A 71,034-nucleotide genomic window follows, 5' to 3' on the forward strand; every position below is an offset into this window, starting at 1 on the left:
CGCCTTTTAGAATCCAGAAGCGACTTCTTCCAACCCTGAAACCCTCTTGACATCTCACTTGTTTTGATTTTTTTTTCCTTTTATTTCTACTTGAAACCCACCAGCAGTTGTCTGAGCTCACCTCCTACTTGGAACGCCTCCCGGGCAGTGGCCGCAGCAGTGGCTTGGCCCTTTCAGAAGACCCCCTGCGGCCAGAGGCTCGGTGACGAGGTCTCCCTTCCAAGTCCTTGCGGGCGACAGTCCTGCCAGTGTTCCTGCCCGCGTTCAGTGGGCCCCCACGCCTGCCCTGCCAACTCCTCACCACCCATCCGCACAGCGCCAGAGCCGGGCTGTAGTTTCAGGTTTCTATTACACCCACACCCCCTTCCAGATCGAATAAGGATAAGCCCCCGAGTCTCAGGGGTTTAACCAAGTGAGTTCCCATTCACTTAGAATCCAGTGTGGCCACTTCCACGGGCCACTGGCCACCTTCCACATGGCCATTCTGGGAGCCAGGCTCCTTCCGTCTGACCACTTAACTCTCCTCCAGGGCTCCAGACGTCCCTGAGCTCAGCCATGGGTGGGCAAGGCCACCAGCTCTTTTACACCTCGATGCAGAAGAGACCTACGTAACCTCCACTCTGCTCCACCGGTGACAACCAGTCCCCGGGCTCCACCAAGATGCCTGGGGCTGCAAAGGAGCCCGAGAGCAGCTCCCCACTCTGGATGAAGAAACCCAAATCGCTGAAGCCTTCTGTGCTGAGTGCCCTGCGAGGGCGCTTTGAAAATGGAGTGATAGGAAGTCTAAAGCGAGAAACAGAAGACTGTCAGACGGCTCGGAACTGCAGAGACAGGAGGGCTCACCGCAGCTTCAAGTACATTCACTTCTGGTGGGCCCAGCATGGTCGCGGGTGTCTGCTCCGTGCCACGTGGCCGTGGGGACAGAAGGGCCCTTCTTGCTCACTTAGGTGGCAAACCTGGAGACCCCGGTCACCTTCTCACTGGAAACGTCAGAACTGTGTGTAGATTCCACTGAGCGATCACACCTCCTGCTCAAACTCTGCTCCACGCTTTCCAAGTGAACACATAATCTTCTGAGAAACAGTTCTTGCTCAGTTTGGAACATTTTGCCTACCAATTTTGAAGTACATCCAATCTTTTCACAGGCATGTTATGAACACCAACCACATGCCCAGCCTTGGGCTAAACACCGGAGCTAGAAAGGAAGACCCAAGTTGTTCTTGGAAACCAAGTCTTCTGGGCAAGGTGGCCTGTAGGACGGGAGATATGACATGCTTGGTGCCAGGAGGGACGCGGGAAGAAAGTGTGGGGAAACCAAGCGGGAAGAAAGCTGGGGCGGTGGCTTCAGAGGTCCTGCGAATTCCCTCACCCTCACTGTCCGTGTGGAAAGGGCACGTTTACTTGTTGGGTGACAGTCAGTACCCCAGTGTGAAGTCAGAAATGTAAACTGACAAGTACGCAGTGTCGAGCGGGGATAGGAACTGGAGATTTCGAGAAATGGATTTGTGTTTATTCATTCTCTCTAGACGGGGTTGGGGTACAGCAGTGGCGACATGACACCCAAAACAAAACAACAGAAAAGGGGCTGGTTCCAGCTCTCCCATCAACACTTGCCATCGCTGGACAACTTGGGGCTCTGGCCAGACCACTGCCTGCACCCCGTCTGCTAAACAGAGGTGCCAACTCCTCTCTCCCGTGAGGATGCTGGCGGGTGGGAGCCAGGGTTGCTGTGGTAACCCCTAGCCGCAAAGGCTCTCTCCATCCCCAGGCCCCAGCTGGCTCCGCCTCCCAGCCTCCAGCCCTGGTCCACCCGTGGAGCTGTCCGTGGTCCTCACGCTCCTGCGGGCTCAGCCTCCGAAGTATCACTCAACATTCAGCTAAACTTTCCTTCGCGTGGAGTGTAATTACACATCCCCCTAATACGAGAGCGGGACCGCGTTAGAAGGGTTTCCACGCAGGTCCAATTGCGGCAGAGGTAACTGCAGGCAGCCTGAGCGACTGGGCCTCTGGAAACTTTATTTGCTATTCATCATCCAAGCTGCAGAAAAATAGGATAAGAAGTTTTAATTATCCCGACAGCCAGGGTATCAAAGGCATGGAGACATCTGAGGCTGTCTGACAAGACTACTGGATGAGCTAAAGTCACCAGGAGAACAGGTGTGTGTGTGTGAGGCAGAATCTTCTCATCTTTTAAAAAGGTGGACCTTGACCCATTCCCCCCCACCCCATGATTTCAATCAGCACATCGTTGCCGCCTGTTTACAATCTACACAGAAAGTGAGCGAGTGGAGGCTGGTTCTTCACAGGGCGTTTGGGGGTATTGGAAAAATTAAATCCTCCGTATGTCTGTCACGTGGAGACGTGATCCTGGGACGTGTGAGCAGAAGGTTGACGGGGCAGAGCGCCTGAGATACGGCGTCTGTGGGCGGTGAGGGAGGCCGGGGGCAGCAGGTCAATGGTGGTGCCGCGGCAACAGAGACCTCAAGCCGGGAGGGGCTCGGCAGAGAAGACGGCCCTACGGTGCTGTCCCCACTGAAACGGGCAGGCACTTGCAGCCTTGCTCCGCCATCTAGTCTCCGGTGGGGTTGCTCCAGGCGGACCCCGCTGTGGGCCCCGCAGCCACACCCCCCAGCAGCACACCCCGCGTCCAGTACGACCTCTGCCTTCTGGCTCGGCTCTGACTTCTCTCCGCTGTTGGCGATCCTCTGCTCCTCCTGCCATGAGAACGGCCTTTTGGTGCACTTGCCAAAACCTGTCGCGACGGCTCGGGAGTCTGGTCACTGACGGCGTCCCTACCGCCTCCCCCTCTGGGGCTCGAATCCTACTGGCTTCACAGCAAAGGATTCTGATTGGTGAGATTTCACTTCAATTGTTTTCAGTCAAATTAATGGAGAATGAAAGTACGAAACTTTATCTTCTTCTTCTAATGTGATATTTTATGTCCAGAATTATGTTATAATAAAAAATTCTCTGTGCTCTATAAAACAACTGATTTAAAGCTTGGAAAGAAATATCTTGGCTTCTTGGCTAACACCAGCTGCTAAAGGGCAGTAAAACGTTTATATGCACAAGAACACACATCCGAATCACCCAATCTCGCAAAAATATTCTGTAATATCCATGCGTCATTTCTGTAGAAAGACTGAAGGGTGAAGATATATGGTGCCTGTAAAGATGTTTCTTCAAGAATTTCTACTTTTCCCCATCATTTCTGAATTAGCCACTTCCAATGATAAGTTTTTAGCTTTCTGTGCATTTTTACTGCATCTCGATTTAAATGTATGAACTTATAATGCCCATCTACGTGACTATTTCAAAGAATTTGTATTAATACCTGGCCTTGAATCATGAGATAGGGTTGTGAGTGGACAAAATCTTAACACAGTCCTTTTAAGTGGACACTAGCTTATCACATTGCCGAGCACCAAGAGGTGCGTGAGATTTCACAAACTCAAACAAAATAAAATGACACCAGGCACACGAGTACTTCCTGGATAAATTCCAGTAACAAGATTTAATTTCAACAGATATTTTCAGCCAAGCTTTACATAGGAACCATGTTGATACTCTTTAGGACCAGCCGGAAGGTCCCTAACTCCCACTGTGGACGTGAATAAACTGGAATAATGGGAGGGAGGGAGGAAGGCACTTCCTTATGGAAAAAAATCCAACCACTAAATGCAGAAGCAGTGAGAGAAACTGGAAATCACCATTGCCACGCCTCCCTAGGAGGTGTCACAGATCCACACTGAGATGCTGAGATTGGTGGGAAAAGTTTGCAAAGAAACAGTATTTGTGTAATTTCGAGCCCCCCCCAACCCCCGAGGTATTTATTAAATACAAAGGGAAAGCAGCGACTTCACTGCGGAGAGATCTGGCTGACACCCCTTCAGCCAAATGAGGCGCAGCGACACTGCGGACCTCCCGACCGGATGCCTGAGAATCGGGTGCCCCTTCTTGGGCACTCTTGCCAAGAATGTATGCCTTTGATCTAATCAGGAGGAAACTGAGGGACTTCCTACAAAGCAACTGGCCAGCGCTCTTCACAAACGCCAAGGGTGCGAAACACGAGGACTGGGAACCATCTCAGACAGGAAGCTGGGCGCCCTGACAGCCAAGCGACGGAGGGGACCCCGGCTCGAGCCCAGGCAGGACAAGGGCCTTAGCAGGGAAATCAGTAAACTGGATGAGGTCTGCCGTGTCGTCGACAGTGTTGCCCAAAGTTAACGTCCCCGTCTCAGGATTGCACCCTTGGAGTGCACCATGTCAGCATCGGGAGGAACATTCATAGATCACCACGTAGTTTTTGCAGCTTCTCTGTAAGTCTAAAGTCACCTCAAAAAAAATTTTTTTTTAACTAGCCAAAACCCTCAAGCTGCAGCGGAGCTGAGTTCCTGGGGGTCTCATCAATGCAACTGCAGGAAACAGCATCACAGAGCTTTGTCCTGGAAGCAAAGAGCCTGCTGGGAGCCCCAGACAGCGCCAGGCCCCCGAAACCCCAAGCTGCCCCTCCGGGTCCGCCGGGCTTCATCCTGCAGCACGCTTTCTCCAACGCCGCCATCAAAAACGCCGGTGTCTTAACTGCAGGTCGGGGCAGACACACCAGTGAGCAGCAGGGAAAGAGGAAATGGAAACAGGGCTGGTGGAAACAGGATGTTCAGGGGAAGGACAGCTGATGGGTCTGACCCAGGCCCTCACTCGCCCCATGAGCTGTCTTACACGCACTTCACAGGCAGCGAACGTGGCCAGGAGCCCTCCATTTGAAAGGGGGAGACAGTCACACATCGCCACGCAAGCACACCGGAGCTCATATTCAGAAGCTCTGGAGACGCCAAAGTGCCTTTTTATACCATTGAGAAGGGTCAAAAGTTGTCCCTTCCAGAATGGGGCCAGAGGGGAAGACATCTGGGGTTGAAGCTGTGAAGGCTGCTGGGCACGTAGGGGAGGTAGACAAGAAGATGGGGGGAAGGCCTCCCCCAGGGCCCTCAGAAGCACATCCCAGAGGAGCCCCAGCCGCATGCGAGCTCCCAGGACACTGGCCCGCGACCTCCCAGGACGCTGGCCCGCGAGCTCCCAGGACAGCCCAGGCCTCCCAGGTCGCGGTTCTCACCTGGGCACAGTGACCTCAGGTCAACACTCAGGAACACGTTTCCAAGTGATTCACACTCCACCCAGAAGGGAGGTACTGGGAAGCCTGGCCCTGCACCTTTACCCTCTTCCACATCCACAGCCAGAGATGGAACGGGCATGGGGGGCCCTAATTTAGAAGGTGTGTCTCTGTGGGAACACAGGCCTTTCCTGGGCATTCACCACAAAAGGAAAAGGGTATTTTCAAAGCAAAATGCCTCCGAGTCCATCCACTAAAGGAGAAGCTCTTCCGTGGAGACCTGTCCCACAGCCGCCTACTGAAGCCTTCACAGAGATGGCCCTAGTCACCGTGCATCTAACGTCACACTGCAGCGAAAGGGAGGGTCCTGAAGTATTTATACGAACACAAGGTGAGACTTAACCAGCGGTGACTACTTCAGCTCCCTGCCTTTTCGTGTTGCTGCTAAGCCGGAATCCTCTCAGTGTTTTACAGGCTGCAGCTCCCAGCGGGGCATCGTTGAGCCCCTGGCTTCTCCCGTGAAGGTTGCCTGTCATTTACTATGTGGTGGATGTGCAATTGGAAATTATATGGAAAGGTAAAGAAAAAAAATTCACATTTTACACTGGGGTTTTTTCCCGCAGTGCATTAGTTACATGAAGATAATACTAGATTTGTTGAAAGGTCTCAGAAAACATTTTTCTTCCTCCCCAAAGATTTCTGTAATTACACAGATCAAAGCATAGAAACTGTAGCTGCACTAACCCTTCCACTCCGCGCTGTGTCATTCCGGCCGGTTTTTCACCGTCATCTTGACACAGTTCCGATGCTAAACACACCGCTCGGTCCTTCTCGAAGGCAGAACTAGAACCTCTCCAAAGGAAGAGGAGCTGGCGGTCCCACCCAGCAGCAGGCTGCTCTTTGCGCTGGGGGAGCTCTGTGGGGGGACATGCTGTGCATACCCCTAATTAGCGTTAATGAGAGTCACACACGCGTGTCCAAAATCAGGCCCCATGATGCTGAAGTTAATGTGGGATAAATTATAGCACGGGGAGTGTCAGTGCTTCTTAAAATGAATGAAACAAGCTGTGGGGTTCTATTGGCAATACAAGCGTTAGACCCGCGGCACGTGCCCACGCCGTGGCCCAGCTCACCCTTCCCTGCTGGGCAGCCGGCCTGACTGGGGTTGGTGGTCAGCGTTGGCATCACAGCCCCAGGGCAGACAGAGAAGCGAGCTTTCAGCTCAGAGCCCCTCGACCTGCAGGGCACCCAGTGCCCCAGCCTGACCTGTTCCTACACCTCCCAGTCTCCCTGCTGGGAGCCAGTCAAAGCCCTTGACTTCAAGGTCACAGCTAACAGCTGGAGTTTTGTCCTGCCCACCCCTAGGATAGGATCCGCAGTCCAATACACACCAACCAAGGTGAGCGGGGGGAGCCCCGAGCACAGCCAGGTGCAGGCAGGTTGGAGCGAGGGGCGCTGCCCGAGGCCCTCAGCTCAGTCCGTCCCAGGAAGCCCCTGGGGTGGGGGTGGAGGAGGCACATGGAGCCCGCGGCCTTCTCACTGACGCCGGCGGCTCTGGGTGAGCAGGACCCCTTCTCCCTGCCCTGGGAGATAATCAAGGCCGCTCGCGGACACCCAGGCCTTGTGGGGTGGGGGTCGTGGAGACATGCAGTCAAGTGGCATAAACCCAACAGAGAAGAGACGGTGGGGCAGCCACATGTTTTCTTCTCAGGAGTTAGTGGCCATGTTGCTTGAAAAGTTTCGAGAGTGGCCAGAGACGCAGACAAATCCGCGCTCAGACGGGGCCCAAACCCTCCTGGGCAGTTAGCAGCCCCAAAACACTCCCAGCATCTCCTTCTGGCAAGACGTTGACAGAAATGCTCCCTTGTCACCCACGCCAACAGGTCGCCTCGGCCTCGGTCGCTTCCATTCCAGACTCCTCTAGAAGAGCAGAGAGGTGAACACAGAATGGGCTGCCCTTTGGGGAAAGGGAGGAGGGTGGGGCGCATATGTGAGAGCGGGTGAGGACGGCGTGGTCTAAATGCCCCGTCACTCCATCCATCACTCTCCTTGGAAGGTGCGTCATGGGACCAGGTTCATTCACTCAGCAGAGTCTCCTTCGCCCTCTGGGCCCTGGCACCCCCCAGGCGAGGCCCACCCCCAGCGCAAAGCGCAGAGTAAACAAAAGATGAGAGCTGAGTCTGGAAGATCTGTGTCCAAGAAGGCACCCCAGGGCCCAGCCTGGCAGGAGGGAGGTGGGCAGAGGGCCCCGGCACACAGGAGGGGCTGCCCAACAAAGCCTTCAAGGCCGACGCAGACCCCTCACCGTCCTGACGCGGGCTCGACCCAGAGCCCGTGGTCAGCGGTTTCTGGGTCACCCTCACACGTTCCCTGACGTTTGCAGGGTTGTACGTGGTTCCCCGAACCAGGGAACTTCAGAGTTTGCCAAGCGCCAAGAGAGGGACGGCCGTGCGTGAAATAAACAGACACATTTGCTGAGACTCCAGAACTGAGAGCCTCCCATCCCCGGGAAGGAGCCAGGGTGGGGGCAAACCAATGTACCGTGTTTTCTGGTGTCTCCACGGAAGTCCTGGGGCCAGAGAGATGCCGTGAGCCTGGCCCACGGTGTCTCCTCTGTCCATTCTCTTCCCTCTGTTTTCCCCCTTTGCTGGGAGCTTGTCACGAAATGGGGGGCTGTCACCTGCCACCCAGTGAGATGTCGGGGCGCCCTGGGTCCCAGGCGTGGAGGGCGTGGGGGACGTGGGGGTGTGTGCAGAGGCAGCGGGCCGGCCCCACGCACCCGGTCAAGGAGGAATTGGACACCGTGCGGAGCAGCAGGGGGCAGGACCGGAGGTGAGCCACCTGCGTCTCCCAGGCTGATGGGGAGGACAGGATGAGGTCACCGCCAATCAGGGTCACTGCACACGAGCAGACAGAATGCAAACATGGCAAAGACCAGAAGCTCCCCACCCCCAGGAAGGGCTGTCTGTCTGACGTGCTTTTTTTTTAACACTATTGATTCTACCCCCAAAGGTCAGGGGTTACAGGACGGCTTGTTCTTGAGACTTTTGCTAAGCCCGACCTCCCCTAACAACTTCCTACCACTGGCATTGGCTCAGAGGGTTTTCACTCTTGACTGTGGGGGCTGTTTGATGCCCCCACAGTCACCCCGCCTCCTGGGGGCGACGCCCACGAGCCTGCTGCAGTGGGGGGGGGGGGTCAGCTGGACGATCCATGCCCTGTGCGCAGCTGGGCACTGGGCTGGTCTTCCTCGTGGGGCCCCACTCATGGGGACCCCCCCTCACAGTAGAAGCACCAGCATTCGAGACACCTCAGGGCCCCGTTTGTGTTGTTGTTTCACTGCAAACACAAATGCCAAAGGCCCGAACCGTCCCCGAAAGGCTCCTGTCTAAAGCAAGTCCATTTTAAAGCGTGTTGCCTCTAGTGAGGCCAGTTCCAGGTGGAACAGCACAGACCGCAGCTCAGAGCGGGGCCAGGCCAGTCACCGGGTCCAAAGGGGCCGCCCCTCACATTGCTGAAAACTGTAAGCAGAGCTTAGGGTGAAGCCCCGAGGCCTCGCCCTGCCTGGCCCGGGCCGGACCGGGGAAGTCGCCACCTTTACTGACAGAGGCTGACTGTGTTTCTTTCTGCTTGAGGTCTGGTAAACGATACAATACAATGTATTATTTACACGGTGTCCCGCATACAGAGTATCACAAAACGTTTTGCAGCAGGAGTGAGTCACGGAGGAAGGAACGTCCTCCAGGCTGGCGAGGGCTCTCCAGCAGCACGGGTGGAGGCCGCAGGGAGGCGGGAGGCAGCGGGAGGCTGTCTCCCCATTTCCGTCCCGGCCCACCGGTCCTTCAAGGGGCCCCGAAGACTCCCCTGCAGGGGCCCCTGGGGAGGCAAGCGTGGATGGGGGCCCGCGGTGGGTCCACTGCCTCGGGGACTCAGCCCAGGACCGTGCCCCTGCAATTTGTCCCATTAAAACAAACACAGAGACAGAACTTCAAAGCTGCGAGAGCACCGCCCAGCTCCGTGGGGTCTGTGATTTTGCTGTGGCGCTGGCGTTTATTCTCAGAGGCAGATCAGATTAATTTTACTGCAGTTGAAAATCATGCAAATATAGTTGAGAAAGAGACAGTTAATTCTTTATTACCCCTCCACACAGCACAAACGGCACCTCCAGAGCCAGCTCCGCCAGGCGTGTTTAGTGTTATTCCACTATACAGTGCATCACGATGTTAATTTTCCACATTACTTTATTCCTTCTCCAGACCATATTTTACAACAGACAAAACAAACTGCTTGTAATTACACTGCATGCCAGGACAAATTAAGTAAACACGCATTTTTAATGCTTTGGGCTGTTAGGGAGAAAACAAAGGACTCGGTTAAGGTCAATATTAGAGTCATGCGATGGCCCAGGGACACAAGAGACAAGCCTGGATTGAATGTGGGCAGGAGGAAACAGCCCCGCTCAGTGCCGCAGAGCGAGGGCCCCCCAACGGGTGGACTGCCAGTGAGGCCGGGACATTTTTCCTCTTTTATATTCATTTTCTTGGAGAATCATGCTAATGCCAATAATAAAAAATTATAACAAACTAACAGGAAAATCCGTTGAGTCAGCAGGGACAGAAGTCAGATGAAGGAAGCCGGCTGTCTCCCACACCTGCCTCTGAAGCTCGCAGCTAAGCAAACACATGTCGTCGATCCAACACCCAGATGTGAACAGATACAAGCTTTTCTTTCTCATTCCTTCCTGCAAAATAGGACTTGACCGCCACAATGAACGTTCAGAATTGAGGAAATGCAGAACTGAGAAGGGGTCCCGGGAGCATGAATGCTTCTAATGAGCCAATGCAACGGAAAAGAACACGGCCCATGTCCAGCAAGACTGGGCAGGACCAGAAATAAGTGTTTCTGCTTCTCCGCCCCCCGCCGCCCGATGGCAGCCACACAGAGGTTGGACGCGGGCCCACAAAGGGTGCCGGGACACGAACCCTCGGCGGTACTGAGCCGCTGATGAGAGCCCGTGCAGAGTGGCCAGGTCTTTGGGGGCTGCGTCTGAGCGCTCAGCCTCCGTTGGCTGCCCCGAAACACGTGCCTTGGCTTCCCCCATAAGATAGAAATGTTCAACTTCTCGATTTCAGGAACTTCCTATACATCATCAGATACATCCACACTCGTAACTCACAGACTCTGTATTTGCAAATTCGCCCGCTCCCTAAAATGTGTCTCACCTCAGGCCAGTGCTCAGAACCGCGTGGTCCTTCCCGGGGACAGGCACGGAGAGGGGAAAGTCTGAGATGCCGAGGTGCCCGGCCCAGCTGACAGAGAAGCGCCTGTCTGACCTGGATCCACGTCTCCTCTGCCATCCCCCGGGTTCTCCAACACAAGGACGTGGGCGTGAAGAATGGTCAGGGTGGAGAGACAGCCCTTCCGGAACGACTCCCGCGGGGCGGTAACCTAGCTGTGGTCACCGTCCCGTCGGCCGAAACCTCCTTCCAGGCTTCTGCGCTGGTTACAGACGGGAGCGCCGGAGCTCCCAGCGCCCCGCGGAGGGGACACGGCTCACACTCCCCAGTCCTGCCCCAGCACCACCCAGCCGCCCCAGGACCTGAGCACCACCCACCTCCTGCGGAGGCCACATCATTCCAGGTGGCACACCGAGTGCACGTCAGCTGGTCCCACAGCCTTCTGCCACTTAATTCCTCCTCCTGAGAGGCAGGATTTGGGGAATGAACCAGCACCCAAACCGGATAACATGCCGCTAAATCAGCTCAACCCGACAGCACACACACACTCAAGTACCTGTATGTGCACACGCACATGCACGGGGCACACGCGCACATACACACATGCACACGCACATACACATACACACGTACACACATATACACACATTGTGCACCACAAACACGTGCGCACACACACTTACACACAGTTGTCTGCCAGAGCTGAGTGATGCTCTGAGATCCACAGAGGCACAGCCGGCCCGGAGCAGCCCTCGGGGCAGCGCAGACCCAGAGAGGCCCCTCAGCATCATGCGGGGGCAGGGCACACCCGTCTCTGGGAAACCAGCAGCCCGCGGGCGTTCTCGGGGCCTCGCTCAGCCTTGCTTTGCTGCTTACAGCCTCCTTATCCTGGCGTGCACAAAAATGCTTTACCAGGAAAATAATTTCAGAATTCTTTTAATAAAAGACCCTGCCAAAGACTGGCACGCCTGGAAGTGCACCACGCACACACCTGATACGATCTCGGGGCTCCCGCCAAGGGCAGCCATGGGGACCCGCCAGCCGGGCCACCTCCGCCTACAGAGGAGGAGGACGTGGCCCCAGACAGTGCTACCAAATACACCGCAGCCTGGACCACCTTCTTCTCTGGAGCTGTCTTCTGGGAAGGTCTCTGCACACTCAGCGAGGAGACAGAATCAGAGTTTCCTGGGCGCGGAGCAAAAGCAGCTTCAGCGGGTTGTCGGTGCGGACAAGACAGAGCTCCAGCCTGAGTCGCGTGGGGCCGCTCACCCCGTGCCGTTCTCCAAGGACAAGAGGCTCACAAAGCCTGCGGGCCGTGTTCCCATCTGCCAGCCCCCTCGGGTGAGACAGAAAGACAAGCACTTGTCCCCAGGAAAGCCGCCAAGAGCGGAGTCTCTGGAGCAGATCTGAGCTGTGCCCCAGGGACCTGGGGGGAAACCAAGGCCAGTTTCAGCATCGGGGGGACTTGGTGCCACAGACGCTCAGAGACGAAGAGCCCCTCCAGGACACGCCAGGTTGGGGCCTCTCATTCTGAACCTGACCCCGCGCATACACACAGCCCCTCCCCACCCGTCCCCCCGCCTGAACCCCCGAGAACCTCACGCCTCGTGTGTGGTGCACAGGGTCCTGGGCATCTCACGGCCGAGTCTTTGTGAAGCTGCCTCAGCCTCCACGGGTGCGAATGGTCCTGGGAAAGGAGCAGCTGGCGCCCACCCGAGAGCCAGGGCAGAGCTCCACGTCCCCGGCCCTGGCACCCCAGACAGGAACCCGCCCACGCCTTCTGCATCCGGCACCAGCCAGACACCGCTCCTGTCTGTCACCAGGCCTCTTTGTGACTTCCAGCTTCTGTCTCTTTCAGACCATCCACTCCTTGGGACTGTGGACGTCTCTCATTTATCCCTCTGTTTCCAAGACCAAGAGCAGCAGTGGGCTTGGGAGGAGTGAGGCTGTGGGAGAACCAGGGCCTCCCCGCCGCATCTGGGTGCAAGCCGGGTGCCGGAAACCGGGAGGCCGGCTTGTGGCTCAAGTCAGGTGTCAATTCGCCGTATTCATTACAGTTCTCCGAGGAACGCCGCCAGGCGGGACGTTTAGAGGATTAAGGTCAGGATAAAACCGAGAAAGAAGAGTGAAAAGGGAAGGAAAGAGGGCAGGAGGGAGGCCAAACTGTTGCTCAAGAAGCCTGACAATCTGTCACTGAAAACTGTGTCCGACACAGAGAGAGAGAACGGCAAACACTGCCGCCACCTTCTGAAGCAGGCGTCTGGTACGGAACAGGAGACAGAAGCTTCCGTAGAAAACTCCGTGAGAAAACAGACAGTACAGAGCAACAGTTCGCACTGCAGAAGGGCTCTGCTCTTTAAAGCAACATTGCCTCTCCCTTCTTCCTTTTCCTGAAGCAGAGTCAGTGACGGTGTTGCGCCAGTTTCTCGCGTGCGGCGTAATGGCTCAGTCACACGTACACGTGCGTGTGTTCCTTTCCATGTCCTTTCTCATTATAGGTGACTGTAAGAGACTGAACATAGTTCCCTGTGCTGTGCAGAAGAAACCTGTTGTTCATCTATTTCATATATGGTAGTTAGTATCTGAAAGTCCCGAACTCCCAATTCATCCCTTCCCACCCTCTCCCCTCCCTGGTTACCGTAAGTTTGTTTTCTATGTCTGTGAGTCTGTTTCTGTTTTGTAAGTAAGTTCATTTGTGTCTTTTTTTAATATTCCACATGTAAGTGCTATCGTATGATATTTTTCTTTCTCTTTCTGGCTTACTTCACTTAGAATGCCAATCTCCAGGTCCATCCATGTTGCTGCAAATGGCGTTATTTTATCCTTTATTTAACCCCTGAGTAGTATTCCACTGTATAAATATACCACAGCTTCTCTATCCAGTCACCTGTCAATGGACATTTATGTTGCTTCCAGGTCTTGGCTGTTGTAAATAGTGCTGCTATGAACATTGGGGTGCATTTTAATTTCTTTAAAGGAAAAAAAAGTAAGTTTCCTGAGTAAATATGAGATGCAAAATACGATTTGTTTAAATTTGATTTACACATGGCTTTTCCAGGGAAGATCCAGTGAGGGTCAGACTGGGACCCCCACACACCAGACACAAGCAGAGAGCAGAGGGGGGCTCGGCCACTGGACCAGCCTCCACTGGCCTCTGACCCAGGATGTGGGGGAGCCCCACGGCTCTGGTGGGACAGCCCGGGCAGGACTGCGGCTCCCAGGACCCAGGGCCTGCTGAGAAGACTATTATCACTCATAACTTGGCTCCCACATCTTCTAGCTTCCAAGGGGCCGGGGTCTCCAGCCTGGCCCAGGTGGCCTGGACCTCACACATCCTTTCAGCGCTTCCGATGGGCAGGCATTCACGTGCTTGTCCAGCCCACACACTGCGGGGCCCCGTCCCCTCCCAGGCTCACGTCTTCTTAACCCACTTCTTCCTCCACAAGGTAAAACTGGTTGAGGGTCTCCTCTGTGAGGGGCATGTCGTGTGGGGCCAGCCGGGACGCGAGAGGCCCCGCAGAGGCCCCACGGGGCCGTGGAGCGTCACGTGAGACAGCGTGAAACGGGGCTGCTGCACCTCGGGTCACAGGGCACCCCGTGCCAGCGCAGTCCCTGCAGAGGACGCTCACCCTCACACACAGAACAGAAACAGCAGGAGTCCGACACAAGCCGCCCCCACCCCCCGTCCGCACACCCTGGGCTCCGACCACCTCCATTTCATCCCCGTCTGTCGGTTTTCATTTCATGTCTACCTGCTGGTTGCCTCCACTACTGGGCCGTGACCCAGGGTTTGAAAACCGCTGGTGAGGGGACCTGGGAAGGCTTCCCGGGGGGTCAGTGCTCTGGGGGTGCTGTGGATAGTATTCGGGCTGTGTGAGAGGAGCCCCGGGGACCCACAGCCCTCCTGTCCCCGCCCCTCACGACACACCCGCCACGTTTTCTCAGGGCTGTGCGTCTCCGAAGTGGGGGCCTGGTGACCGACCCCTGGAGAGCCCACAGCCTCCCAGCTCTCACCGGCCGGCCGGCCAGGGCCTCGGCCGGGCACACTGGAAACGAGCTGAGGTTATCCGCACAATTCCCGCCTCACAGGTGTGGGAGGACAGCAGAGAGGACCACGTCTGCAGCGAGACCGGCCCCGAAACAGCTGCAGCTGGCGGGGTGGCTCTGGAAACCCCCCAGGAGAGGGCGTGACTGTGTCTGTTTAAAACATGGTTACATAAGGACACGACCGTCGGTGACGTGAGCATGTTTCCAGGACTAGCGAAGCGGCCAGACTGAGAGCAGACGCAGCTCTTTGGGCGTCTGGACCATGAGTCTGCTGTGCCCACAGCTCCCGGAGCGGCTTCTGTTCCTGCCGGAAGCACCAACCGCGTGTCCAGCCCCTCCTTCCGCGGCAGAAGCATCAGGGCCCTCGCCCTGCAGGGGACCTCCAGGCAGTCCTGCTCCCACGGGAGCCAAGGGCGACAGACGCCAAGCCTGAGGGCGTCACTGGGAAATCACAGTCTCTTTTCACCTGCCATTGAAAAGCAAAGAAGTTTCAAAGCCCGAGATCTGGCCCAAATTTCAGCAACCGAATACCTGTGCAGAAAACAATCCTTGTTCATTCAACTGCCCACGTTTTGGGCAGCTTCCTACGGATCCGCGCAGCCGGCTGCTGATTTTGTCCCACGTTGCGTCAAACAACACATGCAGCCACGCGTCCCACTGTGGTCACACACTTTAACACAATCCATCAACCGCCTTGAGATTAAAAAGCACTAAACTTCAAGATCCAAGAGCTATTTGGTCCTAAGAAAGTATTAACGACATAAAATACATTTTTAAGATTTTTTTCAGGAGGGAAGAACTTTAAGAACTCTCAGAGGGGAAACATCCCTTTAGAGGAAGCGTCCCAGGCTCACGGAGGCTTTGCGGAGGTTGCGGGGAGAGGACCCCACCCCGCCTCCCGCGTTTGCTCTCACGCTGTCCCCCGCGCCAATGCCTGGCCAGGGCGAGAGGCCTCCCCTCCGGGGGCACCACTGTCCCCTCACACCTCCTACAACAGAGGTCGGCCCCCGGCGGCTGCATGGCCCCTCTGGTCCAGCAGGTCCTCACTGAAGCCACCACGGCCCCAGGACCTCGAATTCCACTTTTTAAAATCGAGTTACTGTATCCAAGAGCGGTCATGTGCAAATGCTGTCCCGGGGACCCTTTATTGCCTTTCCTTTCCAGAGGTCCTCCCGCCCCTGCGTTCCGGCCCCTCTGACAAGGTCACTCACTGGAGGGAAGAGGGAGCTATTTATGTTCTTCAGATGTTTACCTTCAGTAAAGACACTTCAAAGAGTGCTTACGGGGCTCTGCCCTGCCCGGCAAACACTTAAAACTCATGGCTGTGATGGATGGAGCCACTCCCCAGATTTAATAAATTGAAGCAGCGGCCTGCTCCCTCCCGGGCAGCCGCCCCTAATGGCCCGCCGCTCACGGGTGGCCGGGCTGCACAGCTTGATTTCCAGGCGGAGCCGCGGTGACAGCCCAGACCCTTCTTTTTATTTCCTCCCCGAGTGTCCCGTCTGAGCGGGGCGGTCTGTTAACATTTCCGCCCGAGCAGGCCACAATCTCGACTCGATCTCCCTCTGGGTGGCGATTCCCGTAAAGATTACCGGTTCTCCTTCAACAGCGAGCTGCCCAGACAGGTTTGAGGAACATCCTTAGTTGGGGAGAGAATGTAAATACATCTAAACGCTACCTCACCAAACACATTAAGCTGCTCGAGGCTTGATGACAGCAGGAGGTCCCAGGAGGATGCCCGCGGGGCAGAGCCCTTCGAACAACACAGGTTAAACATTAAACATTAACCAACATCAGCCTTTCTGTCCGTGGCCACAGGGGGCCAGGGGGGCCAGGGGGGCCACGGGCTCGGGAGCCTCATTTGGGCAAGAAACAGCATCGCCTCTCGACGCCCGTGTTCACCGTGGTGCCTGCGTCGAGTTAGAACCTGGGCCCCCCACTCAGGACCCCCACTCACCCGTCTTCGTAAACATTATGTTATTTACCCCTTTTAAAAACAAAGGAGCTGAGGCGGGGGGAGGTTAGGCCTCTCGGCCGGGGTCTCCCAGCAGACGGACAGCTCAGCCGGGAACGCGCTCTCCAATCGCGGATGCCGCGTCCTCCGCACGAGGGTGGCTTAGACAAGGCGGCACGCCCGCCGACCACGCACAGAGGGACGTGGCAGTGTCACTGCTGACTCGGCCCATGAGACTGGCAGGCCCGTTCCCCACAGGGGCAGCGTCCCTAGAACGCTCAGGAGCAGAGAGGGTGGCAGGTTGCTGCAACAGTAAAGAATTCTGAAAGGAGTCTGTCATTTGCAAACTGTGCTGGCCTGGAGTGGAAGTTAGCACACAGACACAGCCACAGCCACGAACGAAGGGTCTCATGGAGGAAGCTTCTGCCAACTGGAGCCCCTGGGAGGACAGGGTGGCACGTGGCGAGGACCACAGCAGACCCCCAGGAGGGGCCAGTCAGTCACACCCTCTGATGCCTGCGCGTCCAGGGGCAACAGGAAAAGTCAATTCGTGTGTCTGTGTGTGTGTCTGTGTGTGTGTGTCTGTGTGTCTGTCCTCCACCGCAGATTCATTTTGCAACCGTCAAATATAAGCACAAGGGTAGTAAGTGAACTGTAACTCCCTGTGGTTTGAGCTCACTGGGAAAGGCAGAGCTCCCTGGGAGCGTGGGGCAACAGGTCGTGCACCCGCTGCAGGTGTGTTTGAAGGAAGCGCAGGTTGTAGCATCACAGGTAAATGATAAAGTGTCAAGATGAGCTTGAAACTGAAATCCAAATTTAATTAAAATGCTCATCCCACACTTGATGAAATGAGGCATGTCCTGAGCATTCAGCTGAGAACACCGGTGTTGGGGAGTCTTTAGGAAAACACGGGCGGCCCCTCCCCAAAGGGCTGCTGGTTCAGATTTTACAGAGACAGGAAGGACTCCTGACGGCCATGTCCTCAGGCCAAGTTGGGCGGGAAGGGGAGGAGCAAGGTCCCGCCAGGGGCGGGCACAGAGCGGCCCTGGGAGCACAGCAGCGCCGAGCCCAGCAACGTGACACAGGTACACGTGGGTTACACAGATATTACACATATGTTTTCAGATTCTTTTCAATCATAGCTTATTAAAAGAAACACTTTTTAATAAAGCAGAGTTTCCTCATCTGCACCAGAAGCACCAAAGCCGGGTCTGTCGGGACCCCGGGCTGCGGGGCTGACCCGGGGCTGTCACGCCCTCCTACACTTGTCAGGGGTCAGGCCACACCTTTCCGTGTGTGTGAGCTGGGGTCCTCTTAGTCCCCCAGGCAGCCAACCCCGCAGAGGTAGCTCTTGTCTACACCACCAGTTCAGTCACAAGACGTCCCCACCTCGTCCTCCGGGCTGCCTCAGAGGTGGTGATAAACCCATCTTCAGTTCAGGAAAGTCGCTCTTGGTTCCCAACCCACAGGAGTAAGTAGCATGTAAAGTGCAGCCTGGGGGTAAGTTTGAAACCACAGCCCTGGTGACCAGGGGTCGCTGTGTCTGAGACGTGGGGGGCTCTGTTGCCTTTCCCCCTCGAAGGGATCACCGCATGGAAACGGCACTTCTGTCCAGGCCGCCCCCGGAAGCCGGCCGCGGAGCTGGGTGTCCCCGCCGTGCACAGAATACATGTCTCCTTTAGTCAAAATGAATCTTACCCTGTTCCAGAAGGCTGCCTCTCGTTAATGAAACCATTGTAATTAAGAATAAAAAAATGCAAGAAATGTGCAATTCAGACATCCAGTGCGGCTGCAAGGTAACTGTTAGCTCTCTGATTGGAACCATTTCTGACCTCTGACCCTGGCTGCCTCATCATTAGCGCAGCCATTAGGGTCCTCACTGGGGTCTGACACTAAGGGACAACGACCTCCCCTCCAGCGAAAGAGACATTAGCCAATCTGTGTCCACTGGACCACAAATGACCCGACTCAGCATCATATCCATCACCAAAAAGGAATCGTGACACACGGCTGGCACGGGGGCAGGCTGTCCCCCTCACCTGGGAGGCTGCGCACCTGGGCGTGAGCTCGGAGGTGGGCCCCTCACGCTCTGCACCTTTGGGGAGAGTCAGACTTCTTCCAGACGTTCCTTTACAAACGCAACGTGGTTCCCACTTTGTGTCAAAAGCTGGGTGGGGAAGTTGACACAACACTGTAAACTTACTATACTTCAGTCAAGGATACAGGAGGGTGTGCAAAAAAATCCAACAGCCCACGAGATGCCTAAAAACAACTTGCTGGGTGGGCAGGGGTTTCCGGTTTGTGCCTTTGACACACTCCCTCGGCAGCAGTGCTGCGGGTGACAGGGCACCTCCGTCCTGCTGGAGACGCCGCCATGAGCTCGGACCCCCATCCCCGCCCCCCACCCCAGCAGCTGACAGCAATTGAATCTATGGGAGGAAGGAATTCACCTCCTGCCACCCCACCATAATTATAACTCGTTGCCGACGTCCAGCTCTGACAGGCTCCATCTCGTCTGCCCCTGGGCACTGCGGCCCTCATTTACAGCCTCAAGACCATCTCACTCATGGCGGCTCGCCGGACGCCAGGGCGGGTGATGGATAGATTGGAGGGGGGCGGTGTTGGTAGCGCAAACGGTGCAGTGACAGACAATCAGGTAAACTGCTCAGAAGTTCACAGGCGGCCTCGGCAGCAGGCATGGGTGTGGACGTTGAGATGGCCGGACCCTCGGGGAGCCGAGGAAGGTGCTGGCTGGAGCCTCGCCACTCCCACAGAAAGCAGGGCTGCGTGCCAGGGTGCTGGCTCACCGCCTCATCCCCCATCAGCGGTGTCTCCGGCTCCTCCCCCTGCGCCCCAAGGTCCCGTCCCGAAGCGCAGAGCAGAAACCAACCAGGGATCGGCTCACCGGCTCTGAGTCACCCGACGTCCTCACCCCACACTTTCTCTCCTCCTCCTCAACAGCACTTTCTCACAGGCTGCTTGGTTCGTGACTCGCAGCACCGGCCTGCGGTATTTTATGTTCCTGCTCCCTGCCAGGTGGTTCATCACAGTCCTGACAGACGCCACCAGCTTACGCAGACAAGCGCCTGGCCCGTGGCAGGACTCGGCCGCCGGCAGGGAGGATAATGCCCGTGATCCCTGCCACACCGACCTCGGAGACGGACGCGGATGGAAGGTCACTCCTAGAACGAGCCTCCCAAGTAAAGTCCGTGTGACGCCCGCGAGAAGACAAGAGGGAGAAGGCAGGCCGAACGCCAGGCCTCACAGAGACGGGTCATTTCACCAAGTGACCAGAAAACGTGCCCTCTGCCTGAATGCCCCATTGCTGATAATTTATCAAGGTTTGCAAATCACACTTTTTCACATCATTTCATGCATGGATTTCCACCCTGCTTCCTGCAATTGTATGTGCATATTTGGAGAGAGGGATAGAGAACAGGACTCGGGGGGGGGGGGGCGGTTTCTCTCCCTGCGAACCTGCAGGTCAGTTTGTTCGTCTGTGAAGGGCGTTCGGGGACCCCAGCCTCAGCAGCGCGGTCCTTGCTGCGGCCCTCCATCCTGCGTTTACTTTGTCTCTTCCTCAGCTCTAAGGGGCAGTCGGTCAGCTTTCGACAGAAGCCACCTCTCTCCGAGGAGCGCGGTTCTTCGCCGCGTCCCCGTAAAAAGCACGCTGTAGCAGAATATGCGGCAACAGGGAAACGCTCACAGCACGTCGAGGATGAGAGCAGGTGGCTCCGTTCGCGATGTAACAGAAGCCCAAGGAGCACAGGTGCGCGCCGGCGCCTGGAGGGGGCCCGCGCGTCCCCCGGGTCAGCGTCTCTGCCCGTCTTCCTCCTCCTTCGTGCTCCCCGACCCCTTGGGGCGTCTTCCCGCCGGGCGTGCGGTGCGTCTACAGCCAGAGAGGAGCACGGAATGCTGCTGGGCTTGCGACCTGAAGGGCGTCTCCCCTCACGGGTTAAGCCCCTCCTCTCTCCACCTCCTCCTCCGGTTTAAGTGAAACCACACGTCTTTCTGGATCTCTGAGCAATACTCTTACTAGGGCTCCTCTGGTGGAAAAATCGCCAGTATTACCCTTCTTTCTGCCTTCAGAGTGAGCCGGTCGCCTCTCAGCAGGCTGGGAATCCTGCTTCGTCTGCCGGGGGTGGGGGCTGGTCCGGAGGGAGGAGGCATCGGGGGTGGGGAAGGAGGCCAGGTTCTGGTGGGACTAGGGGACAGCGTCAAGGACAACATTCCAGGGCCCCCGGGAGGCCTGGCCCGCGGTCCTGGCAACACCTGCCCGTTGTCACTTTCAAAGCCAGGCGGCAGGTGTATGGGGAGCAGGTGACGGAGTCGCTCTGCCGAAAACCAGCTGCCAAGCACCCCCGGCCTTCGTTCCAGCTCGAGAAACACGGGGAACACACACCCCAAGTCCAGGGCCTCTTCCAGCCCGCGGCGTCCCAGGCAACCCTCAGCCAGGGAGTCAGGCAGGCCCCGGGGGGAGGGGGGTGCAGATCCCGGAGGGCCCGGGACACTGACTCCTGACGCACAGACCTCGACGGCCCCGGAAGGCAGTAGACTGCGAGGGCGAGGGCGCAGTCACGTTCCTGGGGGCGGGCGCTGATTGCCGTCTGGACGCTTTGCCACAACAGCGAGGCACTGGCTGACCAGCTCTTCTTTTTTTTAACAGGAGAAACTCTCAGGGAGCTGAACTGTTTGTTCTGAGAGGGCGACAGGCCAGGCCCAGGGTGGGGGTGCTCAGGACTCCGAGCCCCGCTCACCAAATTCAGGGCGGCTCCCAGGAGACAAGCGTGGGCGGGTCCCTGTCGTGGGGTGTGGATCTGCCCGACTGTGGAACGCGGGCTCAGCCCTGTGACTTCTAACCGACTCCACCTAGACCCCTCCACGTGTAAGTGGAGGCCCTGGGCCACTGACCCCGCCCCCAGCAGCCCGTGGCCCCGCCCCCGGCCACGGCCCTGCGCTGAATCCCAGGACGGCCGTCAGCATCCTTCAGAGCTGGACTCAAGCTCAGTGAGGCTTCTGTCCCGCGGCGCCGCACCCCCGCTCCCCGAGCCCCAGCCCTGCAGCAGCCCCAGGCCCTGGCGTGGGGAGGGTCCCCGAGGCCCAAAGGGTCTCCTCGCATCACTGTCCGCGCCAACCCACCGCTTGGTAGGTTGCTTTGCACCCACGGACTCGGGAACGCCAGTCCCACTGGCCCCTTAGAAAACGCATGACGGCCAGTGCCGGTCCACGGGCGCGGCTGGCGTGGGCGTGGCAGAGCTGCATTTCACTCCGGGCGCTCTCGGGAAGGGCGAGAGCTCTCACAGGGGCCTCTTCACACAGTTCACTTTGCAAAACCTTCTCAAGACTGAACATTCGTGAAGACTCTCATGCCCCTGAAAGCGGTATTGGGATTCACAAAAGGGACCCAGGGCCTCGATGGTGCAGAGGGACACCCAGGTATTTCTCCCCAACTCTGTGAGTGGCCACCCCTCCCCAGGGCCCCACTTGGTGAGGCTCCCTGTGACCTCAGCTAAATCCACCTTAATTTGCTCCCTCAAAATAAAATGCAGGTTCTTGGTCCCCAGCACCAGAGTTCTGAGTCTGGTTCTCCAGCTGGCTAATAGGGGCGTCACCCCTCCAATCTGCATCAATGCGTGCACAACACGCCCTGGGCACGCGCGACCTTGTCCCCCTGCAGTGCGAGGCTGGCGTCCATCGATTTCATGGAGAAACCCCGTCCAAAGGCTATGAACGTGTTGTGGCTGGAAAATGCCAAGTGTGGGGTGGGGGGACAGTACCCTCAGATTACCCGCAGAAGGATGTTGCCCCACCCGCTGGGCCGCGCCTGTGGGAAGCCACCCGCAGGTGTGTGCTTACGGCCTGAACACATTCACAGACGCAGCGAGCACTTTTACTCAAAGAAAGGGGCTCTTGACTTGTTTTGACTTTTTTGTTGTCTTTAACACCTTTATTGAGATGCAATTTGCAGTCCACCCTCTGTATCAGCAGGTTCCCCATCTGTGGGTTCAACCAACCACGGATGCAAAGTACTAGAAAAAAAGATGCCAGAAAGTTCCAAAAACCAAAGTGGAATTTACCAGGTGCCAGCAACTGCTTACGCAGCGTTGACATTAAATGACCTAGAGATGATTTATTTAACGTATACGGAAGGATGTATGTAGGTTACATGCAAATACAAGGCCATTTTATACAGAGGACTTGAGAGCATCCTTGGATTTTGGTGCCCGAGGAGGCCCTGGGATCCAGGTCCCACGGATGCCAAGGGACAACTGTACACCCCACAAAGTTCAGTGTAATGTGCACCTTCCAGTGTCTTCATTATATTCTCAGAATTATGAGATCATCATCGTATGTTAATTTTATAACATTTTTATCACTCCAGAAGGAAAGCTTATACCCATCAGCAGTCACACCCACTCCCCCACCCCACCCCCCGGGCAACCACCAGCCCACTTTCTACTGGCGTGTTTACTCTTCTGGACGTTATATAAAAACGTCCTCACACATAGGTGGTCTTTTCTGGCTGGCTTCTTCCCCCGAGCAAAACGTTTTCAGGGTTCATCCCTTTGCGTGGCCAAACAGCACCCCACCGCGTGGACGGAGGACATGTCTTTCATCCTTCGTCAGCTGACAGGCGCTGTGTTCGTGCTGTCTCCCTGTGGGGCTCTTGCTGGGATGCTGCTGAGAACGTCCCCACACAGCCTTGTGTGGACGCGTGCTCGTTTCTCTCGGGTGTTTCGCCAGGAGCGCACTTTCGGGTCACACGCTACATTGACATTTACCATTTCGGGAAATTTCTGTTGATTTTTACAGCTGTTGAAGCCCAGGGCTGCCAAGAACACCTTTCCTTTTATAACTTGTCTGTGTCTCTGTCTCTGTGTGTGTGTCTCTGTCTCTCTGTCTGTCTCTGTCTTTCTCTCCTTGTCTCTCTCTGTCTCTCTGTCTCTGTCTGTCTCTGTCTGTCTCTCCTTGCCTCTCTCTGTCTCTCTCTCTCTCTGTCTCTCTGCCTGTCTCTCCCTGTCTCTCCATGCCTCTCTCTGTCTCTCTCTCTGTCTCTGTCTCTCTGTCCCTCTCATCCTGAGAAGTCAGCACCCGCAGCTGTGGTCCGGGTCCACACATCACTCGCTCAGCAGCCCCACAGCTCGTCCGCACGCACAGTGTCTGGATGCACAGGAGCACAGTCTCACTTAACCCGAGGTAACCCAAAGGCGGCTACAATGGCTGCAACAACGGGCGTCGTTTTGCTTCTTAATCCCCCGAGGGCCCCGAGAACGGGCCCCAGTTTGAAGTGACCTAAGAGGCACTTGTCGGCCCTGACTGGGAGCGTCTCGGGGACGGGAGGGCTTTTATCCCTAAGCTGGCGCATTCCTCCTTTGCGTAATCTGCTCCTAACAAGGTACCTGCTCTCGCTAATTCTTTTCTTCTGAAAAAAGCAATGGGCCAAGAGTCGCTGTTTTACAATTCTTGTTTGCAGGAAGAAAACCTATTTTCCAACAAGCAAAAGAAGATGAGAAATGTGGCATTTTGTAAGAACAGTGGCTCAAGTGTTTTGTTTTGTTTTGTTTTTTTCAGATGTCTTTTCACTCACAGCTTTGCAAACACCGTGCCTCTCATTTTTAGAGAAAGTCCCCTCTGGGCCCTGCAAACACCCTGCGTGGTGAGCCTCGGTCCCTGCATCAAGGAGACACTTCCCAGCTCCCAGACGTAAGGTTTTTAAACCAAGTCAAGCAAGTAAGCAAATAAAATTATTCTACAGACAGGGACACCAGCCCGTGGGGTCGTCTCTCACAGTCGACAAGGACGCTGCCCCAGAGCGCAGTCCCCATGTGTGGGGAGGGGTGGTGCCCGGCTTCGTCCCCATGGGCCCAGCTCTCTGGAAAGGCAGGGCCTTGGGGTGTCCCAGCCACTGGGGCCACTCAGGGCTCCCTGTCCACTGGACCCCAGGCCCCCAGGGGACCAGTGCCTACCCCTCCCCAGCTGCTCTCCTGGGAGGACAGTGTGCAAGCCCACAGAGGCCATCTCGACCAGAGTGTCCGGCCCCGGGCGGCTGGGGGAGGGTGCACTCCAGTAACCCACCTGCCGGCCACACAGCCAGGACCGTGACAGCCTCAGGCCCTGTGTCCCAAGCACCTGCAGCGAGACGTCGTCTCCTGTGTCTCACTCGGCTCTGATCTCGGCCCCGTGCACTGGGTGTTCCATTCCTGGCAGCCTTCACGCAACCAGGCCAGCCCCGCACTGGGGGCCAGGGAGGAGCAGGGCTGGCGACCCGGACGCCGCGGAGCGCCCGTGTGAGCAGACACGGGAGCAAACCCGCTCCCGGTGGTCTGAAGCAGCATCCTGTCCCCACGCCCTCCACAAACGCCCCGTGTGGGTTCCGACCCTTGGTTTGCCACCCCCTCCTGGGTGCCCAGCAAACTCAGGCTGGTCCCTCCAGCCCTGCCCTCGCATCACTGTTTCTGTTTCTGTTTCTGCACGACACAGAGCTTGGTGAGTGCATGAGACCGGGTCAGCGGACTGTGAAGTCTTCTTCGAAATCCAGCACGTGCTGGTCACCCAGTACCTGACGGAGCACAGTTTTACCAGGAATAAAGCTGCACAGAAAAGTGGGTCACCCCGCGAGCGAACTGCACAGCTGCCCTGCAGAAGAAACCGAGTGCCGGGCCCAGGACCCTGAGCCCCCGGCTCAGCGATGCTGTGGGGCCTCCCCCAGCCCCCCGGTCACCGGGCAGAGCCAGAGCCGTGGAGACCTGCTTCAGCTGTGCTGTAGGAGGACGGGTGAGAAGTCCAGACGTCCTGTCTCACTTTCTCTCAAACCACAGCACGGATAATCTTCAACATGTGGGATGTTTAGCAACTTCACTAACTTCGCTTCTTTTTTCTGCAGCTGACTGAGGAAGAGGACACACCAGGAACCCCTACACGTCAGGGGAGGACCCTGGTCAGCTGGCACCTCGGGCACCAGCCGCGCAGAGAGACCAGGACGGGCGCCGGTGCCCAGCGCCTAAAGCCGGACCCCCGGACCCCCGCACCCAAAGCCGGAGCGCCGCACCCGGCCCCCTCCTGGATCAGCACGCGGCTCTGCTGCCGAGAACGGCTGGGCTGGGGTCTCCGGCCTGTCCGCCGGGGCCCCACCCACCCTCACCCCCGGGCGGCGCTCGCACGCCCCAGAATTACGGTCTTCTAGAGCGCGCCTCCCGTCTGCCTTGCAGATCCCCCGGCTGACACTCCCCATCACTGCAACTGGTGTAGATTTAACGCTTGTGTTGACCTTGGATTTCTTTCTCCCTGTTTCGTTTCTTCTTTCTATCCTGACTTTGGGCTGCTTCTGTCTGTTCTCCTTTGTGCCTCCTGGTATCTGTCCCACTGCCTCTCATCCGTTCTTAGTAGCGTTTTGCGTTTCATCTATTTTTACCTCCTAACGAGTAGAGCGCGCGTCCCGGGCTGGCTTATGTGCCGTCACCTGGTTCGCTCAGTCTGTATCCGTCAGTCCTCTCGTCAGCATCCGAGTCATCACCACGTCCGCCAGCTCCGTTTCTGAAACACCTGCTGACACCACCCCTCGCCTGCCCGGGCCCTGGCGGGCACACCTTCCAGGCCCTCACACGTCCAACTACATCCCTCGGGGGCCCCAGTGGCACAGTCAGGCTGTGCGGACAGGCGGGTAAATGCAGGATCTCAAACCTGTCGGAAAGCACGGGGCTGCACATGGAGCCGGGCGGGCAGCGGGCAGCGGCACAGGAGGGGGCGAGCCATGACCCTGTCCTCCCACGTCTGTCCTGGGAAAGGGGACCCAGACCCTGGACCCCACAGGGAGAAGTGAGAGGAAGTTAGGGAGACACGGGTGTGCGTTTGGTTAAATCTGAGAAAGAGCTTCCTCATCACTTGGCGTGTCCTGGGGTGGAGAAGCCGTCCTCGTGGGAAACGGCCCTCCCGTCAGAGTCGCTCAGAACACTCAGACCAGGTGTTCTTAGTGGACTGGCTCCACAGGGACCACGACACAGGACCAAGGATGCTGTGACAAAGTGGATACTGTGGGGGGGGGCGGGGGGCTGGGGGTCCCTGAGGCGCCTGAGCCAAGGGGACAGGACAGGACCCACTGTTTCTGGCCACAGGTGCAGGAGGGGACCCCGACGTTGAGGGTGACGTTGACCTGAGTGTCCTCCGGGAGGCAGCTCCGCCAGGGCAGCTCCTGGGAGGCTGTGGAGTGTGGATGTGAGGGTCACAGCTCAGGCTGTGAGGATTGAGACCCACTGGGCGGTCACACGTGGGGGAAGTCCCGGGGGCCGTCACTCTGGCCACGTCCCTGCACCCACACGGGGACCAGAGGCAGAAAGGCCAGCCCCCTGGAGCCGCCACCTCACCCTCCCAGTGATGTCACGGTCCAGGAGGGGCCCAGCCATCACACCCCCACCTCCCACCTCGCACAGGGGCTGAAGGCTCTGGTGGGGGTTCGGCTCTCTGTCCCCCAGCCGGGGTCCCGCACCTTCCAAGCTGGCAAAGCGCGTCTTCCGCCGGCCTGATCAAGGCCTTTGTCCTGCCCTTTATTCTTGCGCCCGGCATGTTCTGGTGTCGCTGTCCCGACCGTTCCTGCATCTCCCCCGGTGACAAGAAGTCACCGTGGCTGCGGCTGGAGACGCCGCAAAGAAAAGCAAAGCGGCTTAGCAGACCTCAGCCTGCGGATTAAGTGCCTCTTCAAAGATGCCAGCCCAGATGTGGCCGCTGCCGCCGCTCCCCCAGCAACAGCTGGGAGCCACCTCGCGCTCCAGCCGTCTGTTCCCCAGTTACGACACGAATAAAAGCTGCCTTCTTAGTGGCGGGGGTTTGTGTCGGAGGCATAATTTTCTGTTTACATTACAGAAGGGCAAGCTCGCGTGTTTTCGTTACTGCCGCAGAGACATAAAGCGACCTGCTCTGCCATCAGGAAGCCCTCCTGTTCGCAGGCGGCGACCGTGTTTGGGAGCCGGGCACCAGCGGTGCTCTGCCCACCCAGAACGTCACTCAGCCTCACTGAGGCTGGAAAACAGCCGCAAGCCTCCAGGGTCACCTTGCCGCTCGGGGCGCCCGGGTTTGCGGAGCCCAGAAGGCGAAGCAGGAGTGTCGCTCTCCTGTCAGCTGCTGGTGGCCTCCAGCAGCCAGAAAGCAAAGCAGCGCAGCGCACGCTGCTGGGGCTCTGGGGTGAGGAGTTGGATCTGAAAAGGAGTCAGAACTGTTCGCTCAGGTTCAGCAGATCAGTAGCAGCCGAAACGCACAGCCGCTGACACCCGACGGGGGGGAGAACGTCCCTGAAGAAATCTGAGTGACAAAGCCTCCCCGCGCGGGCACCCGCTCGCGCACTGCGCTGCCGGGGCCGGGGCGGGCTGAGAAGGCTGCGCTCACTGGCTTGGGCTTAAAGCAAAGTCAAATTTTTCTCTGTAACCCAGGTGTGATCCTTGGAAACCGAGCTGTTGGCAGCAGGCCTGAGGGAAAGCTCAGAAAACGTCTATTCAGCACTCGGGAAGCTCCCCTCCGGGCTGCGTGGAACAGGCCGCGTTTTTCTGTGTGCACCCTCTTCGCTTCTGCAGCTTCGCTCTGGCTTGTCGGCAACGCTTGAACAGCGCTTCCACGGAAGCCTGCGCAGGGGACACGGCCACAGCGCCGGGCGGCAAGAGAAACTCAAGCTGCGGCGTCTGCAAGCGCTTTGTGTGTGGCCTTTCAGCTGGTTTGCTCAGCGCTTGGCCGCCCCACAGGCGCCCACCGTGGGCAGGAGGACGTGTCCGTGGGTCACGTTCCGGGGAACCGGGTTTTGGATAAGTTCCAGCACCTGCGTCGTCAGGTAAAGAGAGAGGAGACGACGGTCAGACCGGCCGCAAGCCAGCACGTGCAGACAAGGCGTCCGACGCCCTCTCCTTAAACTGAGATGCGACTGGCACGTGGCACTCGCCTAGTTTCAAGTTCACGCACATGATGGCTCGATACTTGCATGTATCACGAAGCAAGCGCCCAGTAAGTCATCACCAAACACACACGTTTTTTTTCTTGTAATGAGAACTTTTAAGATTTACTCTCAGTGACCTTCAAAAATGCAGCACAGTGTTAGCTGTAATAACTATGATTTAACTTCTTAAATGTACATTACGAGGTATGACCCTTTTATCCTTGTAACAGCTCTCAGCACCCTCAGTCTCCCTCAGAACCAAAGATCATATTTCCTGGATTGTCACCTCTGAATACAAGACCTAGCCCGCACTCCTCAAAGGCGTCGCTGGTGAAGGAGGATGGAGGTGTGGGACCCCGCCGTTGACATGGGGCCGCACACGGGAGGTCCCTCTGAGAGTCCCAGGGCCTGTCTCCAGGACTGCCAGTGTGCTCAATAAAGAGATTTCACGTGGCTTTTTCAAATCCTCCAGCTCACTCCGACACCCACTCTGTGCAAATGTGAGCCTTCTGTGTGAATGTGAGTCTTGCCTCTGATCTCTTCCCAGCACACGCCCCAGGAAGGGAGGCCTGTCCCCCGGCCCTTCTGTCCCCAGCAGCCCGGTCCCTCCAACACCAGGCTCAGAGCACGTGCCCAGGACCCAGCGCTGAAGGGACCAAGCAGCAGACCTGCGGCCTCGTGGCCCCCACGGCCCGTGGAGGGAGTCCCGACCAGACGGACGTTTACACACAGACGGCCATGCAGGCTGTGGCCTGGGCGTCGGCCCTCCATGTCCCCACTGCCCGCCTCTAAGGTGGTGAGTGTGGGCCCCCGCCCTCTGTGCTGTGCAGAGGGTTACGTGGGGCCCCTGGAGCAGCCGGTGCGGGGCCTGGGGTCCCTGAACACATGCCCGGCCACCCCCCGCACAGGAGCAACCACGGTCCCGCCCCAAGCCCTCCCTGGGGTCGGCCCTGGACACACGAAAACAAATCACCATGGGCCTGAGTAGATAGTCTGCGTCCCTCCCAAAGGCCAACCTTCGGCTGAAATGAAGCCCCTCCCGTCCCCCCGAGGTCTCTCATTTCCCCTCGGCGGACTTTTAGGGTCTCTGGGGAAACTCCCAGGCCCGCTGCAGCACCGCGGCCCCACGCAAACCCCAGTGCCCTCCCCTCCTCCAAACAGCCCGAGGGCCTCCACGCCAGCCACGTGGAGAGCACGACTGGCAAGTCTGTGACAACGTCCCAGCTCTGAACAAACGTGCTGAACAAGCAGAAGCTTACCCCGAGAGGAGAATATTTCACCCCAGGAATGGCGGACATCGGGAAGCATTCGGAAAGCTGAATTTGCTGTTAGTTCAATCAGGCGTTTAGTGAGCACCGACTGCGTACCATCACTGTGCTGGGTCTTGGGGACGAGAAGATGGAAGAAATAAGACAGCGCCTCCGCAGGCCGAAACAAACACACACACACACGCACGCCCAGGCACATGCATGCGTGAGAATTTCAGTGGCTTGTGAATGCCACGAGGAGGGAGCGTGGATGCCAAGCCAGGGCCAGGCATCCCCTCCAGGAGCCCAGGCCCCCCTACAAAGCGTTACCCTGCTTCTTTGAGTCAAATTTAAGTAAAGAAAATGCAGATTGCTTCAAAGAGGATTTGCGTATTTCAGGCAGACAACTGCAGAGACCAGCCTTCCCATCTGATGGAAACGCTCTCTGGGCGCCCAGGGGTGGCCCTGCCAGGCCTCTCCGAAGGCTGGGGCTGCGGCCTGAGGCTCAGGCACATGAGGCTGTGCCAGATGCATGGAGCAGGGTGCCCGGATGGCACGGAGACCCTGGGTGATGGGTGACAGTGCGCCCTTGGCCTCTGCAGAGGTGTGATACCAGAGCCGTGCTGGTGGGGGGCACATTTAATACCTAATGCTCTCGTGGGCCCACGTCTGAAAGATTTCAAGAGCTAATTAGGGAAAATAAAAACAGAATGGACAGTTAAGAAAAGCAAATGGGAGGCACAGACAAATTATTTATTCGCATAAGCTGTCTATTTGAGAGTCTCTTCTTCACCAGGCCCAAACCTGACTATTAAGTTCCTCCACTGGGAAGGAGAAAAGAATCACCTCTAACTTTTTTTGAAGAATCTCTTTATGACCTCTAGCCCCTCGCTCCTGCTGTGGGCCACAGGGGTGTAAACGTGGCCTCCTCGGCAGCAGTTGCCGTGTACGGCCTTAAGGCGGTGAGAATGCAGCCCGTCTCCCCTTCCTCCCGCTCCCCTCCCCACACGCAGCTGGGCCCCCGGTGCTTCCTCCCATCACGCCCAGACTTCACCTTCCACGAATCCTCGGGCTAAGCAGGCAGTCCCTGCACGGCGACCTCTCCGTGAGGCGATCGTGTGATAACTCCATCCCTGCAGAGCCGTCTGGCAAGAAAAGGGGAGAAAGAAAACAGAAAAACGTAAGGCCGGGCTGAGATTAGATTATCAATTACCACGAAACTGTCTGCAACTTCAAAGGGCCTGCGAGCTGGGGAAAGCGCAGTTTATCGCGACCTGTGGCTCTCTCCACATCACCCAGATGTGGGGCGGCCCGGGGCCAGGCGCTGGGTCGGGGGGAGCTCGGCGGAAAAGCGGGAGGGCGGCATTTCCTCTGGAATGTGCTTCGCGGGTTCCAGGCCAGATAAGGACAAGGCGCAGGACGCTGGGTGGGTTGGCAGCCGGCACCTCTGACCCACCTGCTCGCACCCACTCTTGGCAGACGTCTCCTCGGGGACACTGCAGACACTCTTGTCCCCTCCCGGAAACTCCAGCCTTCACACTGGCCAACGACGGCCAAAAGCTGGTCCAAGGAGGACACCCCCCCCCACCACCGCGGTCTGCAAAGCTGCAGGACCTGGGACCCGGCCACTCCCGGGGACCCAGGCCTGTGGACACACGGGAACACAGGCCTGGGGGCAGGACTCCTCCGGTGACTGACATCACTTCCTGATTTGGATTTAGGGCACTTTTTTAGGGGTTTGCTTATTTTGGGATTTTTCCAGTGGGAGCACTGAGACTTTAGTTTGACCCACGGCTCTCAGAGCTAACCAGAACAATGGAAAATGAACATGATGTTTATCAATACAGAGAAAAGTCCTCTGGCTAAAAAGATACCAAATAAAAAGCAGTTAAATCCGCATGCGGTCACAGGGCTGGTTAATGAGCAACCCCAGCTGGGTGAGAGACACTCCTTCGGCAGCCCCCGCCAGCCCGCCCTGGCCGCTGTGGACCGCGCCTCCGTGCCTCCAAACCCACCTGCTCCTGCGCCAGCCCCCATGCTCAGCGGAGCCCCCCAGGGCTGTGCGCAGCCAGTCTGCTCTGAGTGTCCTGGAAACCGGGCCCCACGAGCAGCCAGTCCTGCTCGGCGGCGTCCTTCTTCCCAGCTTCCTCCCAGTGCAGAACAGCCAGCTTTCCCTGGTCCTCCCCTCATTTTAACTCTCGCTGCCTTGGGTTCCCAAATCACTGTCTGTAAGAGCACAGCCTCTCCTCAGACATTGGCCTGCATGTTTTTATTTCATCCCTTATTTACAACTTTTAAACTCACTGTATGTATCAGGGCAGCTTGACTAAATGGCATACAGCGGCTTCCCTTCTCACTTCCTCTGTGCGTGTGGAGCAGGATGTCTTCTTACGATAAAAGTAACGTACAATTATTGGCAAAAACCGAGAAAGGATGAAGCAACATTCTTTTTAAGATCACCCGTAATCCCAACAGCCAGAGGCAATAAATGTAAAATTTTGGAATGTTTCAATCTTCTTTCTGTATATTTTTACATTTTGACGTCATATGGTTCTTATTTTAATTCTGCTTTTTCCGTGAAATTTCTTAATGTTAAACAGTTTTCCATGACCTTGAAAATTTTGCAGATGACTTTGAGGCTAGACAATAGTCTGTCTTATAGAAAGTAGTGGTTAGAGCCGCTAAGCGCTGCCTGCAACAGTTACAAGGAGGTGGCCGCTCCCATGAAACTTTCTGTGACCCAGTAGTCCTTGCAAGGACCCGACGGTCCCAATGTTACAGGTGAGAGACCTGTGGAACGCAGACATCTTGTCCCAGGTCTCACAGTGGGTAATGGTCAAACCAAGCTCCCTGCAGGAGTTTGCAGTTCCCAACCTCACCTGTAGCCTCCAGCATCACCCCAGGGTCTACCCGACCCTTTCGTTCTCATTGAACATGGAAACTGTCTCCAGTTTCTCACCATACAGAGCTCGCTCTAATGTATCCAACTTCTTCCCAGTGCCTGCAACGTATCCAGAGCTACAGAGATGCAGCCAAGCCCATGAGTTTTATTTCCTGTCTGATTCCCATTGTAACAGCTAATGGCAGTGCAGGGAGTGGGACCCAGGTGGGAGAGAGGGAGAAACAGAAGCAAATGACAAAAATAATCTATAAAACAAAGAATTAAAAAAAAAAAAAAGAGTCCTTGAATTAAGTGAGGCTGTGACCTGGGCATCAAGGAGAGACCAGTCTGGGGACACTGTGCTGCACAGCAGAAACTGACACCTTGTAACGGACTGCACTTCAATAAAGAGAGAGACCAGTCCCGCCTGCCACAAGCTCTAAACTAACTGCTACGCTGTCACCGGACAACAGGCCCACGCGCGGACAGAATCACCTGTGACTTTGTCGTGGGAGAAAGGGACACAGCCCCGACCTCCGGCTGCCGTCAGCCCGGGGGCTTCAGGGTCTGCACCGTCTGAAGGGCAGTGTTGGCGAAGATCCCTTCAGTGATGCCATCTCACTTTGAAGCATCCACAGCTCAGGTTCTCAGAAGGGCCAGGCAGCCCAGAGGAAGACACAGCGCAGACGTTCATCCAGGAAACCCACCCTTCGCCCGTGTGTCACGAGGCCACCATCACCGGAAATTCCCTCCAGGTGGGCGTCCCACCATCAAAGCCTCAACGTAACGGCTAATTGACATCCCCGTTAGCATCTGGGGAAGAAGTATTCGAACAGACGGGTCTCCCTTCACACTTTAAAAGCAGTGGCGCGGCGGTGTGCAGACGGTGCCTGTGTCTCGGAACAGCCGTGCAAGCCTCCTTCCCTGGCCCGGCAGCCACGTGACACCTTCGTGACCCAAACCACCAAAAATTCCTAAAAACTAAAGCACAGTTCTCTCTCTCTGGCAACAACTTTTTTTCCTCTCTCCTTTTTTTTTTTTTTTTTTTTTGCTACCTATTAATGAGTCAAATTGCTAGTCCAGACATGCTAGAGAAGGAACCGGGGCCAAGTCGAGAGTCGCCTGGCTTTTCTGTGAGCTCCTTTGAGATAAAACAAAGTGATGCGTAATCTTGAATTATGTCATGATGCATAATGCTGCAATTTCCTGGAAAATGGGGGCTAATCAGTTATTCATTTAGGAATTAACTAGAGCGTCAGTTGTCAGATTAAACTCCTTTAAAATTCCCAGCGCCCTGTTCCCGGCGCTAGCGCTCTAAGTATACTGAGCCCTTTGTGTCCATTTAAGCAGGAAAGAGGAGAAGGCTTTCTCATGTGCCAAACGGAAAAAGAAAACAAAAGTATCCTTTGCTGCTGTTGCGAGGCCAGCGCTTGGTGATTTGCCTCCGTGGCTCAGACACTCACAGCCGCAGGGACACGCTCGGCCACATGTGTGTCCAGTGGGCAGAACCGCCAGCCGCCCCACACTTCCGAGCGGGGCAGATGCCAGAGGCAGATCACACCCTGCGCGGCCCCCCGTTCCCCAGTGCCCGGCCCTGAGTCCAGAGACCCCTGCGTCCACCTCGCCCAGCCCCTCCGTCTGCACGCCCCCTTCCTGTGAGCTGCAACCGCACTCCCACGGCGAGCTCTGTTGCCTCAAAGACAGCAAATCTCAGCCCCATGTTGTCCTGAAATACACAATCTAGAAACAGTAAAAAGCCACATTACTTTGGCAAAGATGTTCCACAATTTTCTGTCACTCCGTGTCACCCAGTGTCTTTGTCCACTTGGGTATTTCACGCAATCTCGTGTGCACCTCGTCACTTGGGCGCGTGTTTTTATTCTTCTGTCTCTGTCTCGTTTGGCCGCATCTCCTCCAGGCCTCGCAGGTGGTAAGTGTGGGGGAGAGGAAAGCGGGGACTTGCAGGCTGCGAGCCGCCCGAGTGGGACCAGGGGGCGGGTCCGGCCTAGGTTTCGATTTCATGGCGTGGTGTGAGCTCAAGGATTGCAGATAAAAATTTCAACTTAAAAGAAGTGTTTAAAGCAACTGGAAGCAGCTCAGAACTGTCTGTACGTTTACTTCTCCCGCGGCACAGTTTTCAAACCTCGTAGGATCCAGCATGTGTTGTGTCGACGCTTTTAAAGAAAGAATTTCTTCCGAGGTCTGTGAGCCTTTGGAGGGAAGCCCAGCGCACTTCTGCTGTTTGTGTAGATTGTGCCACAAAAGTTCCTTTTTTATTCAAATCTCTCTTGGATAAACTGAAGTTCTGAAGCCACCGGCAAAGAACTGGCCACAGATGTGACGTGTCACAAGGAGTCACCATTAGAAAGAGGAGTTTTCTCTAAGACTTTTTAGTATAAATAATAATTGACACTTGCTGAGAGCAACTGGGTTAAAACAGTCTTTGCGAACGACACCCACAGGTAAAGACGTGGGAGTGAAAACTTTGTAAATCGTTCTAGAAAGTTCTAGCCCACAGAACAAGATACGTGCAAAGCTGACCCATCTGAGTCCATGGCGAATGTTCGGTGTGTTTACCAGGGCACCAGCAATAACCAAACAGTGGTAGTCCTCTGTCAATCAGTGTCACCGTCACCACAGGGCCAGCTCCGTGGGGAGGAGCCGTGGGCCTGACAAAGGGACAAACGTTCTGTTTGGGGATATTATTCCCCTGCCTGAAGCTAATAACTAACATCAATAACTAACATCGTCTTGATGTGCTAAGCATTCGTGATAACGAAAGTTAAATAAGAAACCACTGCGTTGGGAGCTGGAGTGTCATAGACAGAAACCAACGTTCCCAAAGTTAAAAGACATTAACTGCTTAGTGTCTGTTATCCGAGCACATCTCATGTCTACAAAAATACCACCTTATATGTCACCTGTAAGATACGGTGTAAAGCAATGAGGCTAAGGGGTTTAAACAAATGCGCTGATTCGAATATGCAAATGAGCCGTCATCCGGGAGGCTGGGTGGGTTTCCCGTTTCTCTCATCCTGACCCAGGCACCTCCAGGAGGCCTCTGCGGAGCCGTCCTCAGAGCCGCCAGAAACCAGGCCCCTTGCTCATTGCTGCACGTGATTTGGCCAAGCCGGTCAGGCAGCCCCAGGGCCCTGCTCATCACAGCTGGTCCTGGGGGGCTCGGGGCTCAGTCACCTCCCGCCCAAGAGGAGGCGGCTCCACAGCACAGACCTGACCGACCCTCTGAGCACTGGAAGTTCCTTTTGACCAAACGCACAAATAGGCTCCGAAGTGACTCTTCTGAAGGAGGCTCTACTGGGGCAGGGGTTCCATGTTTGCTAAGGAAAGCAGTTCTCTTCAGCCGTGCCCGCCACGCCTTCAGAAAGCCCCTGTGCTAGAGAAAAATGCCACCAATTTCGCATCACGATTTTGGTCACTCCCACCATGAGGACAACATCGCACTGGGCTTGTGACTAATGATGCAAACAGCTGCGTCCTACAACCACCTCACTCGGCCCCACGGCGACCCTGTGAGGCGGGGTCCTGAGGGTCCCCGTTTCCCCAGGAGAAAACTGAGCACAGAGGTCCTGGGGATCCACGGTCCACGTGCACAGGAAGGGGAGCCGGCAGGGCAGACAGAAGAGGCTGAGCCATGACAGCCGTGCCGGCCCCACGGACTCGCTCCCTCCTCCCGGCCATGCCCTGGCAGGAGACTGTGGTGCTGGCACAGGGGCCGTGGGTGAGGGTGGGCTCTCTCCACGTCTGCAGCACTGTGAGCGGCCACTTGTCCCCAAGGAACCAGACACTCGTGGGCGAAGGGACTGAATCCACTGTCTGCAGCCACGCTCAGCTCAGCCAAGTGGAGCCAGCCAGCTCAGTGGGCCCAGGGCCGCAGACTCAAGACTAGATGCCCTGGAACGCCGTGCTTGTCTGCAAGGCAGCGCCACGGCCACGGCAGCAGCTGCCCGGGTCACAGCTGCCCTGGGGCGGGGCCGCCTGGCGCTGTGTGGGCTGACAACAGTCTTTACAGCCTGGGAGCCTGGTTCCAATTTGATATCCACTCACCAGCTGTGTGGCTTTTAGGCAGGGAATACCCCTGAGCCCCAAGCAGAACGAGGTTAATCCAGGTTGCCGGCCTCACGGTGGCGCTGGGTCAGGAGTGAAGCGTGTGCAGCGAGCCCCAGGGAGCCTGGCCCTCAGAGGGTACTCAGAGGATGGCCCTCCCCAACAGCCTTCCCACAGCACTCACCCAGCCGGCGTCCAGCTCACGCTCTGCTGAGCTCTGGCTCCGTTACGGCCAGGGGAGTGCCACTGTTACTCATTCGACAAACACCCACAGCACAAAGGTGTGTCAGACGCGAGAGCAGCCCCTGAATCAACACTCTCCTCATGGAAATGCAGATGCTCAGCCTCCGGAGAGCCCGACTTGACTTCTCACGATGGAACACTTCACTTCCGTTTCCATGCAACCCAGTCCAATCCCTTTATAACAAAGCCCATGTTGGAATGCTCTATATAACAAAACAATAACCTACTCCCAGCAGAGGGCGCAGTGATTTCACACAGCGTTTGGTGGAGCAAAATTTCACAGGTACCCAGGGACACTGAGCCCTGGAAGCTTGGGCGAGGAGGGCGGGGATTGCATATTGGCTTGTTTTTTGAAAGATCTTAACCTCTTAAGGCTTGGAAATCAAGAAAGCAGAGACACCGAAGGCAGAGGCACCGGCTCGGCTGACCACGTCCATCACGGCTGGCACAGGCACCCCACGAGGTGGCCGCCACTCCCGGGGCCGTGTGCCCTGGGCGGGAGTGTCGCGCTGCGTCCTCTCGGCTGAGCAGACCTGGGACCTCAGGGCGGCTCTGCCACTGTTAACCCCTCCCCGGGCTCCAGAGACACGGCCAAGGTTGTGTTGGGTCGGCCCTTATTTGTTAAACCACGAACGCTTCCCACTTCCACCGGGTAGAAGGGAGAGCTCCAAACTCTGTCAGGAGACCTGGGCTCCAGACCTTCTTCCAGGAGCGACTCCAAGACCTCGGCTCGTCCGCCTGCCATTAGAGTTCCCGAATCTGCAAAACGAAAATCACTTGGTGAGGTGTGAAGCCCCAGGCGGACCCGGCCCCTCACGGTCACTGCAGCCAGGCCCCGGCCACGCAGACCCTGCTGGTGTCCCGCCTGCCCCCCGCCCCCGGACACTCCTGTGGCCTGGCTTTCGGTCAGAGGTCAGTTCTCACCAACTGCAGCTGAAGACACACCTAGCGCCTTCCTCCCCCGGGTTTACACACCTTTACCAGAGGCTTTTGTTTTCACCTTTATGTCTAAAAAGCCTTGAGGTGTCGAATAAATGAACACCTGAAGAAATCCTTTCAGCGAAGAGCGGAGCATAAAGTGACATTTCCCGTTCACAGGAGCAGGTTCAAGGAGCCCGGTCTCCGTCAGGAACAAATACTTCAGGGGACTGGAAGAAGGCCAGGGTAACGCGCTTTCCCCGCAGTGAGTTTGCGCTTTATCGAAAAGCAGCGGGGGCCGGGGAGGAAGCCGAGATGACGCAGGCCGCGGGAGGCAGCCGCAGATAAACCCGTGAAAGGAGGAGCAGAGGCCTCAGGGAGCCCCGAGGGGGATGAGTCACACCCGGGGGAGGCAGGAAGCTGGACAGGGGTCCCCGTCCAGCGTGAGGCCTGAGAGCGGGGAGGCTTCCCGAGTCGGGGTGGAGGGAGGGCCCGGGGGGGTGCGGAGACCCGGGCCCGGGCGGTGAGGCCCCTTCCACCCACCACTCAGACGGCGGCGTGAAAGTGCGCCTCGGGCCACGGGACTGCTGCCAGGAGTGCTCTGAGCCCAGCAGTTGATGGAGGCAGAGGGGGGATGCCTCCGAAATTAAAAGTGACTGGGGAAGGGGGTACAGCTCAGAGGTAGGGCACGTGCTCAGCACCCACGAGGTCCTGGGATCAATCCCCAGTACCTCCACCAAAAAAAAAAAAAAAAAAATAGATGAATGCAAATTGCAACAGCAAGGTTTCGTAAGACAGCCTCCTCATCAAAAGGCCCCTCTAACTACTGACTTAGAAACTGACGCGCTTCCCTGTGCCGGTTTTCCCAAAGACTTCCGAGGGAAGGCCCCATTCTGGTCAGCTTTCTCAGGCACTTCACGCAGAAGGGCAGAGGCCCAAGGACGCTGTCACAGGGACTCACTTCCTGCAGCGAAACCCTCAGGTCTGTATTTACGTGCACGCAACACACCCTTGCAGCGCATGGAACACGGGAAGTCCCTCCCTCCACCCATTTGCAGATTTCAGGGAATTGCGCCAACCCTCAGCAGCCCTTAAAGGTGCTCCATTCATCCCCAGCTCCTCGTTAGGGTGATTCCCGGAGGGACGCCACTGTTTGCAGCAGGAGTGGCGAAGTTTCGTCCGGACAGGTGTCAGAAGACACGCGTCCATGCCAAGGCACAAAGGCAGGCGCAAGGACCCATGGTGAGGGCACGCGGTCATGAAGGAGCCCGTACAGCTAGGGGGGAAATGGTCTCAAGTATTTTCGCTGCAATTTGCATTGTGGTTTATACGATTCATCGGTTCTCATTGAAGTCACCAAAAATACAACCGAGAATGTTACACTAATTGGAACATTAATAATGCATTTCTGGCTAAACGATGTCCTTGAGATTTCAAAGAAGTTTCAGAAATGCCTGGCGGAAGGGGTCCCCGTAACCAGACAGGCGAGCCCCTCATCACATACTCATTTGAATGGGTTTCTCCTTCTGAGGGTCCGTGGGCCCTCGGTAAATGCGAGGATAAAGCAAATGCATCCATGTGAACTGGTTTCGTCAGCACCTCTTGCCCCTCCAAGTGCGGGAGTAACGCTCCGTGATCCTCCCTCAGGATCCGTTTCAATCACTTCTAGTCCATATGCCCAGCATCCCTGAGGGATTGCAGCGCTATTAAAAGCCAAACACTTACATAACCCAGAGCAGTCCATCCACCAATGAGAAGGACTCTTCAGCGTTTCCTTCTTCTCAGAGGCCATAATCACTAGAAGTTTATCCCAAACAATAGTGACACATCACGAGCATCGTCTCGTCTCTGAGAGCAGGCAGTCCTCAGCGCTCCGAGCCCCGTCCCGGCCTTTTCTGTGCTTGGCCTTCTGGTGCGTTATTTTCAGCCTCAAGCTGTCGTGAGTTCTCTGAGGACAGGGGCCTCGTCTGAAGGTTCTCTGGAGGGCCTGACGTGACCAGAGCATGAAGCGTCCCGTCGGGACGGCTGCTTCGGTGGGTGGAAGCCGAGCCCAGTGTCTGGTTCTTACCTGAGAACGCAGGCTGGTGGGAACTTCCAGTTCTCGTCCCTCAAAGTCCAACCCCTTCTTCCTCCGCAGGGATGCCTTGATTTTCAGATGGGCCTAGACTTTGCAAACATTCCTCCTGACGTACTATTTTGAGTCAAACCAGTTTGACTGGTACATTTTTCTTTCAACGTTCAGGACTATGTCACCGACTCATGTGAGATGAAGGGAGGCCGTGTGCCTGCCGGAAGCAGTTACAGGCCGCAGAGCGTCTTTATGGAGCGAAACACTGAAGATCCAGTGACAGACTAGAGAAGCGTCTGGGGCATCACCATGAAGCCACGAGAGGACACGCGGAAAGCTGCTCACGGACGTGGGTGGCAAGGGCCCAACACCAGGCCGAACGGTGTCCCCGGAGATGATGCCCAGAAAATTGAACAGAAGGTGCCGTCAAAATTACATGCCAGAAATTTCCCTTGAAATAAAGATGTAGATTTGGGGGATCAGTAGAGCTCTGTCCAGGAACATGAGACCCGTGACATTCAGCACCGAGGAGAGAGCCGTCACCTTTGCCGCCCCCATGGCCTCCTAAAGCCGGGACTACGTTTCCCGGGTCGCCTTCCCTGACCCTTACCGAGTCCGGGGGGGTGAGCGTGCGGCGAGCAGAGCTGAGGGGCGGGAGGAGGAGAGGCCGCCGTCTGAGAGGCCTGCACACGGGCTGGCCGCCACAGACGTCCCGGTGATTCGCCTCCCGGTCACTGCAACCAGCCCTGCTGGTTTCTTCACCTCTCTGCAAACTCAGCTGCCTCACTGCCCACGGCGCACAAGGGTCCAAATCCACAGGCCAGCAGGTGGGTCCTAAGAGACGCTTTGACTCAGGTCTGCTAGGCCCCATGCTGTCGCTCGCGATCTGCCGGCTCACCTGGTTCCCATGGTGACAACATCCCCAGCCCCGCTCAGATCTCCTCCTCTGCCCCATGCCCACACCCGGGCGGGTGTGAGCCCACGGGCACCGGGTGTCGAAGCCGGAGGCTTGGAGGTGATGAGAAAGTGCTCGGGTCTGGGTTCATCCTCATGCTTTCCAGACGATACATCCAGGTTCCCATCTCCCTTGTGTCCCCATGTCCCATCCATCTGTCCTTCCTAACTGCCTGTCCGGACAACCTCAGGCTCTGACGCCAGGTGCAGAAGGAACAGCCCTTCTTGGCACCGTGCCATCAGCTCCACAAGTGCTGCAATTAGTCTTATTAGCGCAAAACAGGTCACCCAACCTCGAGATTCTGTAGTATCTTCTTGATCCACATTAATGCTTACCAAAAAATCCAGAACAAAGATCCAGCGGCAGTACCCTGCGTAATATCCAAAACGCGGAAACAACCCAAATGCCACCAGCTCCTGAGTGGGTGGCGGTTCACCTACACGATGGGGTGATTATTCTTCAGCAAAAAAGTAGAAAGGGACAAAGCACCGATAAACACCGCCAAGCGGATGAACTCTGAGAACCTGGTGCTGCGTCGAGGGGTCAGCCGCAAGAAGCCCACATGGTCTGTGGTTCCACTTCTGTGAACTGCCCGGGACCGGCCAGTCGACAGAGAGCTGGGGGCTGCCAGGGGCCAGGGGCCGGGGTGAGGAGCAGTGACAGGTAAAGATGTGGGTCTCTTTGGGGTGACGAGAGTGCACATTCTCAGCGTGTGGTGACAGGAATCTTTGGATGTGCTAAAACCACGGAACCGCACACGCTCAGGGCCGACGGAGGACGCGGGTCACACCTCATAAAGCTGTTGCTGAAGTAACGACAAACCCCGACTCTCCCGCAGCCTCGCAGGGCGGCCGCTATCAGCTGACCTGCAGCCACACGGCCTGTCTGGAATGTGCAGCAAGCGAGCTTCCTCATGCATTAAACATAGGCCTGGAAACGCCGCTGACGGGCGCCTGGAAGGAGCGCAGGTGTTTCCATCACCCAGGTGAGAGCTGTGCAAGGTAACAACCGGACGGTTCACTGAAGCAGCAAATGGGTCGTCTGGGAGCACGGGCAGTCCCCGCAGGGCGCCAGCGCCACGTCCTGAGAGCCCGGGAGGCAGGGACTCCGCACAGGCCGCGCCAAACACAGACGCTCTGCGGCCCAGCGTGCACACCGGCCCCCGGCGTCTCCCCGGCACGTCGAGGACGTGGGAGCCAGGAGGCAGCGGGTCCCACTCTGTCTGACAGGCATCTGGTCCATACAAAGAAGGATAAAATGAGCAACGGGAACTCTCTGACTTCATCAAATCTGGGCAAATGGTGCACCACCATCTTCTACAAAAGCCGATCTGGCCTCCCCCTGGGTGCCACCCCCGGGCGGGAGCGGAGAGCCGGGCAGAGGCTCGGGCCACTAGGCCACTGGGGTGCGCGGCCGGCTGCTCGGCGCTGCCCGCAGCCCCGCGCCCTCAGTGGACCTGCAGCCCCTGGGGGAGAGGACAGAGAAAGGGCAGCGGCTTCTGCCTGGTAGACGCGTGTCTGAATCCTGGCTCGGGGGCATGGGCATGATGTGGACGCTGAGAAAGTTCCATGAGCTTCTTTGCTGTGACCAGGGACAAGAGTCATGTGACTGAGAAGAGGCAGAGGGGTGCGCTGAGGACGCAGGCACGGGGGACGGAGCACGCAAGGGCCCGCGAGGAGGAGTGGAGGCGAGGCCGCGGGGCGCCTGCCCCGTTCCACCTGGCGGTCTGCCTGTCCCTGAGCGGCTGCAGGGAGGCTCTGGTCTGACCTGCGGGCAGGTCCTCCGCCCACCCACTTGCTCTAAACCGGAGTCCACGCACCGCGGGAGCAGAGTCGACGCTGGAGGAAATCAGAGAAAAGACGGAGCCCCCAGCACTGCTCTCCTCCGACAGTCGGGCTGTGCCCCGGGACACGGCCTCCCCAGTAAAATGGTTGACCCGTAAGACATCGGTCCAGAGCCGTGGGCACACGCTGGTATGAGGAGGCTAGGTCAGCAGGCGTTGGGGATTAGCAGAGGCGGCACTGAAATAAGACCCACCGGCACTGTCACCGTCCTCTGATCCCACGTTCGACGGGGTCTCTAACCTCCCAACCAGGGAGCAAGCCCACAGCAGTCCCTGCTGATGACCAGCGAGCTGCCTGACCGTCTGGCTGACCGATGTTTGGGACTGACCGACCGTCAGACTCACTAGTCAAGACTAGCGAGCCACCCAGGCTGACTGCCCGTCGGGGCCGGCTGACCGCCGGGACTAGCGCCTGTGCGGGGCCGGCTGCCGGTGTCGGGGCTTCTCGGCCACCCTCCGGATCAGACACCCTTTCCCTGATGCCCAGTGTCCCTCTGCTCACACCCGAGGACGCGGGCCCGCGGGCCCGACATCGCAGAGGTGGTCCAGGGGCGATAGTTAGCAAAGGGGCGTGCCTCTGGTTCTGAAAACCTCATTCTAAAGAAGCTGGTTTATTTCAGGACTTCGCACATTTCCACACAGTCTTCCCCTCCACTCGTCTGTACACCAGCGTGTCAGCAAGCGTGGAATTCGAGGCACCCCACGCAGCTGGCCTGCACCGCGCTGGGCCTCTTCTGCGAGCTGCGGAACGAGCACGTTTCCTCTGCGCCGCGTTTGGCTGATAGACGTTGCTGTGAGCGCTGAGGAGTGTGGTTAAAAGTGATCCTCTTTCATCGCAGAGTCTTTAATTTCATGTTTGAGCTCCGCATAAAAATAGCTTGTAATTGCTTTTTGACAGTAAGAAGCCTAAGATTGTGACTCAAAATTCTGAGATATTATGTCCCTTTGTAATTGTATTCAATGAAAATACAGCTCAGTGTGGAACTTGCAGAAAACCCGGCTTGTGCCGCTCTCACAGTCCTCTGACACCCTTAAAGTTGCAGCGGAAGTTGGCGCACAGGGGTCCGCGCAGGGTCCAGGCTTGCTTTCTAAGGAAGGTCGTTCCCCCCAAGAGCAGAGCCGTCCTTGCAGAAGCTCAGCGGGGAGGGAGGCGGTTTGGAACCTCCACCATGTCTGCGCACCAGGGAGCCAGCAGTGGCCGGAGCTCTCACCCTGACTTCAGCCCAAGGAGAAGCCGATCGGAGGCTACGTGCTGCGTGAAAGTGTGTGACGTGAATGAGACGAGGTCAGAGGTTAAAAGCCAAAAGTATAGGATGCTTTCCAAGCACAAACTGAGAGCACTGCTGCTCTGAGCCCACAGACAGGCCCCCAGAGACGTGGGAGGTCCTGAAAATCGGGCAATGTGCTCTTGAGGGCAGCAGGGATCAGAATATTCCAGAAACCGGAGCAAGGACTCTATTAATGAAGTTCCGTGAGCATCAGCTCTGCACGGACTTTTCCCTTAATCTTTGGTTGTCACGTTTCCTCTGTAAAACATGGAAACCCAAATGCCTCCTCTTTACCTTCCACTGGGACCCAGGGAGGCCCCAGAACTGGAACCTGCTGCTCTCAGTTGCGTTAGACCCACAACCCTCCCACCTTCTAAGCAGGGAGAAATAACAGAAGTCTTCAGATGCAGGCTGTCATCTGAAAGCGAGGGGAGAGGGGTGTTTGCAGCTGAAGTCCGGGGATAAAGCCCAACTAAACAACGTTTTCACGGCCAGGGCCTCAGCTGGGACGGGCTGGTCCTCCGACGACGTCTCATCTCGAAGCCTCGGGATCTGTGGCGCACGTTTCAGACCAGGCCCGACGAGCAGGACTCCGGACCACCGGTCACTGTCACTGGAAACTGAACAGGACAACCAAGGCGCTTCTTTCTAGGCTTCAGGTCAGCCCGAGGCCCTCCCGAGCTCTCCCCGCGGTGACGCAGGTGCACCACCTCCCCGACGGCGCCTCCGGGACGCCGCTCGGGGGAGCTGCTCTCCCCACACCACTCCGCCCCCTACTAGTTTCCAGCCACGTGGAATATTCTAGAACACCTGTTCCTGTCACTCCACCTGCTCAGAACCTTTCCATGGTTCCCGCGGTCCTCAGGGCTCCGTCACAGCGGACGGCACAGTCTCACGTCCGCTCCTTACTCACGTGGCACGTGAAGCAGCAGGTCACGGTGCTCCCGCCTCCTGTGCCCGCTGTCCCCTCGCCCGGGGCTGAAGTGTGGGCAGGCCAGGCAGAGAGCGGGCTCTGACTCAGACTGTCAGGGTCCAAAGGCCCCACCTTGCTAGTGAGTGACCGCGGACAAGGTACACTGCCTGTGTGCCCATCCTGGGCACATCAGGCACCAGCTGGTAAGGGTGACCGTTGCTGACGTGTAGAATGTGGTCCAAGTGGCCGGCAAAGCCACCTGGGCAGCCCCGACCCACCTGAGGGGGAAGCAGGTGAAGCTGGCTGTCGCCCTGGTGCAGGAGGGGCCCCACGGTGGGAGTCTGCCTCCCTGGCCTACAGACCCCGGGGGCCAGGTGTACCCACGAAACTTCACCGCTCCAAACATAAACGCCCCACTGTCCCAGGATCTGTTGCTGTCAAAGGCCCAAGACCCCAGCCTTCCCCTCAGCCCTGCCTGTGCTCAGCCTGGCCGCACGTGGTCTCTGTGGAGGCAGCCCGGATGCGGCATCGCGACTGCGAGGGCTCCTGGACGGGCGGGCAGTGGAGTGGCTCGGGCGGGGCCTGGTGTGGGCTTGTGTGTGTGTGTGTGGATGTGTGGGTGGGCGGGGGGGTGGATATGTGTGTGTGTGTGGATGTGGGGGTGCCATTTCTTTGGGGGACCAGGGCAGGAGCCCTGGAACTGCCTCTCACAACATGACAACCCCCTGAGGGGCACTGACCAGGCACGAGGTCCAGAGGCCACATTGGCACCAGATGGACGTTTGAGGCAGGTGGTGACCAGACCTGCGACCCCTGCCCTGGGTTCCCGCCCAGCTGGTGTATGAGTCACTGTCACGCAGAATGAGCAAGGCGATGAGGGAACACCTGAGGTTTTCAGCAGCAGATTCAAACCCCAACCAGAAGCAGCAAGCTCACCCACTGGCCCGGCGCTGGAAGGAAACACACAGACTGACCCTCCAGAGCCTCGGGGCCGCAGCATCACTGTCACTAGCTCAGGGAACACCACTGTGTCCTGCAAAGGGAGTCAGAGTCACAGGGGCCTCGGCGTCCAGACCCAGTGACAGGACAGCAGCGTGCAGCGGCCTGTCCACCGAGAAGCCGTTTCACAGCATGCTCCCCACCTACCAACGGAGATAAAACCAAGAGGATCTGTTTTTAATTTATTTATATTTATGTGGGGGGGGTAATTTATTTATCTTATCTATTTATTTTTAGAGGGGGTGCTGGGGACTGAGCCCAGGACCTCGGGGTGCCAAGCACGTGCTCTACCCCGAGCTGTCCCCTCCCCTCAAAGGAGACTGCACAGCTTAAACCCTGGGAAGGACAGAGGGACACGAGAAGTGTCCTAAGCGCAAGGAAGACCCAGCGAGCACAGACCAACCCCTTCAGTCCCCGCACCCCGGGCTGCGGGCGGACTCACCGCTGTCACCGCGGGCCGGGCGTCCCGGAAACAGAGCAAGTGTGGGAACAAACAGCACAGGACGGGGAAGCTCAGGACAGTGACATCAGTGAGAGGCAGACCAAACGTTGGCAGTTTAGCCAGAAATCGGGAAAGCGTGCTGTGAAACACTACAACCGAACAGAAACTATTTAAACTGTAAAAACTCTGTGCTGAAGAAAACAGGACGAACACGACTGAGGTGTGCGCGATCTGGGGGGCCGCCATGGGAGCGGGGACATCGCGGTGGCTTCAGTCTGTCCCAGTGACATCTGGGGATAGTCGTTCAATTTGGGAACAAATCAGAGAAGGAAAACCAAATTTCAGCAGGTGTGACATATTGATGTCAATTTGGTTAGAAAAAAACCTGGGAGAGAAACATAAACGGCTCGGTGAGGAGCACCCAGAAAAGCTGTGCTACCATAACATGAGTGAGTCTCTGGGGCAGGACCCCCCACCCGACAGGAGGTGCGGCTGCAGCTGCCAGGCCGGCAGACGGCGGGGATGAGTCTGAGACCCCACGTCGGCACCGGATGCCAGAACCTTCTTGAGAAAGGCTGCTAGTCTGCTTAATTGTCTTCTCGGGGAAAAAGAAAGAAGTCTGTCATTTCTGCCAGCTTCAACACGGACCAAATGAGCCCTAAGACCAGACTCTGGAAGAATCCGGCACGTGAGCCTGGGGGCCGGACCCGTCACCTTCGGTTCTTTTCCATCGCCGGTGGCTCCGCTGTTGTTTCATGGCGCTGACGTCTCTCCCTCCTGCAGCTCAGGACGCCCCGCGCTTCCTTAGGACCAAGGACTGCAAGTTGTGCTTAAGGACACAAAATAGTGGGTCTGGGAGGGCATCCTGTTTGAAGGAGGGATTGCTTTCTGTCTATTCATTTTTTGGTAACTGAGGTCTCCTTTCAAGGTGTTCCTATCGGGGATGGTATTAAAATATTTGATGAGTGTGTCTGTGGTTGGTCTACAATTAGACGTCCGGGTGACATGGAATTCAAAACAATATAAATTCTAGTCTTTTTTTAATTTAACATTTTCCTTAATTTCTGCCACCATATTGAATCTTTTCCACAGACTGTTGGGCTTTTATGATATTAAACTGAGTTTAAAAGACGGTTTCTACACTAAAATGTACGAGAAACACATTTGGTTGACGTGCACCAACATTCCGCGGCCTCAGCATCACGCAGCTGCATATTATAAACCTGAAGTTCTGTCGATGTTTAGGATACAGTGTAACTCACGGATGAAAACAGATCTAGCGTGTACATAATAAATCTGCTTTTAAAGTTTTTTTTTAATCATTGTTACTGTTTTCCAGGAATTTGAAGCTCCTACGGTTCCAGTCAAGTAACTCGTCATGAAATTTGGTGGGAAGCTACCACCCCCGTGGATGGAGAGGCGTTTGAGACCCGTGATGCCTGGGGCTGGGCGTCCGCGGTTGGGACAACGGCCCGGAGGGCAGGGTGGGCGTTGGGTCGGCTCCTTCCCATCGCAGCCGAGTCGGCTGCTGCCACTGCTGTCACTCCTCCTGTTCCTCCCCACCCCCCGCGGAGCTTCACTGCACAGAGGTGCCTGATGAATTTACAGAGTGATTAACTACTGATCTCGTTAGCTACTCCCACAAGCGCAGAAAGCACTCTTTTTTAAAATATATGGGACATCCAGATGGGAGGCAACCCGCATCCAGCACGGGCTGCCAGCCGCCCTCGCTCCCCTAGACCCGCGATGCGGGAGCAGGGGTGGTGGGGCTCAGCATGGACCTCATTAGGTGCCAGAATGATGATACCTGGTGACACACAGCGCCTGGGCCCCAGTGTGGATGGAGGCCCAGAGCAGGACAGGGCAGGAGCTGAGACCCCGGAGTGGCCCAGAGAGAACTTGCACAGGGCCCCTCCTGCCCTGACATCGGCCCAGACGGACAGTGACAGGGGTGCAGGGCTGCAGCAGGCGGGCTAAGAGAGGGCAGGGGCACCCTCCCCAGGCACCCCTCTGGCCACACGCACTGGGCAGCTGCATCAAAGAGTGACCATGCCCGGGTCAGACCTGCGGGCCGAGGTTTCAGGAAGCCCTGGGGTCTCCCCAGCTGGGCTCCCGTCACCCCAAGTCTCCGGGAAGAGGTCTGCCTTGTTTTGCTCCCCGGGACCACCTGAGGTGTGTGCACCCCCGAGAACCACTTCACTGCTGTATAGCATGGGGAACTACACTCAGTTTCTTGTAATGAACCAGAATGGGACAGACACTGAGAATACATATACATGTATATGTATGTACACCTGAGTCACTTTGCTGGCCACTTGAAACTAGCATTGTAAATCAACTACACTTCAAGAAGAAAAGAATATTTTAAAATACTTTTAAAAATTAAGAATAAACTATAAAAAAATAAAATAAATAAAATTTACAAAAGGAGCCATTTTGGGAAAACGCTCACCGCCGGGCTCTTCAGCCAGTGTCTCATCATCTGTCTGCAGGATGTGATTCAAGTGGAGACAAAATTCTACCTGAATATCACCTTTGAAATTAAAGTTTCCAGAGCCTTACATTGAAATTTATGTCAAATTAATTTCTGGGACTCAATGAAGCTTAAAATGAATTCATAATGAGGTGCACTTAAGACGTACACATGGGGGTTTGGTGGGGCTGATCAAAGAGGTCCCCTTCCTGCCATTAACTCTAATTTCCTGATTATGACACATCTTACCTCAGCACAACACATAATCTAAGAAATGATATGCTTCTGCAATTACTGTACGCACAGAACATGAGCAGATGGAAGGTGAATATTGCTACATTATTATTATCATTATTAGTTAATTGCACATCAACAATGTGCACACTTACATGGGACAGAATGAAGAGAGAGGTCCGGCGTTGGAGATTTATATTTTCATCCAGACATACTTATAATTCCAGTATAACACGTGCAACCTGAGAAAATGATTTTCTTAAAAGCGCCAGGCTTCCTGCACTGTGTGCTGACGGTTCCTGACGATGCCGTCACACTTCCGGGTTCGACAGAGTGATACTTAAGAAATTCTTCTTTCCAGTTCTCCTCTGAGACATACAAGTGGCCAAGAGGCACATGAAAACATGCTCAATATACTAATTATCAGAGAAACACAAGTCAGAACTACAGTGAGGTATCACCTCACACTGGTCAGAATGGCCATCATTCAAAAGTCCACAAATGATAAACGCCGGAGAGGTTGTGGAGGAAAGGGAACCCTCCTTCACTGCTGGTGGGGATGCAGTTTGGTGCAGCCACTGTGGAAAACGGTATGGAGATTCCTTAAAAACTAAAAATATACTTCCCATATGATCCAGCAATCCCACTCCTGGGCATATATCTGGAGGGAGCTCTAATTCGAAAAGATACATGCACCCCAGTGTTCACAGCAGCACTGTTTACAATAGCCAAGACGTGGAAACAACCTAAATGCCCATTGACAGCTGACTGGATAAAGAAGCTGTGGTGTATTTATATAATGGAATACTACTCGGCCATAAAAAAAGAATAAAATAATGCCATTTGCAGCAACATGGATGGATCTGGAGATCGTCGTTCTAAGTGAAGTGAGTCAGACAGAGAAAGAAAAATACCATATGATACCACTTATATGTGAAATCAAAAAAAAAAGACAAACATACTTATTTACAAAACAGAAACAGACTCACAGACAGAAAACAAACTTATGGTTATCAAGCGGGGTAGAGGGTGGGAAGGGATAAATTGGGAGTTCAGGATTCGCAGATGCTAACTACTATATATAAAATAGATAAACCACGAGTTTATACTGTGCACCACAGGGAACTATACTTGAGACCTTGTAGTGACCTCTAATGAAAAAGAATATGAAAGCAAATATATATACATATATATGTGTGACTGAACCATTATGCTGCACACCAGAAGTTGACACAACGTTGTAAACTGACGATACTTCAAATTTTTTTAAGAAAATCAAATAAATAAATAAATGAGATTTGGCTTTCGTGCAGAGTAAGGTATTTTCCATTCTTCCTATGCAAATATTAAAAACTTTAAAAGTGTACTTTAAATAAATTCAGCTCCTTCAGCAAATAAAATGCTGAGTGCTATGAGGGTATTGAAAAGTGTGCACAATTTCCTAACCCACATTTCATGCGTAGATACCTTGATTTCGTGATTATTATGTTTGAGCTGAGAAGCTAAAAATAGGCTATATTATTTAACTTCGATCAAACACAGACTCCTAACGATGTAAGCCAAGATCCACGTTCCTGCGCGTCCACCCTCCTGAACGACGCACTTTCAGCCGGAAACAGACAAACGCCAGCATCTGTGGGCGCAGTGCAGCTCTGCAGGCCGCTTCATTCCGTCACCATTTGGAGAAAGCGCCCGGCGAAGAGACTCCAGCTACCCCCGGACAGAAGCGGCAGGAATGACCGGATCTGAGCTGCCCCATGAAACACGTCCCCAGCCTGCGCTGCCAGCTGCACCTTGGGGCGACACGCCCCCCAGAAGCAGGCCGTGGGAAGCAGGTGGCCGCTGCTGTAAAGATGTGTGGGTGAAAAACCCACATTCGACGGGAAACACGACATCCTCTCTGCCAGGAATGACCGACGTGTTCCTCCAGCATCCGGACTGCGCTTGCACCGAACGATCCTACAACAGCGCGATGTTGTTCACCTGCTTCTGTTTACACATGTGGATCCAGTGTCACTCTGATAAATAACAAAGAAAACTCAATAACCGTCTTATACAAAAATTTCACAAGACAGATGTGAGTCTTGGACGTGACCACACAGCACCAGCGCTGACCGCTGGGACACTCACAGCTGAGCTGCCCACGATCCCCTCCGGAGGAAGGGTCCCTGCCCCTCCACACCGGCCGCTTCTGCTGCACTGCCCCTCGTGCTGCTGCTCTGTCCTTGTTTTTAATGTTTTGCTTTTTTAGATAAAAGATCAAATTCTTTTTTGGAAGAAGTCACAATATAAATACATACACAATTAGCTAAACAAAGCTTTAAATGCGCTTTCCTCTCTACCAAGTATATAAAACTGCTGAATTTTTTGATTAACTAGATGAACCAGATCTTCATTCCCATCCTTTAAAATACGTAAAATCGAAATTATTAAATGTTGAATCAGATGTCTATAAAACATAGTATCAGCTCGCTTCATTAAGTGTTCAATCAGGCATTCATAAAATTTCACTGCTTCTGAGAACAATTCAGACTTTGGTTAGACAGTCTCACATCCAAGGATGCCTGAGCCGGCACCAGCATTGCCAAGAAACCCGGTCAATTATCATTCAAACCAGGTACCACATTTTGAAAAATGATTGACCCTTACATAGTTACAAATTAAAATGTCATGATTTCTAGGCACCAGAACATGAGCCTGGGGCGGGGGGAATAAAAAGCCATGGCTCACTGAGATACCACACCCACGAAGTCAGCGACGCGGGGCGTAAAGTATTTACATGCCTACCAGTTGCGGTGAAATAACTGTCCGGGCAGCTCCTCCTGACTGTCCCTGGCCGCCCCAGGCCCTCCCGGTTCTGCCCCCAGGCCTCCTGTACTGCCCCAGCCTGCCGGATATGGAACCAAGCCTGGGAATTTGTGGCAAAGAAAAGCCTCATTTTTAACAATCATTTTCTGCAGCAACAAGACAGATATTTGCCCAAAACATTCTTAAAACAGAAGCCAGGAAAAATATGCTTCCAAAACCACCCTGCAATTATAACAGATAACAACAAAAATCGGCCAGGGAAATATTCCCTGATACTTCCAAATCTTGAGCATTTGGGTTTGGTTTTGTTTTGTTTTCTTCCATCCAGCGACAGAACTGCTGGAAGTACTCTCCACCTGAAGCGGCGCTAGTCACTTCTCCCCACCCGACGAGAAGAGAGCAGAAGTAAAGGGCTGTGAGGGCCGCATCTCCGGGTTCAGCTGAGGGTTTCAGACCCTGAGCGCCCCACCTGCCCCCCACACCTCTGCCCCCTGGGACCACGGCGGGGCAGCTCTGTGCACACCGCAGCGGGTGGCCGGCCAGCAGCTCACAACAGGAACCACTCCAGAAGGCAAACTCCTTCCCTGGTAAAGCAGGCGGCTCCGCAGGGAGGCTGCTGTGGTGCTGTGGTCTCAGCGCTGGTGCCCCGACACTCACTGCTGAACTCCTAACCCCCAAGGCAACGCCAAGACGAGGCGGGGTGTTCGGGAGGCGATCAGGTCATGAGGCTGGAGCCTCACGGTGGGATTAGTGTTCTCACAAAAGAGACCCAGAGTGACACTCCCCACCTCCCCACGGGAGGGTAGGACAAGGTGTCCGATTCCGGAAGAGGTCCTGGCTGCCCGTGCGGGCACTCTGATCTCAGGCTCCAGCCCCCGGAGCTGTGAGCGGTTACAGCTGGCAAGTGCTGGCAAGGGCCCAGTCCCTGCTGCTCCGTTACTGCAGCCTGAACGGACTGAGACGTGCGGTTACGAAGCTCTTTCACTGAAGATACCAAAATCAGGGTTTCAGGAGCCTTGTGTTAAAATTTGAAAACTTACAGGAGAGCTGGTCCTTCAGATCCACTGCTGACATCTCAGCAGAATTTCCACACAACGTTCCAACAGGGAGCCCAGGAGGACAACCTGTCCCCGAAGAAACAAACAAACTGGCACGTTTTGATGATGGAAAACGAGGAAAGGCACCTGGCCCTGGATCTGCCCTGGGAGACAGTCCAGGAGAGAAATCAGCAGCCCACACATGGCGGGGCCATATTTCCCTTTTCTCTCCTGCCACCAGGAGGCTCCAGGCTCGGCAGTCACAGCTCTTAAGTGCCTAAGTAAGTGGCTTATGCCCCCTTCCCTGGGCCAGGAGCTCTGAGCTGGGGCCCAGGGACCCAGAGCATGTGCAGGGTGTGAAGCTGTGTGGTGCAGCCCTCCCTCCAGGAGCCTGGGCCACCGCATGGCACCTACCTGTCCCAGCACTGCTCCCATATGGTGGGCGGGCACAGAGGGCTCTGGACCCTGGAGCCCAGGGCAAGACCCTCACACAGGCCATCTCTGCTCCCCGCCCTCCCTCCTCCTTTACCTGTCACGGGAGTCCACACCCCCCCAGTAAAGCTTCTAGTGTCCTCTTCCCAGGTGACCTGGATGATTCAGGTGGGGACCTGTCTTCATATTCACCAACCTCCACGGAGGTTCCAAACGAGCCCGGATTTGGGGAGCAGACAGTGAGCGACCCAGTGCCCGAGTCTGCATCCACGGCAGAAATCACAATTCCACTCCCATTTCCGGACACTCAGCACAAAACCTGCTACAGGCGACGTGAAGTACTGACGTCCAGGACGCGGACATCATGGCGGCGGCTGGGCTGGCCGCAGGTCGTGCCACAGAACCGCGGATTAAAGGCACGGACAGTGCCTTTGTGTGCTCAAGTGCGTACTGCGTCTTGTTTCCGGCGTTTCGATAACTGCGTTTCAGTATAATTTGTTTCCTTCGAACTGGTACGTTTTCATTTTGCGCATTTGGGGGCTTTTTTATGTTTTACTGAAGTGTGGTTATTTACAATGCTAGTTTCAGGTGTGCTGCAAAGCGATTTATTTTGTGCGTTTTAAAGCATGCCTCTGACGGGGCTCATAGCCTCACCAAAGGCACAAGAGGGTTTAGAACTTTGCCCCAAAGCTGCCACGTTCACATCTCAGCTCCCCGAGGATAGTGACAGGCGAAAGGGCCCCTGGACTAAAGGGCGAAGCTCTTGACGGCTGCACAGGAGCGAGGCGGGGGTGTTCGTTATTCCCCTAGAGCCAAGCCCCCCGTGCAAAGGCAGAACAGAGTTCTCAGCGGGGCCAGTCCTCCGGGCTGGAGCTGGGGGAGCAGGCCCTCCCAGCTGCTCCACTGACACACCTGCCGTCCTGCTGGCACCCTGAGTCCTCCACCAGGTGCAGCTCACCACTTCCAGGACCCCTCATGAGCCAGCCTGTTCCCTCTCCGAGCCTCCCCGAGGCGACCAAACACTGTAGGGGGGACACGTGCTCCTGGAAAGCCTGCCGTGCCCCGCGTCACTGCTCATCCCCCAGCACCTGCTCTCCTTCCTCAAGGCCCCAGGTCCCGCCCATGGAGCACCCCCACCCCACGTTTTCTCCTCTCCTGAGTGCTGTGGGCAGCCCCAGCTTCATCTGTTGCATTTGCCCAGCGGTTCTCCGAGCGTCCTGGGCTCCTGCCAGAGCCACCCGCGCTGGCACACGCCCCCGACGGAGGCGGCAGTTTCAAAGCCGTTCCAAGCAAAACCCCTGCGTTTTCCAGGTTCCTGCAGATGTGCCCAGCGCGTCGCTGAGCCTGCCTCCTCCCCCTCGTCACACCATTGTCTTCCTTGCATGAGGTTCCCGCGTATCTGCGGTGCCAGAGCACCCGCGGCGCCTCGGGGACACCCCTCTGAACTCAGGCCAGCAGCTCCAGGTAGCCACCTGCACCCGCGGCGTTGCCCGGGGACCCCCTACAGCACTCTGGGTGTTGTTCCCGGAGCGTGGACACCCCACAGCACTGAGCCGACCACCATGCACCTGGAGCACATGACTCAACAATCAGGAGACACACCACTGTATGTAAAACAGATAAACAACAAGGTTCCACTGCACCGCCCAGGGAACTACGTTCAACAGCTTGTAATCACTTTCAGTGAGGAAGAGTAGGTATGTATAACCGAGCCGCTTTGCTGTACCCCGGAAACCAACGTTGTAAATCAACTCTACGTCAATTAGAAAAAAAGAAAAGAAAATCGGTGTCTGTCCTCCTTCATGGGAATTTCCAAACCAATCTGCAAACGTTGGCTGTATCTGCAGAGCAGCTGGAGAAACCTGCCCCACCCTGTTAGGCATAAAACCGGCGAGTCCCCAGCCTCTACAGGCCCCGCTGAGAATGGGCTGCTCTGATCGTTTGTGTGAAAATGAGACGCGAGGCATGAGGGAGAGGCTGGCTGTTGCCCGAGGCCCACCCACCACTGCGTTTGACCCAGTGTTTCTGTATGTGTTGGAGCCAAAAGGCGTCAGCTGAGGACGGAAGGCTCCAGACTGGAAGCAAAGAGCGCAGGAAGGATGGACGCCCTGAACCTCCATGGAGGCGCTCTCCGGACCTCTCCTCCTTCGTCTCTGCAGCGGCCTGAGCGGCCCTTCCGGACTCGGGGTCCCTGGACTCGCCACTGCGGCCCCGCAGGGCGCCCGCCTCCCACCCTCCGTCTTCCACGCCTGGCGCTGGCATCCACACAGCAGGGATCACGCGTCCTGGGGCTCCGGCCTCCTGGGTCCGCCCTGGGCGAGCGAGCTCCTGCTCTGGGGGTGATCAAGAAGAATTCAAATCCGGACCCCAGTCCTCACTCGCCGGTGGGCCCCGTGTCCGAGTCCCTGTTTCCTGGTTTCATCCCCTGCCCTGCGGTGTGCTGCGAGGAGGCTGGGGGGCACCTGGCTGCGGGGTCCAGGGCACCCTGGCTCTGCAACAGGCAGCTCAGTCCAGCATCAGCCACCGAGCTCCAGCCCCTGAGCCCTTTCATCCCGAACTGACGCGTGTTCCTGCTCTTCTCCGTCTTCCTGAATCCGAGAGATTGAACGCAGGCTCCTCACTCTCACGCAAGTCAGCAGTGGGGCGCACGCAGGCGTAACCAGGGGGTCACACAAACCCACGCGGAGGCCTTAGCATTCACATGCGCTGACTCCAGTGTCAAGGGACCCCCAAGGAGGGGCGCGGGCAGCCCGGGCCAGGGGTCGTCCTACGGGACTGAGCCCTTAACCTGCAGACATGACCCTGCCTCCAGGCAGACAGCGCCAGCACTGGGGTGAAATATGAAATATACAGTGGGTGCTTCGTCTGATCCCTGACAAGTAACTGACATGTTCTCTAATAAAACAACGTTTGAGTCTTGCCTTGTAGGTGAAGGGAGGGAAACTGAACTGTAACTGAACTACTTACACTTTTTTCCCCCAAGACGGAGCAATTACACCTCAACCCCACTCAGACCAACCACCTAACCGAATCCCACTGAGCCTCCAAGTATCATGAACTCAGACACCTCTCATGCCCCCAGAATGGGGAGAAATTAAAGGAGAGTAAGAGGCCATTTCTGCTTCTCCAGCCAGACCCCCAAGTCCTCCCCGAGTCAGGTTTCCCATCAATGGGAAGAGTTATAAATGCATTCACCTGGTCAGATACCTGTTAAGTAATTTCTAAACTGAGAAATACTTCATTCTATCGGAACCAGTCCTCAGTCTGGAGAGGAGAGCGCTTCCAGTCTCCAGTCTCTAAAACCACTTCCGTGAAGCCATTCAGCCTGAGCTATGGCTGCTCAAGAAAACCCTGACACTGTGTCCAGGGGTGATTGTGACGCCCATTACGAACATTAATTTTTGATATAATATGTTATTAAGTCACTGTTCCACATTCACCTTACAGAAGTAAGAGGTCTACCAGAGCCAAACCAAATTTAGGCAAAGGAATTCTCAAGTAATTTAGTTTAATTGTGAGAGTTGAAAAGTACCACAGATTCTTCCCTGTTAATAAACGATCCTGGTTAATGAATGGTTCTGGTTAAACTGTAGCTCGTTCACCAATCACCTTCTTCCCTGCAAACGTCTCAAAAAACCAGCTAAGCAGAGTCACAGAACACACGTCTGAACCTGAATCAAAAACGCTGTTCATAAGCTTGTGGGGAAGCAACTGGGGGGTACTGGTGGGGGGGGCAGGGGTTTTGAAGATTTTTTTTTTTTGCACAATAAAATTTAAATTTAACCACCTAGAATGTAGTTTGGTGCAGCCACTAAGGAAAACAGTATGAACATTCCCTACAAAACTAAAAATAGAGTCACCATATGATCCAGCAATCCCACTCCTGAACATATATCTGGAGGAAACTCTAGTTTGAAAAGATACAAGCACTCCAATGTTCACAGCAGCACTATTTACAACAGCCAAGAGATGGAAACAACCTAAATGTCCATTGACAGATGGACAGATGACTGGACAAAGATGTGTAGGGTATACACACACACACACACACACACACACACACACACACACACACACAAAAACATATATATGCAATTACATTTATAAAAAATGGAATATTACTCAGTCATAAAAAATAATGAAATAATTCCATTTGCAGCAACTTGGATGGACCTGGAGACTATCATACTAAGTAAGTCAGGAGGAGAAAGACAAATACCATATGACATCACTTACATGTGGAATTTTGTTCAAAATGACACCAACGAACTTATTTACAAAACAGAAGCAGACTCACAGACATAGAAGACAAACATGGTTACCAGAAGGGAAAGGGACGGGGATGGATAAATCAGGAGACGGGGATGGATAAATCAGGAGACTGGGATTTGCAGACACACGCTACTAAACATAAAATAGATGAACAACAAGGTCCTGCTGTGAACATGAAAAGGAATGTATGTAACTGAATCACTGTGCTGTACACCAGAAATCAACGCAACATGGCACATCAACTGTGCCTGAACAAAAACGTTGCCCCTGCCGTTGGCGGGTGTGGACCGCTCTCCCGCGTCAAACACTGCGCACGCGCACGTGAGCGCAGGCTCCGCGGGCCCCGCCTCCGCGCTCTCCTTCCGGGTGGGGGGTGGGGGCGCGCAGAGCTGGGGTGGTGCGCTCCCCGCGCATCACGTCCCGGGCGCTCCCCGCGCATCCGCCCCGGCCCCCACCTCCTCTCCCCACCTCCTCCCGGCTCTGCCCGCTGCAGGTCCCATCCCGCTGCATCCCCGCAAGGTTTCATCCCTGTCGCCCCCAAGGCAGGGGCTGCCCTACCCCCGGACCGCGCCCGGCTTGCCGGCGTGGACGGACGGAGTACACACGCGCTCGGAGACCCCACCTTCAAATAATAAAACCCACACAAGTCAAAGGCTTGCCTCAGAGCCCCCTCTCCCCACCCCACGCCCCCAGCCCCTCGCCCCCAGTCGCCACTCCAAGCCCGATGTCTCCACCAGGGTCTCTGGATTCCGCCTCCAGGAAACCGAGCTCCGTCCCCGTGTTCCGGGCGCCCTGAGCACCTGGCCTGCGGACCTCGCTCAGGCTGCTTGTCCTCCCGCGGGCTCCACCCTGGCCCCCTGCCCGGCGCCTGCGCTCCCCGGGAGGCCCTGGCTGCCGTCCCTTCCCTCGTCCTGACCCTGCGTTTAGGCCTCGCCGCTCTCCTCTGGCTTCTCCGTGACTCACTCACCCACGTGGCTGCAGCAACTGCGCATCGCGGGCCACTTTCAGCTGTTTGCCGTGGCCCTGGACACCTCCACCCTGACACCCTGCGGGCAGTGAACCTCGACACGTCCCCAACAGACAGGTAACCCCGTTTGCTGTGCACCTCCTTGGAAAGCATATCGGAGCTAAAACCCTGGAGCCACTCCTGACACCGCCCTGTGCCTGCCCCCGGCCAAGTCACTGCCCAAGACTGCGTGTCAGCTCTCTGTCCGCTCCTGTCCTCTCTGCCCCTCTAAACCATCCTCTCGGCACCCATAGAGCAGCCTCCCAGCTAGATCCTGTGCACCATTCTGGCCCCAGTCCAGTCTCTTCGCAGCCACATTAGATCAAACACCGGTCCGATCCTGTCTCTCCTTCTTGGATCCCTTGTGGCCTTCGGGGCAAACTCCAGAGCCTCAGCCCACACAGATCACCTCCCCCGGACACGCCCAGCCTTGAACCCAGATCCCCATCAAAGGAACCCTGCCACCTTTAGGCCGTTGCCCCAGGTTCCTTAGCCCTTTCTGGTCCACCATCCCCACTTTGTCTGCACACCTTCGCTGGTCCGGTGAGCCTCAGGGGCATCACACACCTTCCAGGACGCACTCCCCCTCGCCTCCCTCCTGCCCCAGGTGAAGGTCCTACCCTGGAGCCGGGAATGCCACGTTGTCCCTGTCGCTGCACTTGGGATGTGGAAATGCTGCCCTGGGCAGCTTACCTGCCTCCTTCACTGGACTTTGGACTTCACACCATGGATTCTTGTGTTTCTAGCCCACAGCCTCATGCCCGGCACACCGTAGGCGCTTGGTGAGCACCTCCTGAGTGATTGGACGGGCTGTCGGGGTGGAAGGGTGTACAGGAGGCCACTCCAGCCACGCGTCCTTGCATGGCCCCTGCCCTGTGGGCTTTCCACTTAGCACAGTCATCTCCAACCAGGAGATGCCTTTGCACCAGACACGATTGGCAAACTGGTGCTTCGCTGGTGGCTTTGTTTGGATTAAAAGAGGCAGTTGGTTAGAGACAATCCCCCACAAATGGGGCTCTTGAAGCACAAAATCTGTCCGAGGGAGATTAGCCGGGCACCTTGACGCCAGAACGGAAGGTACACCTGCAGCGTTGGGCGGGCTGCCCGGCGGGCTGACGTAGCCGGCCTCCACGTCCTCGGCTGTGTTCTCACTCGGTCCCAAAGTCGGCCTGCCTGGCAACAAGCCTGCAACATGAGCTCCGTCCCCGCTTTCCTTTCGTAGTGAAGGCTCATCACTCACTCACCCAGACCAACCGCGGCATGTGTCCCGGGGGTGCAGCCTCTCTCGCCAGCAAGGGAACAGTTGCAATGTTGTTGTCAACCTTGAAAACGTGATTCTGTTGAGGACATGACAGTCCTGCTCATTGAGTGGTTTCCAAATCTCTACCTTCTACAAAGTCCAAGGGGGACCCAGCTGAGTCCCGAGGTGACAGGTGATCAAACACATTGTTGATGATTGATCCCCACGTGACTGTTGGAGTTCAAAACACTGTCATTGCTGCAGCAAAGTTTCTTCCAACTGGGTCGACAACGATGGCACAGCCCTGGAGGAACGAACAGCCCACCGCGGGGAGGAGGAGCCGCGGGCAGACAGTCCAAGGGCTCGGGGCCAGAGGTGGGACCACCACGGCTGATGGCGGACCTCCGAGCGCCCAGCGCGCCTCAAGGTCTTTTACACGGATTAACTCTCCCTGCCTTCCCCGCAGTCCTGCAGGGCGGGAAGGGCTCTTGCTTAACTGCGCTTCACTGATGAGAACTGAGGCACAAGAAGTGGCGGAGCTGTCCAAGGAGGGGGATCCAGCCTGGGGCGGGACCGAGCACACAGGTAGCCAGTGCTCCAAGCGCGATCCGGGATGTTTGCCGCGGCGACCAGCCGGCTGCCAGCTTCGGCAGTGTCATTCCAGGAATGGAAAAAGCACTTCCCCTGAAAGTAGCTCCAGCACGAATCCCACTGAAGAGCTCGGTGTTGATCTGTGTGTTGCCGTGGTTTTGAGTGAGTCGAGCGCCCATGAACCAAGCCAGACGAACAAGTCCATTGTGGTCATTCATTCAGGGACACCCAGCAAATGCCCAGAGCCGGGGCCACGGCGAGGGCCAGCAGCCCCAGTCACAGGCGTCTTCACGCCGAGAACCCGCGGTGCAGGCAGCACGGTTTTTGCGCCTTAACTACAGGCTAAGACCAAGCTTGTGCCACAGGGTTCTGGAGGCTCGTCTTGCCGCCTCACAGCTCTGCCGCCGTGTGGCTCTGACGAGGGCTAGCCAGGGCTCCCGCTGTCCACTAGGACGCTTCTTAAAAAATGTGCAGGATTGAGACTGATGCAGAGCAGCACCCTTATATGCAGAGAAAGGCGCCCACTCGTCCTACCGAACAGCAGAAAGGGAGAGGCTTAGGCCACTCACCTCATAAAACGTTCTTGAGGAAACCCAGCATCCGATACCTCGCTCCTGCTTTCTGCACGGTGCTAACCCCAGCGCAGCTGTGACGATTGTTTGTTAGGGGACTTACCAGAAGACAGAGGCACGTGGCCGCAAGCGTCAGACCTCGGGCACAGGCAGAAATCAGCCTCTGCCGCCAGTGCGGCGGTGACCGCAGACAGCTCTCAGGTGCTTGCTTTGCTCCCGTGCAGAGTAAGAGCCCTTCCAGGGCCCGCAGGGAGTGCTCCCTGGGGCTCCAGTGCTGAGGGCGCCTGAGGAAGGGGCTCCCCGGTCTGATGAGCTGGGGACACGCGCACCAGCCCGCCCCTCTCTTCAGGGTCACCTGGGCATTCACAGAACCGAGGAGACCAGGGATAATGAACTCTGTTTCGCCTTATTCGGTCCAACATTTCCTAAACCTGTGGGGTCACAGAAATGTTTTCCTTTAATATCTATTAGTATCACACGTGTTGGGAAACGCAGGTCAAATAATGTTCTCAGCATTGCTGAGATATAACTTGTACGTCTTAAAAGTCACCCATGCACAGCACACCATTCGGTGGGTTGCAGAGTATTCCTCACCCTAGAAAGAAACCCTGACCACATCGAAAGCCCTGACTATGCCCCTCCTCCTCCCCCTCGCCCTGGACAACCGCTGATCTGCTTCCTGTCCACCAGATGCCTCTCTCTGGACGTCTCCTACACGTGGAATCACACATGTCCTTTCGTGACTGGCTTCTTGGACTTCAAATAATGCTTGTACACTCATTCTTGTAGCCTGAGTCACCAGCTCATTCCTTTTATTGCCAAACAGCATCCCACTGTACGAATGCACCACACTGTGTGTGTCCAGTCGCCAGAGGATGGACACCGGGGCTGCTTCCACGCTTCAGCTACTATGAATAAGGCCGCTATGAACACTCGTGTACAGGTTTCTGTGCTGACGTGTGTTTTTGTCTCTCTGGGGTACACACCTCGGGGTGGGGTTGCAGAGTCATCTGGGAACTCCACGTTTAACTTTCTGAGAACCCACGAAGCAGTTTCTCTGCAGGAGCTGTGAGAGTCTGTATTCCCACCAGCAGGGTCTTGGGGGTTCCAGTGTCTCCACATCCTCACTGGCATTCACTGTTGCCAGTCTTTGAGAGCACCATCCCAGTAGGTGAGAAGCTATGGTTTTGATTTGCCTTTCCCTAGTGACTAATGATCTTTTCATTTGCTTGTTGTCCATCTGCAAATCTTTAGGGAAACATTTATTCAGATCCTTTGCCCGTGTTTAAGCTGGGTTATCTGATTTTTGTTATTGAGTGGCAAGAGCTCTTTACATATGCTGGATACAAGTCCCCTAGCAGATGTGTGGCTTGCAAATGTCTTCTTCCATTCCAGGGGTCGTCTCTTCACTTTCTTGATGGTAAAGCTTGCAACACAAAATGTTCAGTTTTGGTGAAGTCCAGTGTATCTATTTTGTTGTGCTTTCCATGTCCTACCTAAGAAACCTCTTTTTTTTTTTTAAGCTATGGATCTTGCTAAAGTAACTGTCCACGTAATCCCATCCCAAGAAAGCAGGTGCTTCCTGCTCAGACTGCTAAAAACAGTCCCCTTTGATCACAGTGTGCAAGAAAGCTGCTGGAAGAAGCTTTGGCTCCTGGAGGACATGACTTGGACCTGGCACCTCTGAGTGGGAGGCGTGTGCGGTTTTCCCAGACAGTGGACTCAAGGGGAGTGGGTCTCCTGAAAACACTGGTTTGAATAATTTTCACATTCCATAAGCAGAGACAGACGGAGGTGGTTACACACAGGTGTCCCTCCCGTTCAGCCCCATCTCTGCAAAACGTTTACATGTCATGAAACACTTCCCTCCTTTTTCCTTCCTTAGTCTGTGAATTCCGGACTAACAGCCCCGCACTCACCAAAGTCTCAGAGAAGGAGCCTACGCAAGTAAGAGGGAGAAGTAAAGAATCATCAGCAGTGAGCACCCGCAGGCTGGGGAGCTACTGGCCCTGAACGTCCCCCGCCGCCCCTCGGTGACGTCTCTTACTTCCCCTGGAGGCGCTGGCAGCTGCTGGATGCCTGTCTATGGCGGTTTGGCGGAGACAATAATAATACATTATAAATCAATGAAAATGAAGTTTTTCCTGTGATAATCTGATATAGATTTGCTAACATTTGTATGAAATTCAATTCTGTTTGATTGCATCAGCATATGTTTCATTTCTTCCAGCTCTATTGATTTGGAAGGTTCTTATCCATATGTCTAAATTATTCCTCCTCCATCTTTGTGTCCCTGTTCAGAAATAACCTGGGTAAACTGAAGCCATTTCTCCCGTTTTCAGCTGTTTTTCCCTCTTGTTCACCCTAGGTAAGTGCTCAGGTCTGTATCTGGAGTGGAGAGAGACACCTTTTTAAGGCCGTCCCCCGCCCTCAGCGGCAGCTAATGCCAGGCTGTAACCGTAACATGCCTGTTTCCGCTTCAACATTTATTGTGGCCATTATTGTTATTATTTGCATTGTTATTGTTTTCTGACAGCATCTGTCTGCTACGATGGGTCAGATCTTCAAGGAGCACTTTGAATGATCCTGGAATCTACAGCTACATATTAATCTTCTTGGGGGAAAAAACGTATGATTGTGCATCTTGCTGAGGCTAATTAATCACCAAAAGTGCTGATTTTTCATCCCAGAATCAAGAAGAAAAGGGAACCGAAGGGGAAGACTCGTCCCTGTACTGCGTTCGGCTCCTCCAACCCGACGCCCTCTCGTACGGGCGGGGGTCGCTCTCCTGCCGCGGGGAAGCTCGGCTTCCTGCCAGGGTGGGGACCAGGACCCCGGCCCCCTCCTCCCGCAGGCTTCCCTCCCGGCTCGCAGACCCAGAGTCTTTCGCTAGAACCGCCTGTTGCGGTCGGAGCGCGAGGGAAAGGGGAAAGCAGTATCGTCACTGAATGAGGCCGTTCCACCTGGAAATGAAACTGGTCTCTAAATACGTGCACCAAGAAGCGAGCCCACCTCGGAGAGCCTCTGAGCTCCAGTGTCTCTACGGTTACGTGGTGATTACTTGCCCGGAGAGTGGCGCTCTTCACCCGAGGCGCCCCTGCCACCTTCCATGTAGAGGACTGCGCGTTGTAAATAAAGCAATGTATTTTAGCCAAAACAATAGCTTTTTTAAATGGTGGGAACAAACCACAGCGTTATAAATAGCACACCGAGCCCACCGGAACTCCAAGGGTAGAAGGAAAGGCCTCCACGGTTGCAGTTCATGCCAGCAGTTCCTGCACGTGCCTTAAATTTGTGTTTGCACGTGAAGCGGAATCACCGTCATGCATCTTGTCGCCTTAAGAACACAATTTTTCATCTTCACTGAGACAAATTCCAGCTGAAAAGGAGGCAGGGCAGCACACAGCCATTCTGACAGCGAGCAACAAGGAAAGCTAGTTTGCTTGCATCTGGTTTTCCTTCCATAGCCCTGAATTTTTAAATTAGTGCTTTTAGGGAAAAAGCCAAACAAACACAATTGCTAGAAGTCAACATGTGTCCTCCGGGCCTCTGTGGGGCAGAAGCGGGTCTCGGAGCCCCGCTTCCCTGATGAAAGCTGGACAAATGGGGAGAGAACAATGGAGCTGGAGGAGGAGGGGCCCCGGGAGGCCGGCGGGTCCACCCGCAGCCCCCACGCGATTCAGCCAGAACCGGCCGGGACAGATGGCCGCCTCGCCGAGCCCACCCGGCTCCAGGGTCAGAGTCCACGGCACCCTCGTAATGCATTTGGGGCTAAAGAAGTCATTCTCACCTGGGCTGCTGGGACCCCTGAAACGAAGCAGAGAGCATCCAGAAACACCTGAACAGATGGCTTCAGCAGAGCTCGTCTCTAAAGGCACCGTCGACCTACTTTGCTCCGGTCAAATTACACGTATACATACAGAGAGAGAGCTGTGAGTTACCACTGGGAGGTCCTTGGTCAATAACGGACCCCTTTAAGTGATTTTAACAGAGGATATAGAGTTCCAAAAGTCAAGTTTTTTAAGCTGAAAGCATCGTTACATTATCAGATTTAAAGTTTCAGCTGTTTATTTATACGAAGGTGGTGATTGACCACTATCTTTGTCTGGGAGTCAAATGTCGACCCTGAAGATTTTAACACTAGTCATAATTTACAGTTTAATTTATGCCATGTCTTCAAACTTTACTAAAACCCCTTTTTAGGGCATTTTCCACTACGACTTTACAAATCACATTCAAACTTCTCTCCCCTCGATTCATTCATGCAGCAAATACTTCCCAGACACCTGTGTGGGGACAGTCACGTGGCAGCGCCTCGCGTGACTCGTGGGAGGAAAGGGGGTACCAGATCGTGTGGGCACCTTCCGTGTCGTCACCACTCCTCGTTCCGTATGTGCAAGGCCGAGTGCGAAAAGCTGAGGACACGCACACGGTCAGGAGCCGGGACTTGCAGAGACGGAAAATGAACAGCCCCAGATAGTGGGCTCCAGCTTCTCTGTGTGTGCGCACGTGCGTGTGCGTGTCTGTGTGTTCGTGCGTGTGCATACGTGCCTGTGTGTGTGCACCCACACTATCCAAACCCCATTCCGCACTGCCTCCTACACATTTACACCCTAAAATTGAAGCCGGCGCCAAGTGGCTTCTGTCCATGGGCCACATCCTCCGGGGTGAGGCTCCACAGGAAGACAGGCTGCCGGCTTCCGCAAGGAAAACCTGATGCCACGCAGGCACCTCCCGCGCTGTGGCTGGGCTGTGAGTCACCCTCAGACAAATTAAGGATATTTAAAGGTGAGAGACCTGGGTGGGGCACGTGTGGGTTGTTAAAAATGCCACCTCTGACCTGTTTTCAAAGCTCCTCTTGTTACCCCGGGGCCACTACACTTAAGTGATTTGAGAACTCGTCACTCTCTCCTAAGACACCCAAACCCCGGTGGAACTCTCATTCCTGCATTATGTTTTCGTACCTTAAAATGCCTCCGAAAACCCTGAGGCTGTTGCCTCTACACCCTGCTGTCCCCCACAGTCACCCTGAGCGGGGCTGAGGCACGTCCAGCAGTCTCTGTGACATGTGGGGGCCTCGCCTTGACTCTGGTCTGAGCTACATGCCCACGCTCTTGTCTCCTCGGCCTCCATTGCTCCGTCTGAAAAGCCAGAGTTCTGCTTGCCCCTCCACGACCTGAGGCTATTTTTCTGGGTTCATCTAAATGCGCCTCGAATTACGCATCCCTTGGTCCTTGCTAACCCACATCTCTGCTCCCAGACCAAAGGGAAATCGAGTGAGCACCCCTGTTGCTCATAACTAGAAACCGCTGGTCCCGCCTTCCAAGCAGACCCAGGCTGAGCACATCTCTGCATCAGGCCAGGCAAACACGTGGGGCCGTGAAGCACAGAGCGACCAGCGACCGGGGTCCCGGGGCCCTTTCCTCCTCCGTTTTCCCGACAACACAGGAGAAACTGTATCGTTAAAATCACCTCCATGGGCCTTGCCGAGGAGCCAGGCGGTGGGAAGGGGTTCCTGGGGCAGGGGGTGGGGGGCCTGTGCCTGCTTCGGGGGTGCAGTGAGGAGGAGTCAGTCTCTCATGCTCTGAAACGGGCTCCACGGTGGCGGCCGATGCTTGCTCCAGGGCTGGGGCAGCTGGAGGAAGACGCACCCGCCGCACACCTGCTCTCGCTGAGAAATGCGCGACGGGGTGAAACATGCCCTTGGTGGTTGTGTGGTGACTGTTTGTTGCTATTCGGGGTGGGGGGGGGGTCTTTTGTTAGTTTCAGGAGGAAAATAAGACAAAGGCCGTGCAACCCGGCCGCTTGCTGGATGCTCGCTGTCCAGCGGCTGGAGCGACCTTAAGGCGCATGCAGATGGGTTCCTGCACCGAGGACACTTTTCCCTCCATCTCTGCTGTTTCTCTGCTTCTCACGTGCATGTTCCTACCTTCTTCGCTGCCTTCTGCCTTGCAGTCTCCCAGCGCCCTTCCATTGTTATTCACCTGCTTGCTGCTCCCAGCAGCCCTGACACACTGGACATCATCTGAAACCACGGACGACAGGATGCAATAAAGCCGAGAGAGCAGCAATCGGAGGAAAGTTCTTCATTCCCTCTCGCCCCTAACTCTCTGTCTTCTTATCCTGCACAGAAAATAAAAAAATCAATACCGCCTCACAGGGCTTGATAAAAGTGCCGGCCGGCTACAGCAGGCATGCTGGATACAGTAAATTAAAGTGATCAAAATTTTCCAGTCGACTCTGCCCACACCCTACGTAAACTAACAGCCCTGTCGGCTGGGTGTCTGTCACTGGAAGCGTTATTTTATCTGTGCCTCTGATTATCTGGGGAATGAACACATACCTGCCTGGGCTGGGAGGCTCAGTGTCGGGTGTGGATGCGTGTGCCAGGGGAGAGGTTACGCAGGAGCCGAGGCAGGGCCAGGCGCCCGTCTTTGGAGTCGTGCACGTTGCACACAGGATGCAGGCTGTGCGTACACGGGAAATAGGCAGACAGAGCATGTGTAAGCTCGTAAGTGTGGGGAGAAGGGTATCACCCGGTGTGGGGTGTGGATGCTGATCGAGGTGCAGTGTGGAAGGGCCAGCCGGCCCCTCATCAGCTGTGCAGCCTTGGACGAGTGACCTGACCGAGGAAGCCCGAGGTCCTGCCTGCAAAACAACAACAACAATGGCAGCAGTAATAGTAACATCAAAGGGACAGGGCTGCAGACCTCAGGTGGTTGCAAGAAACAAACAACAATGTATATAAAAGACCTGATACACAAGTGCTCACACAGGTTGGTTTTCTTCCCCTTTGTGTGCAGACAAACACACGCACACGTTTACACATGGACACACACAAGCAACTGTGGACGCACATATGCACACACGTGCACATAAGCGCACACACGTGCATATACACACGCAGGCACGCAGCGTAGGAAACTGCAGTATCCTCCGCTCTCCGTCCCACTAGAAGGCAATTTCCCCCCAGGGAGACATTCAGTTACAGATCCCTAGCACATCAAATTATGAAAAACGGTCCTTCAGTAGCAGCTCTGCACACGATTTCCAACGCAGAAATAAGCACTTTGTTCAGCTCCGAAGCACGATTCGTGGGAACTCGACTCAGATCCGCGGGATCGCGTCCAGGAGCGACAGCTGAGCGTGCCCGCATCGCCGCCGTTAGCCCAGTCCTCCCGTCAGCCCGCGACCCCTGTTAAGGAACTGACACTTGCCCGACGTTGGAAATGAACTAATAGTTTCATCAACCGTCGGAGAAATGAAGAAGGACTCAGGGAGCAAGTCAGCGCGGCCGGGCCAGCCGCGGAGAAAGCGGGGGCGCGGCCGGCAGCGGGGGCGCAGGGACCAGTTAACGCGGCAAATCGCGCCCGGGAGCGCGCGCGCACGCTCCGCCGGACGCGGCCCGGCTGCCTGGGGGACAGAGGAGCTGGGCTCCTGCGCCGCCGCCGCCCCCCTTGGCGGGACGCTCTTTCCACTGGGGTCTGAGCTCCGCGAAGTGCGCAGATGTGCCGGGCGGATCCGGCATCCGGGGAGGTGACCATCGGCCCAAGTGCTGGCGCCACGTCCCGGAGAAGGCAAGGCGGGGATGGGGAGGGGAGGGCAGGGCGGGCTGCAGAGGCCAGGAGCCTGCGCACACCAGGCCCCAGCCCTCCGCCCGGTCAGCACGCGCCTCGCCCAGCCGTCGCCTCAGGCGGAAAATCGGGGCGATGACATTCATATTTTGGGGCGGCGGGAAGACGAAGGTGGGCGCCCGCAGAGCGCCTGCGTGCGGCTGGGTCCAGGGAAAGGCAGCAGCCCCCGAGCACAGCATCTGGACTGGCTCCCAGTCGTCTGCCCCCCTCGGGTCGGATGGTGGTGATGAGGGCCGGGGACCAACCGGACGGTCACGCTGTCGGCCAAGCACGGCTGCGTCCAGGCTCAAGGGGGCCAGCTGCTCGCCTCGGCTTGGTCTCAGCGCTGTCTCTGTGGGCGACAGCTGACTTTCAGAAAGTGCACGTTTCTTGTGGACACGTTCCGACCCGCATAGAAACCGAGCGCGGTGATGAGGCCAGAGCGGCACCAGCCCGCCTTCCAGAAGGGCGGCGTCAGGCCCCTGGGTCCTGGGCTCTCCTCCACCCACCACCCACCACCCACCCCCTGCTGGGTTTTTTAAGCTTCTTATTTACTTCTTTTACTTTATTTTTTTATTGAAGTGTAGTCGGTTTACAATTTGGTGTAAATTCTGGTGTACGGCAGTGATTCAGCCGGGTATATGTATTCCCCACCCTGCTGTTTTAAAGCAGATCCCAGGTTATTTCACCCGGAAACACCCCTCTTTCTCAAGGTAGCCTTATCTCCCTTGATATCCCCCAGATATGTCACGGCTGTTCCCTCGTGGCATCAAACAGCCAGTCAGTCTCAAACATCACAAGCCTCACGAGTACCTTTTCATAGCTGGTGTTCCTGCGTCTTGGCTACACTTGCCAAAACCTCGAATATAAGGAGGCATCAAGCCTGATTTCTGGACACAAGAGGCAGTTACTGCATGTGATCTGTTTTGCTAGAAGCTCTCATCTGTCACCGAAATGTCTCCTCCCCTGCCTTCGAGCCCCCCGAATCTCTCTCCATCTGAGTTTCTGTCCTGAGTTCTAGGCAGTTATGGGGAAGCCCCTGCTCCCTGTGCCACCACTGTATTTGAGGCTGACTCCAGAAGCCTGGGTCTGCGGCGCAAGGGTTTCCCAGCCTTCAGTGGTTCACAGGTCGTGTCTCCAATCCTGGGCTGCAGCAGAGGAGGGAGCACACTCAGCCCACACAACCTTCCCCCTTTGTTGTCTGGATGAAGACAGATCGCACGGGAAGCGCACCCCTCGCCTTAGCGCCTGTCTGGAAGCCGACTGGTGCAGCTCTGTCTTACTAAACGTCTCTCCCACTGTAATCTCCTTTCTCTCCTCTTTTTAGAAAGAAAAAAAATCCTCCCTAGACACATTGAAGGCTTGAGCCCAACGCCCTAATTTCTTCACCACTTCCCCTCGCGCGGTGTCCTCCGCACCACCAGCTCTCCTCCCCAGGTGCGCCCCTTCGGTTTAGGCGGACAGCATGAGCCTGTCTCTGTAAACACACGCGTTTGCTCGCCGGCAGGCCCGCGCCCACCGGAGCCGCTGCTGTCTGCACGCCGGGGCTGACATCTGCGCGACAACGGAATCTCGGGTGACCGGCCAAGAGCATTGGTGTGCAGAGGTCACAGGCCCCCCCACCCGACCACGTGCCCCCAGGTCACGGTCTCCCCGGCTGTGGAACCAGGCCCAAGGCTTTTCCTTGGGAAATCCTTCCAGCCAATTATTGGGAGTTGATTAATAATGAATACTTCTGACAAGTAGAATCTTTTTGTCTAACACCTAATTTCATGAAGTCTCTCATAGGTTCACAAAGGGCTTGGCTTAAATGGACCTGTGTGAAGCCGGGGCGAGCATGAATGACGTGGCCGTGATACTTAGTGGATCGTGCCAGACAGTGCGACTTCCAGGTGCCACTTCTCCAGCCGAGCAGACTCCCGGGACCGCACCCCATCGTAGCCTTAGGGGACGGAGGAGAGAAAAAGAATAAGACTTTGAAAAATGTTTCCTCACCCACCTGGCCTGGCTGTTCCGGTTGTGTCCTGATATACAGGAATGAGAAAAAGCATGCTTACCAGTTCTCCCAAATTCGCATGGAATCCCCCCAAAACCCTCTCTAACAGAACTTCCAGGGCCCATAAAGAGACAGGAGGGGCAGTGGGACAAGGTGGGGCACGGCATCCCACCGGCCCACCACCAAGGGCTCCGAGTGGCCAGCTTAGAGCACGGCAGGACGGGGCCTCCGGCCACAGGCTGGCCAAGTCCTCTTTCTCTCCTGGAACGAAATGGGAAAAAGAGAAAAGAAATCCCCTGTGCACATGGTGTTCACTGACCTTCCCTCCTGAGCTGATTTTAGTCACAAACTTGGCGACGGGGAGGGACTGTAATTTAAATAATTCATCAAGTGTTTTACTGAGTGCAGACCATGGAGACCCCGTGCCGGGCGTCAGGAATCAGGTTCTGAGCCAAAGATCCAATGATTCCGGGCACCTTTTTCCCGGAAGGTGATTTTTCTCTCCTGGGAGAGGAGGGGGCTCCTGATGGAGATCGCCTGCCGCCCACTCCACGTCCAGCAAAGCTGACATGCGGCACCAGGTTTCGGGCATTGCTGACATAACGCCGCGGACGCCTGCCTCTGCTGGGGTGACCAGTTGTCCTGACAGTGACATCACA

General features: G+C 55.8%; 1 long non-coding RNA gene across 1 annotated transcript; it reads right to left on the bottom strand.

The window, feature by feature from the left end:
* Positions 1 to 22,285: 22,285 nt before the first annotated feature.
* On the bottom strand, positions 22,286 to 31,167 carry LOC105069888 (uncharacterized). Its single transcript, XR_006725306.2, has 4 exons — positions 30,963 to 31,167; positions 30,561 to 30,651; positions 29,519 to 29,642; positions 22,286 to 28,145 (listed from the first exon to the last, which is right to left on the bottom strand). It is a non-coding gene; the product is annotated as an uncharacterized LOC105069888 (long non-coding RNA).
* Between the last annotated feature and the right edge of the window lie 39,867 nt (positions 31,168 to 71,034).

The sequence above is a fragment of the Camelus bactrianus genome, chromosome 30 (genome assembly GCF_048773025.1).
Source record: "Camelus bactrianus isolate YW-2024 breed Bactrian camel chromosome 30, ASM4877302v1, whole genome shotgun sequence".
In the NCBI taxonomy this organism is placed as follows: domain Eukaryota; kingdom Metazoa; phylum Chordata; class Mammalia; order Artiodactyla; family Camelidae; genus Camelus; species Camelus bactrianus.